The sequence below is a fragment of the Perna viridis genome, chromosome 15 (genome assembly GCF_037379345.1).
Source record: "Perna viridis isolate PV_CMFRI_1.1 ecotype Kerala chromosome 15, ASM3737934v1, whole genome shotgun sequence".
Taxonomy (NCBI): domain Eukaryota; kingdom Metazoa; phylum Mollusca; class Bivalvia; order Mytilida; family Mytilidae; genus Perna; species Perna viridis.
Window position 1 is genome coordinate 23,306,057 of NC_142459.1, and position 60,948 is coordinate 23,367,004.

The 60,948-nt window shown below is 32.4% G+C and overlaps 1 protein-coding gene and 1 pseudogene across 4 annotated transcripts; one reads left to right on the top strand and one right to left on the bottom strand.

Annotated features, from left to right (window-relative positions):
• Window positions 1–31,624: 31,624 nt before the first annotated feature.
• On the bottom strand, window positions 31,625–41,857 carry LOC148597528 (uncharacterized). Of its 4 annotated transcripts, none has more exons than XR_015919212.1 (7): window positions 41,744–41,857; window positions 39,524–39,671; window positions 38,976–39,071; window positions 34,277–38,506; window positions 33,555–34,023; window positions 32,284–32,437; window positions 31,625–31,983 (listed from the first exon to the last, which is right to left on the bottom strand). XR_015919212.1 is itself a non-coding variant. In XM_088564256.1 (7 exons), exons 4-5 carry the CDS (start codon window positions 36,246–36,248, stop codon window positions 35,192–35,194), a joined length of 189 nt encoding a protein of 62 aa, XP_088420382.1. In that variant the 5' UTR covers window positions 36,249–38,506; window positions 38,976–39,071; window positions 39,524–39,671; window positions 41,744–41,857; the 3' UTR covers window positions 31,625–31,983; window positions 32,284–32,437; window positions 33,555–35,191. The 4 variants fall into 4 exon arrangements, 2 of the variants coding, with proteins under 2 accessions (XP_088420382.1, XP_088420381.1); XR_015919213.1 differs by having other exon boundaries at window positions 33,555–33,651; window positions 33,887–38,506; XM_088564256.1 differs by having other exon boundaries at window positions 33,555–35,249; window positions 36,118–38,506.
• A 2,752-nt stretch (window positions 41,858–44,609) lies between these two features.
• On the top strand, window positions 44,610–47,880 carry LOC148597529 (uncharacterized; annotated as a pseudogene).
• Window positions 47,881–60,948: the final 13,068 nt, after the last annotated feature.

Genomic DNA, 60,948 nt, shown 5'->3' on the forward strand with positions numbered 1-60,948 from the left:
CGTGACATAGTTTTTCTTTCCTTTTTCATCTACCTTGGACTTTTATGCAAGTCGGCGGGTGTTTCTAGAAAAGCAGAGAACGCTTACACAACCGGTGCCCCTGGTCTGGTCTTTGCCCCTGGATTACATTCTTTTGACTACCATTATAACCTTGGTTCCCTTGATTACTCTTTCATACAGGACAAATCTTTTAAACATTAAGTATGATATATCTTCAAATTCGTCGTACAATTTTAGGTTTGAAAAACAGAGGTGAAAGAATCTTTACATTGATGAATTCATCCAGTATGTTTGACCAATGTTTACATAGCAATTCGATAGACATTGCATTTTGTTCAATTGCATTACATATCTTGTCAAAGTAAGTAAGTTTACCAACAATACAAGAAACCAAATAGTTCAATATATATTGCCCTCTACACAAGAACAAACCAATTAACCTTACCAACAGTTGATGTAACCTTCTGCCTGTATTAATGATTAAGTTTGACACAAATTGTCGAAGTAAGTTAGCTTATCAAAAACACGATTGATTTGCAAAGCAGTTTGCGTAATAACATAACAAGACACACACTACTAAGTAATTAAATATGATCATTAAACTTTTCGGCGTCAGAACTAAATATATCTTATTCTTTTTCGTCTGCCCTTGAGGTGACATTTTATAAGCACATCGGCGGGTGTGTCTAGAAAAGCAGAATACGCTTGCCGTACAGGTTGCCAATTTACGTTTGTGTCCTTGTGCGTATTATTTTTGCTCAATTTCCTTAAATGGTCACCAGTATACTAACGGAAAAAGTCATATCCCACAAGTAACAAAATTGACTATCCTTAAGGAGAAAATTTATCGCTTCTTTAAACCAAACAAATGAAATACATAGGTTACGATTACGTTTCTGTAAACATTAAATTCATCGTTTCTGATAGTTTTCGAGTCTTTCTCTTTTTTGTAACTAATTAAAAGAAGTGAATATGGTGTTTTAAAAAAGTTCGGGAAACACGTCGATCTTCGCTGTTCCTGTCGCTGTTGTCAAGAACCTTTTCCGCCTTGGAAAAATTTATAACTCCGATTATATTATCCAAATCGAAGCATAGCTTTTCTAAGATAGGAAAGGCAATCATACTCTTGTTTGGAATTTGCAGCTATCGTCTGAATATTTTGTTTGCGTCACATGATATGTGTTAGCACAGATAAGTATCAGCCCGCAGGTAACCAAGTCACCCAACTGTTACATTCTACTCAGACGTCATATTACCTCTTATATGCAGCGTGGATAAAGTCTTGGGAATGAATCAGCCAGGAATTGAAAAGAAAATCCCCGCCCCTTGAAGAGAGCACGCGACCGAAGCGGCTGCTGGTTAAAATTTGTATTATTGTTATTAACTGCTTTCGTGGTTGTCTAATCATATTCCTCCGCCGACACACGCATATATACATACTCTTATATCTTAAACACGCATTGATTCACTTAGACTTGGACAAATATCCATTGACTAATAAATATACTTTGTATCAAATTTGACAATGATCCTTCTTACGTCATGTTGGGTTTCTCCTTATTTTATTTTGTTTTTATTTTTATTTTTATGTTTTGTTTTGTTTTTCTGTTTTCTTTCTTTTTTTTTTTTGGCCTGCCTTATTTCATACTTATTAAATTTCAATTAAATAACAGACGTATAGATACATATCATGACATGACGGTCTGTAATCCAGACCATAAGGACCACGGTTTCCATAAGCCAGAAGAAAATCTTCCCGAATGTAATAACATGTGTAATGATGTTGCCAGGGATCAAGCTGCAAAAGACTGGTTTGCCTTCCTATGTCACAGATACGCGGAGTTAAAATCAGGTAATATGATAATAAAGGAAATGTTTGATATTTCAAATAGATAAATTTCAAAATATTGTACAAATTTAGTGGACCCCCGGGTTTTTCTTTTTTAGATATATTGCATTGTTTGTTTTTTTTTTTTTTTTCATTTATTACAAGATATTTGTATATTTACAGGTGGACTCATAATTGTTCGCTTTGCGAGATCGTCTCCACCATTACGATTTCTTATGCAAATATTGTCACAAGTCTACAGACAAAATTTGATAAATAAGGTTTGTGTGACTTTTCACAGAATATTATCTGTATTGCATTGGTAATTAATATCGAAGTACAAATAAAAAGTGGGAATAGCAAAGAATTGAAACCAATGAGAAAAAGCATGTTCGATACATAAACTGACACTGACGATTACAAGAAAAAAAAAGACAAAATTATAAAATGCAAAGAGAGACGAGCACAACGACCCCAAATCGTGACTAAACTAAGATACCTCAGAAGGGTGAATGGTAAATTTGCTTTTAAATTGTAATAATTAATAAGTATTCATATAATGGAAATATTATACAACAACGTAGCAACACACAGTCAAAATTTGATTTATTTCAATACACATATAATTTATAATAAGATTGTCTGAAATTGTCAGAAATTTTCTGGTTCACTCAGGTATTCAGTTTTCAAAAGTTCACAACACACTTATCTGATATGAAAGAAATTTGGAAAGAGTCTGATTTAGACATGGTTTGTTCACTTTTAACGCAGGGTTCGATTTATACAGGTTCCACTTTATAATTAACAGTACGTACAATTAATTTTCTCATTAAGGATGAGTACATGAAAATCAACTTTGCACATCACTTTTATGTACGAACTGACGAAGAAATAGTGAAACCATTTCATGACGCCACATTCGGACTGGAATTGATGGATATCCATCATTCCATTTTACCATTGTTCGATCCCGCAAGAGCTATAAAAGGTTGGGTTTACTGAATAATTCATTGTTTTCTGTTCATAAAACAGGTAAAAAACGAAATTTGTGAGTAAATAGCAGTTAAAGGACCCTTAAACGCATTTACAAAATACACAAGACGTTTCACTGTTTGTGGCTCTAAAATATTTCATTCTTGAATGATTTGATTGTTAAATGTTTACTTTCGATTTTCCTGTCTCATATTTTATACTTTCAGTTTTGATTGTAATGAATACATTTTTTTTCTTTTCAAATTGAACAAAATGTTCTTTCCGATAATAGTGCTGTCTATAATAACACATAATCAACCACATTTCGACCACATTAAACTCAATTCTTCTTTTTAAATACACATTTTAGATTTCTCCACAAGATAGATCTATATACTGTTTATTTGTAACATTTGTTTCTTTTTCTATTTACTATTAGGAGATATTAAAAGGTACATCATGCCATGGCTTAGCAAGATGATATTGGATGGACTCTCAAATGACAGGAGTGAATGTAGTAAAAAGCATTATTGAATGCATTTGTTTAATGCTACAATGAAACATGCAGGCGTGACGACTGTAATATAAAGTTTATATTAACAGAGGTTGTTGTTCGCAAGTCTTAAAACAAACCGCATAAACGAGAACATACTTCGTATCTTTTGACCTTTAATTTTCTTTTCAAGAGATTTTTGAAAGAGAAGCATGTATATTTATAGTCATATCAATATTAGAATCTTTGAAAGCCATGAATATTAGCTTCTGCTGTTCTTTAGGAAATTCGTAACTAAATTGTACCATATTTCATGATATTGTATTAAAGATTAATCAATGAAACCAAGATTATAGCGGTAGTCAAAAGAATGTAATCCAGGTACAAAGACCAGACTTTGAAAACAGACATACACAACAAAGAACATAAAGTAACTAAAATCATACATACAAAGTAACTAAAGTAAATGAGCAACTCGGACTCCACTAAAAACTGGGAGCATGGACCAGGTGCACCGGTAGGGTAAGCGTCCTCTGCTTGTCTATTAATACCTGCCGAGTTGCTCATATAAACAATTTTATAATAAAAGATTCGTAATTGCTGGTATTTAAAACATTGTAATCGAATTTGACCTTCTTGTTTTTCACTCAATCAATACAAGTGAGTAAAATACAGTATTGAATTGATCTTACTACGGTAAGATATGAATCCGAATGAAGAGACCTAAACTCATTCATGAGACAGAAACGCAAGCAAAGTGTTATGACGACAATAAAACATGGGAAGGGATGATGTCAACAAGCGTCTAAAAGAGTAATCAAGGTACGACAAGCTCTTTCATGACGTATGAGTTGTGATATGAGAACTCCATACACATGTGCTGAAGGAATATTGCCTCAGATTCAAGGAAAGTTGATAATTATGAATGTGAAAAGTCTAAAAATTCGCCAAAATTCATCACAAAAACCCAAGAAGTATAAATAATGATAATACTAAAAAGAAAATACCAAATAAGCCATTTTGTACTGACGCATTAATACTATAGGGGTGTTGACATGGACAAATATGTCAATTTAAGCGATTTTTCGGCGGTGTAGGGGTACATTTTTTTCGTTGAACCACAAATCCTAAGTGTTACTGCATTTATCTTAGTACCATTGTAAAGCTAAAGCTGAGACACTGATCTATATTATGATACCTAAATGTGTTTAGTTCACAGATCCTATTCCAGGAAGGTTAAGATGCTAAAAAAATTGGCTTTTGAAACAGTGGGGTACAAATATAGGCGTATACTGAAAAAAAAAATCCAAGAATATTCTTTAGCCACAAATTAATGGCAATGGGAGGTATCACCATGAAGTTGATGATTTGGGAGGGTGCACGGTCCAAAATCCTTCAAACTCATACAAACCTCAGTTATTAACCTTTGTCAGTATATCTTTACAATGTTGTTATCAAAATTCGAACAAGGTCATACAGAAATCATAACGAATCCTCCTGTAAAAATTTCAACGTCTTAAATGTGAAACAAAATGACAATGTCATAGAATCCAGTTGTTTTCGACAGCTAAGGTTCATAGCTAAAAGACAATTGGATTGTAGAAGTCGAATTGAAGACATAAGTAATGACCAGGACTAATCTACCTGCGAAAATGATTGTATCAAAATGAGCTTGTGCTTCTCACGGCGCTTGTTTACTCCACAAACATAAAAGCAAACTGAAAGTGCAAACGAAACAAGACATAAAGAGGCCAGAAATTCTTGACTATCGACAGGCTTAATAATGCGGTGTTTAAGTACGTTTAAATACTTTGGCATAATCACAATCCTACACTTTAAAATCTGGTGACTATTTTTACTTTCCTGAAAGTCTGAGTCTCTTATTAAAAATTAAATAAAGAAACTAGTTTTACGTTTCACAAATGTATAAACAAGATTGATTTCAATGGTTAATGAATGAGCAACAATTACGTAAATGACGAACGTCAAAAAGCTCTTTATTTTGTGACCCTCAATTATTTGTATTCAATTCAGGTGGAAGTCACCGGATACAATGAGTAATAAATTTAAACAGATAACTTTGCAAACATATTGTGGTTACCTAACTTAAATCGACATGTAAAAACACCTAAAGAGAAGGCAATGCCAATTACTTCCCAATACAAGTAAAGCCTATCTCAATCATATTCATGATATTTCTGATAAAGAGGAAAAGTGTAATATTTTTGTTGTTATTTTTACTTATTTTTGTGATAGTTGATGATATAGGTAAATGTCTTTGTATTTGAAAGCTTGTTGTCGTCAGTCATGCTCACTTTACTAAGTAATGGATAATAATGGGCAATACAGTTGGGATTTGGAAATAAAATATATGCCTTGTACATTGTTACATACAATCAGTTTGATTAAACTTGTTCAGCATCAATCAGAAACTTTAAAATGAAGGAAAAAGTAAAAAAAAATATCTGAAGACTACATGGATTATTAAACATACAAGTACCTAAAAGCAAGTGTTCCGTTTATATTAGATTTTATCCAAAATATCTACCAATTTAAAAAAAAAAACAATTTGAAAAAAAATATATTTATACATAAAGTATACCAAAAACAAATCTATGTAAAACTCTTTTTTTCAGAACTTTTTATTGTTTGACTTTTTTTAAGAAGACAGCGAATGTCACAGGAATTTGATAGTATCTTCGTTCGAAAGCTATACTCGCATAATCCATTATTCATATAGAAATTGATCTTCTCTTCAAATACTTTGTCTTAGCTCCGATTTGAGTAAGATACATGCACATATGTCGTGAAAGATCTTCGTACGTCCCAGTTATAAGTGGTGGTCATCAGTCAGGTTATATACTCCGATCTGATCTTTGTAAGTATTTATTATTTTATAACGGGTATACGATGGAGCATTTTTTTAGTTTCACCATTTCTTTTCCTTTGTCTACCTTTGGGGACCGTGTGATCTGATTTAAACTCGACTGGTGTTAAATTTATTTTTTTATCATACTCGTAAAATAAGCATCGACATAATTTTGATCACGGGAAATGTTTATAAATCTAATCAAGAATAGATAAAAATCATAAAAAAATATCCATTAGTTAAGTTTAGATCTTCATCCAGTAAAATCACGTGACATTATGTGAATTTGAATTAAAGTGACACGCATTTAACCATTTGTGTGTATATTGCGCTTTAGAACTACTTTAAATGTTATTTTTTAAAAGTCTGACCAGATTAAGTGCCTGTTTAGTATACATCTGGTTTTAGTTATTTATTTACTAACCTACTTACTAACAAACTCATCTCTTCAATGCAGCCGAAGAAAAAACGTCGTTCTTAGAATTTCTATTTAGTAGTACTTTCATCGATTCTTCAAATATAGTTTTATAGAAATTGAGAAATCGGAATAGTTTCTTGACACCAATTTTCTTTGTAGATATTTATAATAAAATAGATATATGATAAATACTGTGCCTAATAACTAGTATTACAAGCTCTTCAAGCAAATTAAACCTTCTAATTGTTTCACCTAGACACGACATGTATGATCTAATATTCTAATATTAGGTGCTTCTAAGCTGTTTAGACCATAGCCAGGTACAAATGTGATAAACACATGACCAACATTTCGAGCAACACACAGGCTTCATCTATTCAATAATCCGAAGAAACTAATCGAAATTAGTCCCGAAAACTTATTTTTATCATTGTTTTACCTAGGACTGGCCATTTTTGTCGTTTGAAAACAGTGCGAAATAAATGGCGGGCCGTGGTAAAACAGTGATAAAATGGAGATTCCGTGATTTATTTTTGAATCTTTCTTTCTACTTTCTGTTCTGGTAACCTTATTCGAATAAACGGTTTTTACCTTCTAACTAATGCTTTTTGTATGTCTAACTTTAGTTGTATAAGTAGCATTGTTACAGTCACCACAATTTCTCTACATCAATAATTTTAAGCTGAGTAAATGTAGGCGAAATACCGACGAACGTCGAAACAAAAGGACAATTTACCTAAATTAGAATCAAAGTCCATTGCCTACACGGGAAAAATAGGACACATGTCATCTAAAGAGACGACGAAAAGAACTGAGTAAAATTAAATTACATTTGAAAAAGCTGAAATAAAGGGAAACTTGACAGCACAAAAAAAAACATAAAATAAAACAAAACTTTAAATATTAACTCCCGCAAAAATCAAGAGTGACGCCAGTGCTCCAGAATGATGAGCATCGCCTTTTCCGCAAGAGGCACCCGTCATATTGCAAGTGAGTATTATTCGCTAGTTAATTGATCTTAATTCGGTAAGACATAAATCCTAGTAAAGATACCTATCCTCATCCAGGAAATAGAAACTTCATATTAAAAATCACATACACGAAAGTAACTGATCCATTGTACAATGGAGATTTTGCTATGTCCATTAGGAATGGACAGTTTACAATTGGAAAGTCAAAATCATAACATTTGTCACTAAGTTTCAATATCAAACGCCCTGTTTCATATATGAATGTGATTCGAAAAATAAAATGCACAAAAAAATCCGCAACAAAACAAAAACACAAAACCGGTTTAACAGTCCGATGATAGTGAATTCTAGTTTCAGTTTAGTGTTACTTTACCATAGCATTATTACCATAAACATAAGAGGTTGACTGTTTTTTCCAAACTCTGAGAATATTAATGTCAGTTTATTCATCTTTTTTATTTAATGGTTCAGTATTTTTCTCAGTAACAAAAGTAGTTCTGATATAATCCCCACATTTAAATAAAAAAAGACAACAGATTACTTTAGCATAAAAGCGAAGAAACAGAGTTGAAACATGACGAATAAAGTCGATTTTTTATTTCGGAAAAAAAATAATTGATTTTGACTCTTCCCCATTTCGGGTAAATATTATTTGGGGTGAAATGGCAGCTTTCATAGTGAATGGCAATGGAGATTTTCATGCGCATGCGGATAATCGATTATTTAAAGAGGATTTCACGTACAAAAATAAAGTTTTAAACCCTAACAATGTTCGTACTGTCTACAAAGAAAATTGGTATGAATAAACATTTCCGGTTTTCTCAATTTGGAATAAACTCTATTTGAAGACGCCATGAAAGGACTAAACAGAAATTCCAAGAACGACTATTTCCCTCAACCTAATTGAAGAAATGAGTTTGTAAGTAAGTTGGTTAGTAGGTAAATTATCAGGTGAAAGTTAAAAAGCACTTAATCTGCTAAGAATTAAAAAAAACAGCATTAAAAAAGTAGTTTGAAAGCGTCATATGTACATTAAAGGTTAAGTGCTTGTCATCTTTTATCGAATTCACATGATGTCACGTGAATCAATTTATTGAGGATTTTACCGGATGGATATCATTTTGGCGAAGTAATTTGGCTAAACAGAGATACGATTGGCATGCCCTTCAGTAAATGTGCATTGAACATGCTGTCGATGTAAGTTAGCTATCGTAATATGTTTGACAAAGCCATATGTTAAAAAAAAACAGTTCACATATGTCGATTTAAGTTACCAATAAAAGAGTTGTATGTTGATGTATTGCAGCTTAGCAACACTGTGATTAGCCAACCCCTTTGTTTTGATGTCTTACATATCTGTCGATGTAAGTAAGCTTACCTACATGTAAAATATGATTGACGGAGTTTTTTGTTCAAATGTAGTTGACATGCTTACCAACAATGACATTGATATAGCTTTTTGTTTGGATGTAGTACATGTGTGCATGTTAGCTTACCTTGATTGACAAAGCTTAAGATGCAGTTCACATATGTCCTTTTTAGTTGTCTGGTTACATAGAAATGCCCAAATTAGGACTCCATCGTTATACATTATTAATTTTGTTGGTGCTTTCAATTTTTAGAATCTTCAATAGAAATGTATTGATGATTCCATGTCATCTCAAATAAAAGTTTTAAATACTTTTTCTTCTGTTTGTCGATCTTTATTACCTTTAATTCTGACTAGAAATGTTTCCATTCGTAACACAAACCAGTACACACTGACAAAATGGTGTGTTGTCCGGACAGAAATCACTGCAGTAGCAATTTGACAGAAAGTCTACGTAACTGCACTGACGTTTGTAATGGTGTTGCTAGAAATATTGCACCAAATGATTGGCTTGATTTTTTACGCCACAAGCAAGTGGAGTTAAAGCCAGGTAATTATTGTTATAACAATGATTAACTTGTTTGACATATAATATTTTTTACCGGGTAAGATGTAGATTCATTACATGATAAAGGTACAGTAAAATATATATCAGCAATACGTTTTCCGCTCTAAGCACTCAAATGTAATAACTACAGCATCATTTCTAATATTAAATAATCCGATAACATTTAAATTTAATGCAACAAATTATACAGTTGAATCCAAACCCCACTTTCCCATCGTTTTAAACACTGGTGCATGTATTTTTCGTTATTTTTCAAGTAACACAGGTAATTGTCGTAAATTTTGAAATCATTTTCGCAGGCAGATTAGTCCTGGTCATAACTTATGTCTTCGATTCGACCTACAATCCAATTGTCTTTTAGCTGTGAAGCTTAGCTGTCGAAAACAACTGGGATATTTGTGATGAATTTTGGCGAATTTGTGATTCACATTCATAATTGTCAACTTTCCTCTCGAGGCAACATCCCGTCAACACCTGTGTTCCCATATTACAACTCATACGTCATGAAAGAGCCTGTCGTATCTATGTAGACTTTCTGTTCGCCCCAGAGTCTTACATATAGGCGTCTGAAACAGGGGTTTGTTGCTGCAAAGTTGAAGTTATCACTACAGAAGTTTTATGGTCGTCTTCATGAACTCATGGATTTTTACGGTGCATCCATCTGCACACGAAAACTGATTTGTTCAACGTGTCATAGTTTTCTGTTCTTCTTTAGGCTATCCCGGTCTTAACTTTTTTATGAGCAAATCGGCTGGTGTTTCTAGAATAGCAGATGTGCACCTGGTCCATGCTCCCAGTTTTTTTTTTTGAGTACGAGTTACTCATTTACTTTTATTACTTTGTATGTATTATTTTTGTCACTTTATGCTCTTTGTGTTTCCACCAGAATCTTGGTTCCCTTGATTACTCTTTTAGACGCTTGTTGACATCATCCCTTCCCATGTTTTATTGCCGTTATAACACTTTGCTTGCGTTTCTGTCTCATGAATGAGTTTAGGTTTCTTCATTCGGATTCATATCTTACCGTAGTAAGATCAATTCAATACTGTATTTTACTCACTTTTAATGATTGAGTGAAAAATAAGAAGTTCAAATTCGATTACAATGTTTTAAATACTAGTAATTACGGATCTTTTATTATTGAATTGTTTAATACAATATCATGAAATATGGTACAATTGAGTTAAAAATTTCCTAAGGAACAGCAGAAGCTTCAATATCCATGGTTTTGAAAGATTCTAATATTGACATGACTATAAATATAGATGCTTCTCTTTCAAACATCTCTTGAAAAGAAAATTAAGGTTAATAGATACGAAGTATGTTCCCGTTTATGCGTTTTGTTTTAAGACTTGCGAACAACAACTTCTGTTAATATAAACTTTATATTACAGTCGTCACGTCTGCATGTTTCATTGTAGCATTCAACAAATGCATTCAATATTTCCCTTTTACTGCATTCACTCCTGTCATTTGAGAGTCCATCCATTATCATCTTGCTAAGCCATGGCATGATGGACGTTTTAATATCTCCTAATAGTAAATAGAAAAAGAAACAAATGTTACAAATAAAAACAGTATATAGATCTATCTTGTGAAGAAATCTAAAATATGTATTTAAAAAGAATTGAGTTTAATGTGGTCGCCATGTGGTTGATTATGTTTTTATAGACAGCAATATTATCGGAAAGAACATTTTGTTCAATTTGAAAAGAAAAAAAATGTATTCATTACAATCAAAACTGAAAGTATAAAATATGAGACAGGAAAATCGAAAGTAAACATTTAACAATCAAATTATTCAAGAATGAAATATTTTAGAGCCGCAAACAGTGAAACGTCTTGTGTGTATTTTGTAAATGCGTTTAAGGGTCCTTTAACTGCTATTTACTCACAAATTTCGTTTTTTACCTGTTTTATGAACAGAAAAAAAATGAATTATTCAGTAAACCCAAACTCTGGTAGCTCTTGCGGGATAAAACAATGGTAAAATGGAATGATGGATATTCACCAATTCCAGTCCGAATGTGGCGTCATGAAATGGTTTCACTATTTCTTCGTCAGTTCGTACATAAAAGTGATGTGCAAAGTTGATTTTCATGTACTCATCCTTAATGAGAAAATTAATTGTACGTACTGTTAATTATACAGTGGAACCTGTATAAATCGAACCCTGCGTTAAAAGTGAACAAACCATGTCTAAATCAGACTCTTTCCAAATTTCTTTCATATCAGATAAGTGTGTTGTGAACTTTTGAAAACTGAATACCTGAGTGAACCAGAAAATTTCTGACAATTTCAGACAATCTTATTATAAATTATATGTGTATTGAAATAAATCAAATTTTGACTGTGTGTTGCTACGTTGTTGTATAATATTTCCATTATATGAATACTTACTAATTATTACAATTTAAAAGCAAATTTACCATTCACCCTTCTGAGGTATCTTAGTTTAGTCACGATTTGGGGTCGTTGTGCTCGTCTCTCTTTGCATTTTATAATTTTGTCTTTTTTTTTCTTGTAATCGTCAGTGTCAGTTTATGTATTGAACATGCTTTTTCTCATTGGTTTCAATTCTTTGCTATTCCCACTTTTTATTTGTACTTCGATATTAATTACCAATGCAATACAGATAATATTCTGTGAAAAGTCACACAAACCTTATTTATCAAATTTTGTCTGTAGACTTGTGACAATATTTGCATAAGAAATCGTAATGGTGGAGACGATCTCGCAAAGCGAACAATTATGAGTCCACCTGTAAATATACAAATATCTTGTAATAAATGAAAAAAAAAAAACAAACAATGCAATATATCTAAAAAAGAAAAACCCGGGGGTCCACTAAATTTGTACAATATTTTGAAATTTATCTATTTGAATATCAAACATTTCCTTTATTATCATATTACCTGATTTTAATTCCGCGTATCTGTGACATAGGAAGGCAAACCAGTCTTTTGCAGCTTGATCCCTGGCAACATCATTACACATGTTATTACATTCGGGAAGATTTTCTTCTGGCTTATGGAAACCGTGGTCCTTATGGTCTGGATTACAGACCGTCATGTCATGATATGTATCTATACGTCTGTTATTTAATTGAAATTTAATAAGTATGAAATAAGGCAGGCCAAAAAAAAAAAGAAAGAAAACAGAAAAACAAAACAAAACATAAAAATAAAAATAAAAACAAAATAAAATAAGGAGAAACCCAACATGACGTAAGAAGGATCATTGTCAAATTTGATACAAAGTATATTTATTAGTCAATGGATATTTGTCCAAGTCTAAGTGAATCAATGCGTGTTTAAGATATAAGAGTATGTATATATGCGTGTGTCGGCGGAGGAATATGATTAGACAACCACGAAAGCAGTTAATAACAAATAATACAAATTTTAACCAGCAGCCGCTTCGGTCGCGTGCTCTCTTCAAGGGGCGGGGATTTTCTTTTCAATTCCTGGCTGATTCATTCCCAAAACTTTATCCACGCTGCATATAAGAGGTAATATGACGTCTGAGTAGAATGTAACAGTTGGGTGACTTGGTTACCTGCGGGCTGATACTTATCTGTGCTAACACATATCATGTGACGCAAACAAAATATTCAGACGATAGCTGCAAATTCCAAACAAGAGTATGATTGCCTTTCCTATCTTAGAAAAGCTATGCTTCGATTTGGATAATATAATCGGAGTTATAAATTTTTCCAAGGCGGAAAAGGTTCTTGACAACAGCGACAGGAACAGCGAAGATCGACGTGTTTCCCGAACTTTTTTAAAACACCATATTCACTTCTTTTAATTAGTTACAAAAAAGAGAAAGACTCGAAAACTATCAGAAACGATGAATTTAATGTTTACAGAAACGTAATCGTAACCTATGTATTTCATTTGTTTGGTTTAAAGAAGCGATAAATTTTCTCCTTAAGGATAGTCAATTTTGTTACTTGTGGGACATGACTTTTTCCGTTAGTATACTGGTGACCATTAAAGGAAATTTAGCAAAAATAATACGCACAAGGACACAAACGTAAATTGGCAACCTGTACGGCAAGCGTATTCTGCTTTTCTAGACACACCCGCCGATGTGCTTGTAAAATGTCACCTCAAGGGCAGACGAAAAAGAATAAGATATATTTAGTTCTGACGCCGAAAAGTTTAATGATCATATTTAATTACTTAGTAGTGTGTGTCTTGTTATGTTATTACGCAAACTGCTTTGCAAATCAATCGTGTTTTTGATAAGCTAACTTACTTCGACAATTTGTGTCAAACTTAATCATTAATACAGGCAGAAGGTTACATCAACTGTTGGTAAGGTTAATTGGTTTGTTCTTGTGTAGAGGGCAATATATATTGAACTATTTGGTTTCTTGTATTGTTGGTAAACTTACTTACTTTGACAAGATATGTAATGCAATTGAACAAAATGCAATGTCTATCGAATTGCTAGGTAAACATTGGTCAAACATACTGGATGAATTCATCAATGTAAAGATTCTTTCACCTCTGTTTTTCAAACCTAAAATTGTACGACGAATTTGAAGATATATCATACTTAATGTTTAAAAGATTTGTCCTGTATGAAAGAGTAATCAAGGGAACCAAGGTTATAATGGTAGTCAAAAGAATGTAATCCAGGGGCAAAGACCAGACCAGGGGCACCGGTTGTGTAAGCGTTCTCTGCTTTTCTAGAAACACCCGCCGACTTGCATAAAAGTCCAAGGTAGATGAAAAAGGAAAGAAAAACTATGTCACGTTGAACAAACCAGTTTTCATGGCGCAGATTGATAAACCGTAACGATCCACGAGTTCATAATGACGACCATAAAACATTGTTGTGATGACTTCAATCTTGTAGCACCATAACCCTGTTGCAGAAGCTTATTTGTTAGAATTGTAGCGCGATATAAAAAGTCTGCATAGTTCCGGTAAGCTCTGAGTTGTGATACCCACACTCCATAAACAGGTCCTGAAGGGATGTAGCTACAGATGGAAGGAAAGTCGACAATTCTGAATGAAAAGTCATTACATTTGTCGTAAAGTTTCTAGAGTATCCTTTATCTCAATTTCGTTCGGGTAGATGCGATATATCAAATCCCTAAAATTAGGATTGTTTAAAGATAACACGTCATCTATATAACGGAAACTGAGATTATAGGATCTAGCTAAACGATATTCTTTCTTCCGGATCCGATCAGCTATAAAGTCAGCCTAATAAGAGTGAAGGAATAGGGCAGCAAGTAGAGGAGCAAATTTGTTTCCCATTGGAATACCGACCATTTGTTGAAAAACGCGTCCACTACACTGGAGAAATATGTTGTCGTTTAAACATTCCAGCATTCTTCTGTATATTTGGAAAATGATTTAGAAGTATTTCTACAAAGTATGAGGAATCTCTACCAAGAACTATATATTTGTATCTAGGTGTACCATCTTTTTTGGAAAAAAAACAACGATGTATAATGTTTTAAGTCGGGGTTTTAACTGAATATAGAGAACATAAGTATACAGTGTTGACAAATCATAGGTTTTAATGCTATTGTATTCAGATAGTAGTCTTGAACTGGTTGTTTCCAAAAGATCTTTCGTATTTTTCAGGATCCACATTGAATTAATACCACTACGGGAGTAACAAGTGTTGTGGTAGGACTTCAGACCCTCTTTGACAGCTGTGAGTATAGAAGTTAAAAGTTTTGAAAGAGGTTTGGTGGTAATTTTGCAGATCCATCTATGTAATGTTGTTTGTATGAACTTTTGTGGAGATTAGGAATCCAGCATATAGACGGTAAATCACAGTCATCGTCCTTGGTAGAGGACAGCACAGATTTATGGTTGTTCACAATCTCTTCTTCGGAGAGTGTGGTAGCAGTGTATGTCTTATCACTACTATTATTTTCTACGCTTACCTTTGATAATAAACATTGGATGTGAAACGTTTTGCAGACAAAAACAATGTTTTTTTGGGCTTTGTCTACTGGTAGCATTAGCACTCAATGACCTACAACCTTTCATTCATTTCAAAATTAATTACCTCACTGCCTTTCACCACTGTGACAGAGTATCAATGGCTGGTTAAGCAAAAGACGAATGCGTCAATGATGGGACAATTTAGATACATCAAAATCCAACCCTTGTCAAATACCTTCAGATTTCAATCACTGATGCTAATTTGTTAATATCTGGTAGAGTGTATTCTTTTTTACAAGTATGAGCGGCACAAATAGGATTACTATCAGTGGACTTTTATCATGCTGTTTTGTTTTGTTTTTAAATTGTACACATAGATATGTATGAAATTTGTCAGTATATGAAATATGATGCACATGAATTTCACATGAAGGCTGTTTGCGAAATATTTTGTTTCCTTCTACCCAGTTACAGCTTTATTTAATAGTAAGAGTATAATATGATAAAATGATAGTTACCTTTCATTTCTCTCTTCAATATATCGAACTCGTTGGTTTCCAAATCATTACATAAACAGGTGATGTAGCCGTCAAATCCGCGCATCTTCAATTGATCTTTGGGAATACGAGTACAACGAATCATTTTTCAAGAAGACTATCTAAATTTTCTCAGTAATTAAATATGGCAATATACAGAAAAATATGTCAGCAGAAGCTTTTATCGTGGCACAGTTTAAACAGATACATAATTCACCACTTTTTTCGGGTATAATTCTACAGTCGGAAGATGACAAAAAGCCAAAATAGTGTTTTTTTTAAACTAATGACGTCATAAATGTCAGAGTATCATTTGCCGCAAACTTTTAACGCATGCTAAGACATTGTCTTAAAGTTTTTTATACAGGTTTCAAAAATTTATAAAACAGTTGCATTTATTAGAGATAAAAGTATTTGTTGCTAAAGTCTTGTCGTCACATTTGGTTTTATTCTTCAATACTAGCCGTTTAGTCGGTAAATAAAGAGAAAATATTTGTCAGGTAATGGATGCAATTACATAAAAGAATTACCAATGAAAAGGTGAAATACAGGTAGCATATTCCCACCATCGCATGATCCAAAATCAGCTATCATGAAATTGTCCCCCTTTTCAGGATATGTTCTAGCTTCAAACATAAAATAATATGACATAAAGGAACATCAATTTTACATTATGTAACAGATTCAAAAGTCAGTCTTTTTTCTGTAAAGGCGATAAAACTAAAAAGACCTATCGAACATCTCCTGTCTGGTTTTAGCTCGAAACGCTAAGGCGGATCATTTTTGAAAAAAAAATTACATCACTAACAGCATGCAGGCAGGCATATCATCCAGCTCGGACATTCCGACCCAACAAAACGTCACTCTATACCCTCAAATACACAAATGCTTGGCAGAGAAGTAGTGACTACCAATTATACTATCGTTTTACCGATTTTTTAATAAGGGAAAATATCCACTATCGAAAATTTTATGCAAATATCTGCTACACATACAGTTATTCTGTATAGTTTTTCACAAAGATTTAAACAATTTGACAGCATCTTCATTTTATAAAGAAATTATACTTACATAGGACATGATTAATATAAAATCCTTTCCTGTCCTGGAATATTTTGTTGTGGCTCCGTTTTGAGTAAGATGCATATGCCGAGTAAAGTCTCCCTTCTACGTCTCTGGTATAAACTGTTGCCATTATCCAGTCCTAATATCAATAGCTCTGTAGCAGAGAGGAAATCGACTGCTGTTTAATCAGTTATAAGCTACAAATTCTAGGCAAACATATGCGTATCTTCCATTTCTATAGTATTTTTTTTCTGTATGCCTTGATAATTTTATTTTTATAGAATTCTTTAAAGATTATCCGCTAGATAACCATTGATGTGCATCCAGTGAAATCTTCATGGGATATCACATGAATTCTTATTCTTAAACTTTCTCATACGAATACAAATTATTTTTTGGTCGTTTAATGATATTACCCTTTCGTCTTCGTCGTCGTTGGGGTCCGTAAACTTTAGTTTATTCACGATAACTTGAGTAAAACTTTCTTTTTGAAATTTTATCATATACTATTGATAGGGACGTGGCGTAAGGACCCATAGTTTTTTTAGGTTTTTAACCACTTTTGGAATTAAGGGACTAAAAGAAGGCAAATGGGTGCTATCATTAGATTTGTTGATTAGATTTTTATTATTCAGGTGTCAATTTTTTCTTTGTGACTTGTATCTTTTGAAAATATTACAGGCTAGGCTTACTGTTAACCGCAATGGAGTTTAAGGGTACAAACGTGGTCCAAGCTACCAAAAAATCATTTTTTTTTAAATTTATGCCGGATTTATAATTTATTTTCTGTATTGGAATCTTAATGAAAATCCTTGTTTGTATTTTTCAAGCAGGTTTCAGACATATCTCTTACAGTTTTCCAGTTATAAAATGTCAAAGTGGCCACACCAAAAAACTCTTTTTAAATTTTTGGATGGATTTTTTTTTACTTAGATTTCCAATGTAAACACTACACTTATCCTTTTTTTCAAAGATGTTCTGGGATTTTCGAATTTTAAGTGTTCAATGGGGTATAGCCCCAAATAGTCGACTTCTTAAAAAAATAATTGAATTTTAACATTTGTGCTATATTGAGTCTAAACCTGTTATTCTGTCCATAATCAACTTTAAGTCGATATGCTTAATTTTGTCAAAAAAGATGCTGATCTGATTTAAGATTATCTTAAACTTCCGCTTTATATCCTTTGTTATGAAAAAAGGTTTCTCTTAGTAATACTTTCCAAAAAAGACTAAATAAAATGAAGAATTACCAAAGATTCAAACGAAGGGAAGTTCATATAGTAAAAAAAATGAAACTCCAAACGAGGGCGACAGACAGGAACAAATCACACAACAAAAACGTATTTTTGGAAGATAAAGTCCTTAGCATTCAAATTCAAATATCACCAGTGCTTATGTAAGACATACCCAAAACACTTAAGATTCTTTAAAAAAAATAATATATAAGTATGAGTTATATAACATTGTACGTGATTTCAAGTACTTTTTAACAACTTCAAATATATATTAGGAATAATTTTTGTCTATCACCTAAAACTTAAATGCTAACTTCACCTTGAACTATCATTTATTATCGGAGTCACAATTGCTTCGTGATAGAGATAATCGGATAATTAACATGTGTACCTACTCAACGAAAGAATCTCAGAAGAGTCAGTATTTTAAATTATGGTTATCTTCCTTATCTCAATTTTTGTGATACACTGTAACAGTAAAGAGTCAAATTAGAAATACATTAGGTTTGATATAAAGAAATTAAACAATGTGTTGTTTTACCTTGTAAAAGTGAATTCTATCCGTATTTTCAGCCGATGGAAAGTATATTCTTTTGTGTAAATCTCTGGACTCGCCACCTGTTTGAATTATAAGCATGATCTATTGTTGGCCGTGAAAATAATGGGTTTGCACTTTATTTTCAAATGTTTGAGTCTTAGCTTATTTGACGAAATGTACAATTGATTATATAGGTCATAAACATCTTTATATACGTCTTAAAACTATATACTAATATTTAAGTTATGTGTAGCAAATCTTTGACATATGTATGCAAAATTGTTTTTTTCCAAACTTTAATAACATACACGTGTTTTCTACGTCGGAGAACGGATAGTTTACATTAAAAGATAAAATGATCGGTTATCATTGAACATAATGTAATATTTTCAGTCTCCGATTCAAACACACGGACTCGTTACATTTGACTATATAGGTCATATACATCCATATATAGTTCTTTTTGTGGATATGCATAAGGCCAAAGCTGAGAGGTGCATTGTCGTCCGCAGATAGGTCTGCTCCCTTTTGAGAACACTGAACAAACTCACAGTAGTAGATGTTGCAACACAAATTGTCAATAGGACCAAAATTAGTAATTTAAGCGCCAGGATATATTTTACAACACCCGTAGGCAGGGGGATTCATATGTTTGTTAAGATTCCCTTCCCTTTAAAACAAATAAGCACTGTTTAAGTCGAAGTTTGTTTTGTTTAATTATTGACTATTAAAGTCAGTAGCACTTCGGTTGCGAGGCGTAGGACTCGCTTGGCAAGTCCACATAACTCCCTCTACAAACTCCTGCCTACGATCCTGTTTACGTCCGCCGTCGTCTATAAATGTTTTCCTGAATCAATCTGATGGTTGAAAACGAATCCGCCTTAGGCCCAAGGTATGAAGAAAGCGATTACTGCATAATAATTCTAATCATGGGGTTCTTCATGCTTATAGCCGTTTTTGATTGGTCGGGCAGTCCGCAAATAATTATGCTTTGCTGTCACATGTAATGGATTTGTACCGTTCGAGTTCACGAATGAAACTAAAATTTATTCGATCTGGTTTTTATTAATGATTGTACTGATAGAAAAAGTAATTATTTGAAAATATGATTTTTTTCTACGGTCAATATCGTATTTAATAAAATGCATGCTTTACTGGCAATGATTTTTCTCTGAAGAGGATGTACTCCTTTCCCTCCAAAATAACTTTCCTCTAAATCTCTGATTCTGCTTTAAATTTCTTTCATTTCAAGGTTAATGATAACAGCTTCTTCTTTTGTAAGCTTTCTTTTTTGGTCCGCCATTCTGCGCTTCAGACGTGGAGAGTGTACTGTCTTGTACATTTGTTGTGCAGGAACTGGTAAATCATCCATATTATTTTGCATCTCTTCTAGCATAAGCGGCCAGTTGCATCGATTCTTCTCGTACGATCTTGCAATGAGCAACTTTTCAATAAAAGAAACCTCTATGTGTGGTTTGGAAGCCATAGTTAAGAATAATATCCGCGTGGTTGGCTTTGCAAGAAAGTATAGATACAAGGGCAAACCTTGGATTTCATTGGTTCAAAATCATCAAACATGATGAAAAAAACAACAACTTTAAACCATACAAATTATGAATATATTTAACAAAAAAGTAAAGCAACATCAGTACATGTACGTGAAATTGTAATTTGTTGAATTTTTTTTATAGAGCAGATGTGGCAAATTAAAAACATATTTCAGATATACAATTCACATAGTTACATGTAGTTTAAAATATAGAAAATGTATGCGTACATGTACACATTTTGTTATTTCACCTATCCCTTTATACATGTATCACATGTAATTATATGTTGATACCGTATGTAGTTTAAAATACAAATAATTTAGCCATACATTTGTTAAATGCTCAAAATGGATAGAAGACAACAGTTGCTTGCACTGGTCCTGAAGACTGAAGTTTATATATTTACGATTTAACACATAGGAAAATTTTTGTTACTTTTATGATGAAGTTTTTCAACGAGTACAGAGGGAATGTTGCAGTTGCTCTGCCTTTATAAACTCAACCATACGAAACGAATTACAGTTTACAAGACCGTACGAGTTTTGGATTTTATCCGGAGAGACAGTGGACCCGTTCAGGGATATGTTACCACAAATATCGCAGCGAACAGCCAAATTCAGATCGAAAGGAAGATGTATGACACTGTAGAATAGACTTTTAATGACTTTAATGTGGCTACGTCAATATACAACTTACACAGTACTTTCAATTTACTTTGGTGTTAGTATTGCCACAGTAAGTGCGCAGTACTAAGCAGGATGTGGGTACTTTGGGAAGAATATGCTGTATTTATAGCGTGGCCAGATGTCAACATATAGCAGCTAAGATCAGGAAACTTGCCAGAAATTCAGAATGTTGTTGGATGTATAGACGGAACATCTCACGAAATTCTAGTACCATACAGTGGCCATAGATAGTTTCACTGCATTCATACTCTTGTACAGTCTCAGTTATCATAAACTGATAAAAAACTAGAAGTTTTCATGTACATGTACGGGTACAATTGGTACATGAAAATAATATTTTATATTCTTATCTTTTAAGTTTCGTTTTTGTCTCTGTAACATATTTCGCCATTCGTCAATATCGATGAGTTAATTGTCTTTTTCATTTTTGAAAGTTCTGACATTCATTAAAAATCTATAGAAATCTTCTCTTGTTGAAATACAGTAAAATTCAATTATATAACAACCAATTTTCAATGACACGGACCTCTAAGAAAGCACCTATCTTCCGTCAAGTAAATATGCTATATTTTTCAGTATCGTTAGCACAAGAGTAGGAACAATTTAATCAATTGTTATTGAATGCTGATATAATGCATCTATTCCATTTGATATTTAAAAAACAATTTACGCCCTCTCCCCCAAACAAATGGCAACATTCCCATTTAACTACATTCTATACAATAATTTTAATTACATTCTATTTAACTAAAGAAAAAATAATCACCCGTTAAAATCCGTTGTTTCCAACGCGGTGGTTATGGAAAATAGAGTTAGCGAGTGATAGTTGTGCTATAATTTTTAATCGAAGCTCTATTATATTTAAAGCCCATTAGAAAGATTATTACATTAAAGCAATGTCACCAGATTTAGACAAAAAATTAACATCATTCCCGAGATATTTCCGGGTTTCCGATGTCATGAGGCGGTAACCGTACTAAAATACACGATACAGTGAGTGATGCATAGAGATGTTTCGGAAGCTATATGCTACCATTCTGTACAACGTTTGGCCAAAAAGGTGTAGCAAATGATAGCTTGGAACCCCTTTCTCTGTATAAGTTGGATCCACTACAGCTTGTATGAAATATCTAAAACAAAGCTTCACCATTTCCCTTTATATTTCATTTCTGTGATCGATTAATATGTATAGCGTGGACGGTTTTAGCCAAACATTAAATAATGTATTATGCGTCCAAAAATAAATAGAAAATTGAATATATCGCCAGTGAACGACAAACAGATACTGATAAATTGTTAGATGTCAACTCTTTTGAATTGGATCGTTGTTAATACAAATGTACAGTCACTTGTTTGTACATGACTATTGGATCAGCATATTTAGTTAGTAGAAAAAAATGTTTATTGGGTTTGCTTATTGGTATCAATAACATAGAATTAAATTTGGTATATCAAAATACCTATAAAATGGACCTAACTCTGTGTATTTGAACCTAAATACGGTACATGTATGCCGATTGGACTATTTTACTGCGGTAGTGTAAGATAATTGCAGATGCTACCATATTTTCCAAATTGCAAGGCTCCGGCGACTGCTACATGTATTTCAATTCTGCTCTTCGGTCTAAATTTATAAAAATATCGTAAGGAGAATTAAATTGTAACATGAAAACTACAAAGTATGCACAAACTGATTATAATTGTCGAAGTAAATGATACAAGACGGTTATCTTATATTTTTGTAAGTATTAATTTGATTTAATGACCATTTCAAAAAGGGAAAAACATGCTCTTTTCATAATGTGGGAAAACATTTGACTTTGAGAGAATGGAACTTTTTGAAATTTGACAAAAGGTGCCATACCGTAAAAAGAAGTCCGATTTGGGATTATGCCTTGAACCATCTATGAGTGGGACCGCAAAAGTGTATATCGGCTGAATTTCTGAAATTGTAAATGACATAGCAGCCATATGTTTTGCATTGTACTCGGAATTAACGCAATGTGCAATCTACATTTTATTTGAAGAAAGTAACGAAAGGGGAAGACATCGAATATAAATTTGAGTAATCTGTAATTTGCAAGAAGGTGTATATCCAGATCTAGAGCTTGTGTATTTCTGGACATTTCTATGAAAAAAAAAAGATAACTGGAATGTATTTTTGTTACTATTCACATTACGTCCGTACGTGAAGTTCGTTATCCGATTATCTCTAATAAAACCTTTTTTAATGAATGTGATTTATAAAATGTTGTTAAAGGGGCATGATGCTCTACAGAATGTGAAAAATATATCGAAGCTATAAACATTTTTTTAAAGATTTTATTAGTGGCACAAGGAAACCTTACAAATAAATGAACAGACAGCAGACAGACAACATAAATAATATAGCATATAATGATTTCCATGCATAGGTAAAACATTTCAGACAAACATATCCCTATGAAGAAAGAACGAACGCAAAAATGTTGAAATGGTGAGAAACAAGCACCATTTATGAATCATCAGTTATGCAAGGCCATTTATGCACTACTTCGCAACAAATAAAAACATAAAATAAAACAAAGAAAATCTGGGAATCTTACTAAATTAAAAAGGCAATCAATGCGACACTATTTTATTGAACGTTGTGTGGGAGGTCCCAAACAAAAATAATTTTGGGCGGCTACCATAAACCCTTTTTGACAAATAAAGGTAGCAATTTTAAAAACAACATTGTACTGGGTAATGATAATGAAATAGCAAATGATCAATCTAGTGTAGCAAATATGCAGAACAAGTCTTTTTTGTTAATGTAGCTAAAGACAGTTGTTGATAATAACCACCCAAGTGTGACAGCTATTGTAGAAAGTTATTAGAGTAATCAAGGAAACCAAGGTTCTAGCGGTAATCAAAAGTATGTAATCCAGGGACAAAGACCAGAGTTGCATCTACAAACGTCACTAAAGGCTCAATGGAGAAAAGACAAATTCCCATAGCTATTGTAAAATTTATCCAGTCAATATTGAGGTACTTTATGATAAACAAAAATGAATTGTGTGTAACAACCGTCTAAATTTGAACAAAAGCCATGAGAGTGGTTGCTTCCAAAAAGAGGTACTATATTTTTCGATCAGAAAAAAAATATCCGAGTGCTAACCTCCCGTAAAATCAAAATAACGCTGTAGTATGATGAATAACAAATAGTTTATAGCAATCTCCCAAATCCGTCGTACCGGACTTACGTCCACAAAATAAGTACGATAAACAGATGGACGAACAACATTCCTACGTCCCACTTTAGCGAAGCGGCGGAGGACAAAGGTCATGAAAAATGGCACTCAAAATGCTCGTTGGCAAACATTGCATGTCATCATAATGTTGTTACAAACATTTGTACATGCTGTGATAATTATATTACAGATATTTAGATATCTGTAATCATTGTGATTTTTCCTAGTTGCGCTATAAATAACCAATATCTCTGAATATCTTCATATGGTACAAATGAATACCACAAATCCTAACAATAATGATGGTGACGTACATGGTGGCATTTCAGTTTTTAAGATTCTAATATTAGCATAACTCATACATACATAAAATACATAACAGTAAATAATACAATTTTTTATAGTTCATGCGTTTTGTTTTTGTGTCCTTTGCATGACAACTTCTGTTAACCTATACTTAAGAGCTCTGTAGTTGACATGTTTCCTTGACACATTCAACAAATGCATTTAATATTTCCTTTTCACTACATCTATTCTTGTCATTTGACTTGCCCATGGTATTATAGACGTCGTCTGAAAGTGCATGGATACAATTATAAATAAACATGTCACGACAAAATGAAATAAAATATGAAATGAAATATGGGATAGAATACGCATATTTTAAGGTTTGCATGGCAGGCCAGAGTTGTAATGCTTTTCAACTAATTTTATGCAAAGGGAATTTTTCAACAGGAAAGATTTATCAAAGGGAATAAAGATCATAGCGGAAATCAAAGGAATGTATTCCATGGACAAAGACGAGACAAGTAAAACAAACACACACAAAAAAGAACATAAAAAATCAAAATAATACGTACAAAGCAACAATAATAAATGAGCAACTCGGGCTGTAATAAAAAAGTAAGGCATTTACCAGATGCATCGGTAGGAAAAGTGACGTCTGCTTTTCTAGGAACACTCATCGAGTTGCTCATAAAAAGTCAAGTCCAGGGTAGACAAAAGAGGAAAATAAAGCTATGACTTGTTGAAAATTCGGTTCTCGATGCATATGGATACACAGAAAAAAATGAAATCAACACAGAAATAAATGTATAAGAATCGGCAAATATCGAATGTTGTCAAAAGAAGAGTAACCAATGGATTCAAACACAAATCAAAAGAATGTATTCCAAGGATAAACATTCGACAGGGAAAATAGATAAACAAAATAAAGGTCATGAAATAACAAAATAGCACGTACATAAAAACAAAAAAAATGAATGTGCAACCCGAACTGGGAGCTTTGACCTGGTGCACCGCAGGGTTAGTAAATGATATAATGTTTTAGAACTTGCAATTTATAAAATCTCAGTCTGAGGTGATTTATTTGGAACACAATTTGTCAAATGTTTAGACAAATGTTTAAGGCAAAGGTGAAAGACGGTGAAAAAATATCTCCGACAAAATGATGTTACATATGTAAAATTGTCCATTCTGTATTTAGATCTGTATTTTTGAGAAAATTTTACATTCATATCCCACTACACTCAACCAAATCAAACCAAATAAATAATTCATTCAACAGGCCAATTACGTAGATAATCTTTACAATTAATATCTCAAAAGTGCACAAAATAAATTTAAAAAATATATGACTATTTATATGGTCTGTAACTGTTTCTGAGTAAAAAATTGAAGTAAATTCGATGGGTTTTTGACATAGACCAATCATCTTCTGTCTGATTTTTTTTAAACAAAGACTGCTACTTACACTCTTATTTATAAATGTAAATTCGAACATTATTATTAAAATATCCTAATAATTCATACTTTTTTTTCGATTTGAGACAAATCCAGCACAGTATCGTAATTAGAGTTTTAACGAGTAGTCAAGAGAACCAAGGTTGTAGCGGTAATCAAAAGAATGTAATCCAGACAAGACATCAAAAACAGACATACACAACAAAGCACATTAAGTAACTAAAATTATACATACAAAGTAACAAAACCAAATGAGCAAATCGGACTCCACTAAAAACTGGGCGAATGGACCAGGTGCGCCGGAAGTTTAAGTGTCCTCTGCTTTTCTAGAAACACCCGCCGAGTTGCTCATAAAAAGTCAAGTCCGGGGTAGAGGAAAGAAAACTATGACACAATGAAGAAATCAGTTTTCATGGCGCAGATGGATAAACCGTAACGATCCACGAGTTCATGATGACGACCATAAAAATTATGTAGTGATGACTTAAATCTTGTAGCAACATAACCAAAAGCCTGTGTTTTAGAATTCTAGCGCAATACAAAAAGTCTACTTAGTTTTGACAAGCTCTGGCATAACGTATGAGTTGTGATATGAACACTCCATAAGCAGGTGCTGCTGAAGGGATATTGCCACAAGTGAAAGGGAATTTGACAATTGTGAATGAAACTTTTGTCGAAACGTTTGGTCAATAGTTTTCATTTACCATCGATTTTTAAGTGTAGGTCAAGATATGAGGCTGACTGTAAATGATACTACGAAATTGGCATTTTCCGCAATGACGAAAATATAGCATATATTTATTGAAGGTTAGTATAATCGGTCCCGGAGAACACAATTGTATAATGCAGTACATGCCTTCAATCCTGGTCATTGGATCAAACAAATGTTAAATAAAATGATGAATGTCAACCAATTTCTGTTTTAATGTTGGTTCTTACAATTGTTGCTTTATTACTTCGTCAGTTCGAAGTTGATTTTCATTTCATCATCCTTATTAAGATAAGTAATGATGCGTAAAGATTGTCTGACATACAAGTGTTATCTAATTACACAAAAGAAAAGAAAATTGATTGTTAAAAACATGTTTCTTAAATGTTACGAAAAAATATTTTCTGATAATGTTTTCATTACATTCCTTTGAAACGGGGTAAATATTTCCAGATATGGTTTTAATACGGTTTTCTGGATTGTTCAATAAATAGTTGTAGAAATGTAAGAAATCGTCTTAATATATTATTTTTTAAAACGTTTTGAAACTAATTCAGAAAATGTTTCGGAACTATTTTAAATTACAAATTTAAAAAAAAGAATAAAAAATAAATAGGCCATGACATTGAAATTCTGATCATCTAGCACTATAAGACAACGGATGCTATATTAAATAACATCATTATTCATTTTTTTTTAAATGACTGAACAAGAATATACGCTTGAATTATACATGTACATGTAATACTAATTTTCTAGATTTGTCATGCATATTTAATTTACCATTAATTCAATCCAGTTAGCTGTTCAGTTATTCTCTTTACAATTCCCCAGTCACTAGACAACAACACGTTGTGAAGACAAATACTCAAGTGATTTCTTATCTTGTTTTAATTTTGTTCTTGTAATGCCTCGAAAATTTAAACAGAAGACTTCGTCCGTCATATTTTGGGTAAACGTAATTACATCGGAAAATAAGATATCAAAACAAAAAGGTTGACTAATCATAGTTTGGCTAAGCTAAAATGCATGAATATATGTGAAACTCCATCAAAACAGAGGCAATGTCAATTCTTTTATTGATGAGCTAACTTAAATAGGCATATGTGAACTGATTCCTTTATTAAATATATTGTATTACATATTGCTTTAATATTATGGTAGATAAGTTGCATCGAAAACATGTTTAATGAACATAAATTGAAGGTATGACAATCGTATCTCCTTTCAGCCAAATTATTTCTCCACAAAGGGTCTTTAACGTTCTTATTACAATTGAGGGCGACCGACAACTATGCACATTAGCCTATGAACTTAAGATATGGTCGGGATTAATTTATTAGTTGATTGATTCATTGATTCATTGGTGTATAAGACTGCAGCATTTGAGCTTTATACGGGCGAGAAACATAAAATAGATAATTAAATGAACAGGAATGAGTTGTGAGTGAGTTACATGCACATATGTCGTGAAGGATCTTCTTCCTACGTCCCAGTAATAAGCGGTGGTCACCAGTCATGTTATAAACTCCGACTTGATCTCTGTAAGTATTTATTATTTTATGAAGTGTATACGATGGAGCATTTTTGTTGCGTTTCACCATATCTGTTCATTTGCCTACTTTTGGTGACCGTGTGATCTGATTTAAACTCTACTGGTGTTAAATATGAACTACAGATTCCAAACAAGTCGTCGTCTCTTTTAATTTTTTTGTTATCATACTCGTAGAATAAGCATCAAGATAAATTTGATCACGGGAAATGATTATAAATCTAATCAAGAATAAATAAAAATTATAAAAAAAATATTCCATTTGTATAGATCTTCATCCAGTAAAGTCACGTGACATCATGTGAATTTAAATTAAAGTGACAAGCACTTAACCTCGTGTGTGAATATTACGCTTTAGAACTACTTTTAATGTTATTATTTTTTTTAAATTCTTACCAGATTAAGTGCCTGTTTAGTATATATCTGATTTTAATAATTTAATTTCTAACCCACTTACTTAGAAACTCATATTCAAATAATATAGATATGATTATTAATGTGAAATTCACTATTTATTCACTTCACGTGAAGAACCTTGGTTATTCCATTGAGGCGGAAATCACGTGAAAATCGTATGAAACTAAATGAAATATTTTACAATTAGTTTTCAATTATTACTGATACAACCTTATCATGCATACTCCAAATCTTAAAAAAATAATCAATAGTCAGAAGAACATAGAATGACTCTTACCTTCTTCAATATGTCAGGAACGTTGGTTTCTAAATCTTTACATAAACAAAGGATGTCACCATCGTATCCTTTCATCATTAGATTTTCGTCGAGAAAACAAATACTTGACATTTTCCATCCAACTTACATCGCCAACATAGCTAACTGACATAAGTAATGAATTTAAACAGATACGTTTGTATAACATATTGTGGTTAGCTAACTTAAATCGACATGTAAAAACACCTGAACAGAAGACTATGCAAATTGATTTCTGGTCAGTCAAATTACCTAACAGTACAATTAAAGTCTCAATCATTTTCATGATGTTTGTTAAACCCACTTAATCGAGAAAAACTGTATTTTTTTAATTGTAATTTGTGATAGATGACGATTCAGATAACTGGTTTTGTATTTAAAAGCTTGTTGTCGTCACAAAATTTTCACTCTCGTTTGTCCATTTTCTCGCAACAAATTTTTTTTGTAGGAAGACGGCGAATGTAAAGGCGATTTGATAGTAGTTCGAAAAGCTATAATCATATAATAAATAATTCATATAGAAATTGTTCCCGACTTCAAATATTTTGCCTAAAGCTCCGTTTTGAGTAAGATCTTTTTTCTACGCCCCAGTTAAAGGCGGTGGGGAAACAGTCAAGTTATATACTTCAATTTGATCTCTAAGTATTTTTCATTTCATGAAGGGCATACAAAGGTGCATTTGTTGTTTTTCACAATATCTGTTCCTTTGTCTACTTTTTAAGACCGTGTGATTTTATTTAAACCCGGCTAGCATTAAAGTACGTATGAATTACTCATTCAATAATGTCCTTGTCTATTTTTGTATCACACTCGTGAAATAAGCATAAATATAAATTTGATCACGGAAAATGTTTTAAGATTTGATGGGGGAATAAATAAAAGTTTTTTTTAAAAATATCCATCAGATAAGTATAGATCTTCATCCAATAAAATCGTCAAAAATATGAGTCACGTGACATCATGTGAATTAAGTTCCTGTTTATTTTACACCTGATAATTTACCTATTAATCTAATTACTTACAAACTCATCTTCATCTCTTCAATGCGGTTGAAGAAAAAAAGTCGTTCAGAGAACTTCTATTTATTCCTACTTTCATAGCTTCTTCAAATAGAGTTTAATCCAAATTGAAAAATCCGGAATTGTTTATTGACACCAATTTTCTTTATAGATAGTAAGAGCATTGTTAGGCTTTAGAAATTTTTGTACGTTAAATTCTCCTTAAATAATCGATTATTCGCATGAAAATCTCCATTGCCATTCACTGTGAGACCTGCCATTTAACCCCAAATAATATTTAACTTTTTTCATTTAAATGTTGGGATTATATCAGAACTACTTATGTTTCTGAGAAAAATACTTAACTATTAAGTTAAAAGATGAATAAACTGATATTAATATTCTCAGAGTTTGGAAAAAAACAGTCAACCTCTTATGTTTATGGTAATAAGACTATAGTAAAGTAAGACTAAACTGAACCTAGAATGCACTATCATCTGACTGTTAAACCTGTTTTGTGTTTTTGTTTTGTTGCGGATTTTTTTGTGCATTTTATTTTTCGAATCACATTCATAGATGAAAGAGGGCGTTTGAGATCGAAACTTAGTGACAAATGTTATGATTTTGACTTTGCAATTGTAAACTCCCCATTCCTAATGGACATAAAATCTCCATTGTACTATTGATCAGTTACTGTCGTGTATGTGATTTGTACGCTTGCATACTTTTTAACGCTTGTTGATACCGTCCCTTCCAAAGTTTAATTGTCGCCGTATTGTATTGTTTTATTGTAACAGTTTGACTTCATGATTGATATGAAGTTTCTATTTCCTGGATATGGTTAGGTATCTTTATACGGATTAATGTCTTACCGAATTAAGATCAATCAACAAGCGAATTTGACAGGTGCCCCTTGTGGAGTATGACATACTGGACATTCTGGAGCACTGGCGTCACTCCCGGTTTTTGTTGGAGTTAATATTTAAATTTTTGTTTTGTTTTCTTTTTTGTTTGTTTGTGTGCTCTCACATTTCCTTTTACTTTAGTGTTTTTTCCACATGTAATTAATTTTACTCAGTTCTGTTCTTCGTCTTTTCATATCACATGTGTCCTATTTTTGCGTTTGAGCAATGTACTCTGATTCTGATATCGATGAATTGTCCTCTTGTTTCGATGTTCCTCGGTATTTTTGCCTACATCAATATGGGTTAAAATTATTGGAGCAGAAAAGAGGCAATGCTACTGAAGTAACTTAAGTTAGACATACACAAAGCATTAGTTAAAAGGTAAAAACCCAATAATTCGAATAAGGTTATTAGAACAGAAAGTAGAAAGACAGTATTTACGGAAACTCCATTTTATTACTGTTTTACCACCAGCCGGCCATCAATTTTCATTGTTTTATAACGACAAAAATGCACAGCCCAAGGTAAGAAAATGATACCGTGTTTCCGTGACTAATTTCGATTCTAATAGGACTAGTTTCTCCATATTATTTAATAGACATAGCCTTTGTGTTGCGCGAAATGTTGGCCCTGTGTTTATCATTTGTAACCTTGTTGTGGCCTAAACAGCATGGAAGCACGTAAAATTACCTTGTTAGATCATGCATGCCTTGACTAAGTGAATCAATTAGAATATTCAATAGCATAAAGTGCTTTTAATACTAGTTATTAGGCACAATTATTATATAAATGAAATATAGTACAAAAGCTAAACTATATGGTAGAAATTTAGTTTTAAAGATTCAAATAAAGATATGAGTCTATGAAAATATCTTTTTTTTCTATCAAAATTCCTCTCAAAAGAAACTAAAGGTAACAAAACGCAGCCGAAGAATACTATCGCTCATGCATTTAGTTTTTTGTTTTACGAATAACAACTTCTGTTAATATAAACTTTGAGTCACGTGTATATGTTTCCTTGAAACCTTCTATAAATGCATTCAATATTTCCTGTTTACTATGTTGATTTCTGTCATTTGAGAGTCCATCCATTATCCTCCTGCTAAACCATGGCGTGAGAGACATATTCATCTCTTCTAATGGTAAAAAAGCAAATGTTACAAATCAACGATATAATCTGTATAGAAATATAAAATATTTAATCAAAAAGAAATATTATTGAGTTTACAGTTCTCGTCAAAAGTTGCACCGTAGTCATCAAGCACTTCTATCGGAGAATGTTTTAGTTCAATTTGAAAAGCAGAAAGTTAAAAATGTGTATAACCGAACATCAAATCGAAATTTCCGTAACCTAATTATTAATTCAAATATTTTTAGGGCTGCAAAAAGGAACTCTCTTGTGTTTTATGAAAATAAACATGAGCAATAAACTTAACCTTGCATTTCTCTAGCAGGATCAAATAATGGTGCAATAGAATGTTAAATGTCTACCAAATCCAGTCCAAACTTTGCGCCCTGAAATGGTTTCTTTATTTCTTCGTCAGTTCGTTGATAATATGGATGCACGGAGATGATTTTCATGTACTCATCCTTGGTGAAAAAAATTAGTGTATGTAATGTTAGTTATACAGTGGAACCTGTTTAAATCGAACCCTAATTAAAACGGGAAAAAATTGTCTAAACGAGACTCTATTCGAAGTACTTTATATCAATTTAGTATATTGTAAACCTTTGTAAAACGAGTCTTTGTCTCAACCAGACTATTTCTGTAGATCTAAGGGGAATAAGATGGAATCCTGAGTAAACCAAAAGAACTTGTCTAAACCAGACTATTTTCGAAGTACTTTATATCAATTTAGTATATTGTAAACCTTTGTAAAACGAGTATTTGTCTCAACCATACAATTTTCCCGATCAAAGGGGAATAAGATCGAACCCTGAGTAAAAATAATAAAAAAAATGTCTAAACCAGACTCTTTTTGAAGTGCTTTCATATCAGCTTAGTGTATTGTAAACCTTTGTAATACGAGTCAAATAAATCAAATTTGAACTGCGTGTCGCAAAGCTGTTGTATAATCTCTCCATTTTATAAATAAGAAATAATTTATAACACAAAATATATTTACAAAAAAGGCAAAATCAACATTCTCAAATCCTAAACCCTCCATATAAAATTTCCATTGCCTATACTCATCCATATATGTACATATACATGCATCATAATTGGAAGATTACCCCAAACAAGAACTGTTGGAACATCATTTAAAATGTTTTAACCCGGATATCCTAGTAATTAATGAACCATTTTACTCCATATTACCTGCAAATCGTAATAATAGTTAAAAGAAACCCGTTCAAGCTGCAAAACATTATATTTTTTATGGATCTGTTCCGAATAATAATGCATATCGCTTCACATATTTTTGGTCCAATACACAACCCTTGCAGTAATATTTATAATAAAACCGCGATTTTAATTCATATTCGTTGAGGTTTTTCTGTTTTCAGAATGACTACATTTAGCATAGATTTTTCTAAGGATAAAGATAAAGATTTTAAAAATAAGGAACGGTCATGATTTCTGTTGTTATCAGGCGCTGCTCAACCTTCCGAAGTACCTGGAAGGAACTTGAAATTCCCCCTTTTTATCTGTACTTCGATATTTATTACCAATGCAATACAATATTTCGTATTAAGTCATACAAACCTTATTGATTAGATTTTGTCTGTACACTTGTGACAATAATGGCATAAAAAATGTGATGGTAGAGACACGTTCCAAAAGCGAACAAATAAGAATCCTCCTGTACATATAAACAGATCTTGTTACGAACAAAGAAAAAAAATGCGTTAAATCTCTTAACTAAAATTAATGTTTGTCATCTCTCGATATTTTCAACAAGATATTTACCATGTTTTCAAGTCGAAAATTATATTCTGTATTTTAATTTGGTATGATGAAGCACCAATTATGTAAGTATGCTTATGTTTTCAATGTTCGTTATAACAATATATCTTTCATGAAAATGTAATACTCACCAAGCAAAATGAAATGCCAAACAATTAAGAGTGTGTCCATGCACAAACCGAGCGGTGGTTTGCACATGACAAATTTTGTTTTCAAAACATTTTCACCATTATATATCATACATGCATCCTTTCTCTTTTGTGATTAACTACAACGGATATAAAGAAAAAAAGTACATAGAAAGCATTCAAATTCATTGACAAAAGGAGATAACTCTTCATTTTTGTGCAACATTTGGTTGCTTCGTTAGGTAACTTTAAAATCTTTCTGACCATCCATTGTCTCATTATTTTAAATTATTTGACATACATATGATATAAACATTACATTGGTAAGATAAAATGTAACGCGTGCCAAGGACCTGCTTATTTTTACAGCCTCTTTACCCATGATCATCTTACCTGTTTTAATTCAATGTGTCTGAGACGTAAAAAGTCGATCCAGTCTTTTGCAGCCTGCTTTTTAACAATTTCATTACATATGTCACTACAGTTGGGTAAACTTTCTTCTGACGCATGCCAATTGTGGTAATAACTGTCTGGACTAAAGGCAAATTTGTCATGATCCCTATTTATCGGTTTGTTAATAAATTGACATTTGTTTTATATAACCACAAATTAACGTAAAAAGAAAGATAGACAAAAACAGAAACAATTAAGATTAAACGATGATAAGACAAAAATAAAACAATTAAGATTAAACGATGATTACATAAGAAGAGTCATCGTAAAATTTAAGACAGTATATTTTCATCAGTAATTACATGCATGTCTATGTCGATATGTGTGTAAGATAAAAGAGTCAGTGAATATGCGCGCGTGTGTGGTAAAGAATATAACAATTAGACAAACACGAAAGCATTTATTGATTAAAAAACGTGCAATCGCTACTGTAGTTTCGTAGTCGATTGATCACGTCGAGTGCAGGTCTTGTTTTAGATTCCCGACAAAAAACGCGGAGGACGCAACATAAAATATGAAGTCTGGTTAGAATGGAGTTAGAATGTAACAGCTGGGTTACCTGGTTCTCTGCGAACTGATACCACTGTGATCTAACACAATAAAGTGCAGTTCGGCGTGTCGGACCAAAACAAAGTAAACTGTCCAGTCCATAGTACATGTTATAACCGTAGTCCGTGTGACACTCGTAAACATTACAAATGTAATAACTTTATATTTAAGCAGCAAGCGAAATCGATATTTTTATTTGAAAATCTGCCTTGTTAATTGATGGGAAATTCCAACCCCATACACCCCTTTCCCCTCGCTCTCCAAATGGTCGATAACTTTATAGCACTTTGCAATACTTTACATATGTTATCCGTTAAGGGTATCTCTAGCAACATCCTTTTCAGTTTTGGTCCGCCAGATCAATCTGTACAGATACCAGAAATATTACAGTTCTCCACGGATAGTGAGAATATTTTACACATATCATTTGACGCAAACAAAATATTCAGACGATAACTGCAAAGTCCAAACAAGAGTATGATTGCCTTTCCTATCTTAGAAAAGCTATGCTTCGATTTGGATAATATTATGGGAGTTTTTTTTCCAAGGCGGATAAGGTTTTTGACAACAGCGACAGAAACAGCAAAAATCGACGTGTTTCCCGAACTTTTTTAAAACATTATATTCACATCTTTTAATCAGTAAAAAATAGAGAAAGACTCAAAAACTATCAGAAAAGATGAATTCAATTTTTACAGAAACGTAATCTTAACCTATGTATTTTTATTTGTTTGGTTTAAAGAAGCCACACATTTTATCCTTAAGGACAATCACATTTTGTTACTTCAGGGACATTACTTTTTTTCGTTAGTATATTGGTGAACCTTAAGGGAAATTTAGCAAAAATAATACGTACAAAGAAACAAACGTAAATTGGCAACCTGTACGGCAAGCGTATTCTGCTTTTCTAGACACACCCGCCGATGTGCTTATAAAATGTCACCACAAGGGCAGACGAAAAAGAAAACAATATATCTAGTTCTAACACCTAAAAGTTTAATGATCATATTTAGTTACTTAGTAGCGTGTAATTATGTAATTACACAGAATGCTTTTCAAATCAGTCGTGTTTTTGATAAGCTAACTTACTTCGACAATTTGTGTAAAACTTTATAATTAATACAAGGAGATGGTTACATCAATTGTTGGTAAGGTTCATTGCCTTGTTCTTGTGTAGAGGGCAATATGTGTTAAACTGTTTGGTTTCTTGTATTGTTAGTAAACTTACTTACTTTGACAAGATCTGTAATGCATTTGAACACAAGGCAATGTCTATTGAATTGCTAGGTAAACATTGGTCAAACATACTGGATGAATTCATCAATGTATAGATTCTTTCACCTCTGTTTTTCACACCAAACATTGTACCACGAATTTAAAGATAAATCATAATAAGCGTTTGAAAGATTTGTCCTGTACGAAAGAGTAATCAAGGGAACCAAGGTTATAGCGGTAATCAAAAGAATGTACTCCAGGGGCAAAGACCAGACATAAAAACAGACATACATAACAAAGAACATAAAGTAACTAAAATCATACATAAAATGTAAAAAGGCAAATGAGCAACTCGGACTCCACTAAAACTTGCGAGAATAGACCAAGTGCACCGGTAGTGTAAGCGTCCTCTGCTTTTCTAGAAACACCCGCCGAATTGCTCATAAAAAGTCAAGTCCAGGATAGACGGAAGAAGAAAGAAAAACTATGACACGTTTAATAAATCAGTTTTCATGGCGCAGATGGATACACAGTAACGATCCACGAGTTCATGATGAAGACCATAAAACTTTTGTAGTGATGACTTCAATGTTGTAGTACCATAACCCTGTTCCAGAAGCCTATTTGTTAGAATTCTAGCGCGATACAAAAAGTCTGCGTAGTTTCGGTAAGCTCTGGCATAACGTATGAGTTGTGATATGAACACTCCGTACGCAAGTGCTGAAGGGATGTTGCCAAATATGAAAGGAAAGTGGGCAATTCTGAACGGAAAGTCATCACGTTTGTCGTAACATTTGGTCAATAGTTTTCCTTTACTATCGATTTTTAAGTATAGTTCAAAATATGACACTGATTTCACAGTTTCTGTATTATCTTTTCTCTCAATTTCTTTGGGGTAAATGCGATGTATTAAATCCCCCAAATTAGGATTGTTTAAAGATAATACGTCATCTATATGGCGGAAACTGAGATTAAAGGATCTAGCTAAACGATATTCTTTCTTTCGGATCAGATCAGCTGTAAAGTCGGTCTCATAAGAGTGAAAGAATAGGTCAGCAAGGAGAGGAGTAAAATTTGTTGACATTGGATTGCCGACCGTTTGTTGAAAAATGTGTCCACTACACTGGACAAATATGTTGTCGTTTAAAAAATCGAGCCTTTGGTAAACACCTACTTCTGTATATTTGGAAAATGATTTGGAATTATTTCTCACAAAGTATGAGAAATCTCTACCAAGAACTATATATTTGTATCTAGGTGTACCATCTTTTTTGGAAAAACAACGATGTATAATGTTTTAGTCAGGGTTTAAACTGATTGTGGGGAATAGAAGTATAGAGTTATAAAAATCATAGGTTTTGATACTATTATATTCTGATAGTAGTCTTGAACTGATTGTTTCCAAAAGATCTTTCGAATTTTTCAGGATCCACATTGAATTTATACCACTACGGGAGTAACATGTGTTGTGGCAGGACTGAAGACCCTCTTTGACAGCTGTGAGTATAGTAGTTAAAAGTTTTGAAAGAGGTTTGGTGGTAATTTTGCAGTTCCATCTATGTAACGTTGTTTGTACGGACTCTTGTGGAGTTTAGGAATCCAGTACATAGACGGTACATCAAAGTCGTCGTCCTTGGTAGAGAGACCAATAGAGGATCTCTTCTTTGGATAGTGTGGTAGTAGTATAGTTCTTATCACTGCTATTATTTTCTACTTCTACCTCTGATAATAAACATAGGATGTAAAACGTTGTGCAGACAAAAACAATGTTGTTTTGGGCATTGTCTGCTGGTACGCCAACATATTTATCATGTATAATAGACGATGTTTTTGCTACATCGGGATCTTTGAAAACTGATGTAGCAGTGGCACTCAATGACCTACTGAAAACTTTCATGCGTTTCAAAATTAATTACTTAACTGCCTTTAGCCACTGTGTCAGAGAATCAATGGCTGGTTATGTAAAAGACCGATGCGTCAATGATGTGACAATTCAGATACATCAAAATCCAACATTTGTCAAATACCTTCAGATTTCAATTACTGATGCTAATTTGTTTAATATCTTGTAGAGTGTATTCCTTTCTCAAATATGAACGGCACAAATAGGATTACTATCAGTGGACTTTCATCATACTGTTTTGTTTTGTTTTTAAACTGTAAATAAAGATATGCATAAAATTTGTCAGTGTATGAAATATGTTGCACATGAATTTCACATGAAGGCTGTTTGCGAAATATTTTTTGTTCTTTTACCCAGTTACAGCTCTATTTAATAGCAAGAATAGAATATAATAAAATGATGGTTACCTTTCATTTCTCTCTTCAATATATCTAACTCGTTGGTCTCCAAATCATTACATAAACATGTGATGTCACCGTCAAATCCGCGCATCTTCAGTTGATCTTTGGGAAACAAATACGAATACAACGAATCATTTTTCAAGAAGACTATCGTATAAATGGAACAAATTTTCTAAATTTTCTCAGTAAATAATTGTGGCAGTAAACAGAAAAATATCTCAGCAGAAGCTTTTATCGTGGCAAAGTCTAAACAGATACATAATTGACCAATTTTCGAGTATTCTTCTACAGTCGGAAGATGACAAAAAGCCAAAATAGTGTAGTTTATACTAATTACGTCATAAATGTCAGAGTATCATCGCCGCAAACTTTTAACGCATGCTAAGATATTGTCTTGCTGTTTTTATCACAGGTTTCAAAAATTTATAATATAGTTGAACTTATTGGAGACAGTATTTGGTTCTGAAGTCTTGTCGTCACATTTGGTTTTATCTTCACTACTAACCATTTAGTCGGTAAATAAAGAGAAAACATTTGTCAGGTAATGGATGCAATTATATAAAAGAATTACCAATGGAAAGGTGAAATACAGGTAGTATATTCCCACCATCGCATGATCCAAAATCAGCTATCATGAAATTGTCCCTTTTTTCAGGATATTTTCTAGCTACAAACATAAATTGATATGACATGAAGGAACATAAATTATACATTATGTAACAAAGTCAAAAGGTAGTCTTTTTTTCTGTAAAGGCGATAAAATTATATAAAATAAAGACCTATCGAACATCTCCTGTCTGGTTTTAGCTCGAAACGCTGAGGCGGATCGTTTTTGTGAAAAACTAACATCACTAACAGCATGTAGGCAGGCATATCATCCAGCTCGGACATTCCGATCCAATAAAACGCTACTCTGTATCCTTAAATACACCAATGCTTGGCAGAGACGCTGTGATTACCAATTATACTATCGTTTTACCGATTATTTGACAAGGAAAAAAATCCACTATCGAAAATTTTATGCAAATTTCTGCTACATACACAGTTATTCTGTATAGTTTTTCACAAAGATTTTAACAATTTGACAGCATCTTCATTTTATAAAGAAATTATACTTACATAGGACATGATTAATATAAAATCCTTTCCTGTCCTGGAATATTTTGTCGTGGCTCCGTTTAGAGTAAGATGCATATGCCGAGTAATGTCTCCCTTCTACGTCTCTGGTATAAACTGTTGCCATTATCTAGTCCTAATATCAATAGCTCTGTAGCAGAGAGGAAATCGACTGTTGTTTAATCAGTTATAAGCTACAAATTCTAGGCAAACATATCCGTATCTTCCATTTCTATAGTATTTTTGTTTCTGTCTGCCTTCATCTTAAATGATCAATTTAATTTTGAGATATAAATAATTTTATTTTTAAAAAGTTCTTTAAAGATTATCCGCTATATAACAATTGATGTGCATCCAGTGAAATCGTCAATAAAATGAATATGGGACATCACATGAATTCTTAAACTTTCTTATACGAATACAAATTATTTTTTGGTCGTTTAATGATATCACCCTTTCGTCTTCGTCGTCATATGGGGTCCGTAAACTTTAGTTTATTTACGATAACTTGAGTAAAACTTTCTTTTTGAAATTTTAACATATTATTCCTAGGGACATGGCGGAAGGACGTATAGTTTTTTTAGGTTTTTAACCTCTTTTGGAAATGAGGGACTAAGAGGAGGAAAGTGGGTGCTATCATTAGATTTGTTGATTCGATTTTTATGATTCAGGTGTCAATTTGTTCTTTGTCACTTACATCTTTTGAAAGTATTACAGGCTAAGCTTATTGTTAACCGCAATGGTGTTTATGGGGTACAAACTTCGGCCAAACTACAAAATTTTTTTTTTTAATTTACGCCGGATTTATGATTTATTTTCTTCATTGGAATCTTATGAAAATTTATAAACTGTAAGTCCATATGCTTAATTGTGTCCAAAAATAATTGTGTCCAAACTTGCCCTAAGTGAACTACACTCCACGAAGCTCTTTATTTCAGGTTGTGACAAATAAAAGAAAATGACATTCTGTTGTGTGCATTTATTTACCTATTAAGAAAATTTTGAAATCACCCAAAGGACTTAATTTTGAAATCACAACATGTTGATCTGATTTAAGATGATCTTAAACTCCCACTTTATACCCTTTGTTATGACAAAAGGTTTCTATTAGCTACACTTTCCAAAAATGGCTAAAAAACGGAGAATAACCATACGATTCATACAAAGGGAAGTCCATATAGTGAACAAAAAATTGAAACTCCAAACGAGGACGACAGACGAAGAACAAAACACCTTTCCAACATTCTGTAAAAATAATATATAAGTATGAGTTTTATCTTTAAATAATCCTAATTTCGGGGATTTGATACATCGCATCTACCCAAAAAAGGATACTACAGACACTGTGAAGTCAGCCGCATATCTTGAACTACACTTAGAAATCGATGGTAAAGGAAAACTATTGACCAAACTTTACTACAAACGTGATGACTTTTCATTCAGAATTGTCAATTTCCCTTTCATCTGTGGCAACATCCCTTCGGCTCCTGCATATGGAGTGTTCATATCACAACTCATACGTTATGCCAGAGCTTGCCGAAACTACGCAGACTTTTTGTATCGCGCTAGAACTCTAACAAATAGGCTTCTGGAACAGCGTTATGTTGCTACAAGTTTGAAGTCATCACTACAGAAATTTTATAGTCGTCATCATGAACTCTTGGATCGTTATGATGTATCCATCAGCACCATGAAAACTTATTTATTCAACGGGTCATAGTTATCCTTTCCTCGTTTGTCTACCCCGGACTTGACTTTTTATGAGCAACTCGGCGGGTGTTTCTAGAAAAAGCAGTGGACGCTTACCCTACCAGTGCACCTGGTCCATGCTCTTAGTTTTTAGTCCGAGTTGCTCATTTACTTTTGTTACTTGGTATGTATGATTTTAGTTACTTTATGTTTTTTGTTGTGTATGCCTGTTTTCCATGTCTGGTCTTTGTCCCTGGATTACATTCTTTTAATTACCGCTGTAACATTGGTTCCCTTGATTACGCTTTAATTATCATATGAGTTTATAAAATCACACATTCATCTAGTTCAAGTTGTTAATATCAATTTTAATTTCTATTTAAATATGGAAATAGTTTCATGTGATTTCAACTAGTTTATCAAGTTTACTATAATTTTACATATTCAAACTGGGAGTCTCAATCTTCCATAATCAAGGTATAGAATATTAGTAAATAAATGTAAATAAATAAAGTTAACATAAGAATAACTGACCTCTGAAAACTTCAAGTCAACACAACCTTCTACAAACTCTATGATAAGAAAAATATGGCTACCGACTAAAAAGAACCCACTAAACGACACAATGGAAATTTCCCTCCAAAACTTAACTACATATTGTCAGTGTCATGACTGACCTAGGGTCACTGTAATTAACATACTATAAATAAGTAAAACACATGTACTATAAAATCAAAACATACAGGTATATCTAAAGGTAAATCAAAGTACTGAAATACTAAGTACTGGTCTATGATCATCTGAAGAATAAAAACCAATCAGTAAAACAAGTCAATTCATATCATATAACGCATTAATAATATACAAAATAATCTTGTACACATAATAAAAAAAACACTGTACTACAAAATAACAAAGAGAGAGAAAGCGAGAGGGAGGGTTAAAGAAGAAAAAAAAACAACTTTGAAGGTTGATTGTTCAAATCTGATTTATCCATTCAAAGAAAGATATCAAATGTTAACATCAACATGCAATCACTTCATTTTACAGCAATAGTTGATAGTCCATTAATCTGACCTATTATAATATTAAGACTGGATTTGTATCATCATTATAAAGAAAGACACATTTACACATAATTTTCTTCATATGTAATTACTGGTGGACACTGGTTTCCATATCAAAATTTCTGTTGGTCATTTCTTCATACAACATCCCTCGACATGATCTTCAAATACCTGGAATTTACAAGAAAAAGTGTAAATGGGGAATAAATGGGAATACAATAAATGTATACACATGTACATGAATAAAACTTCTTCATTTCTGTGAAAAAATTAAGGCCTAATTTAAATTATTTTGGTACCATCGTTCAAAGCCAACCATCCTTCACGTTAAGATTACGTTTCAGTAAAAACAAATTAATCTTATCTGATAGTTTCAAGTCTTTTTTCTAATTTGTTTTACTTATTTAAAGAAGTGAATGTTATGTTTTAACCCTTACTATGCCAAAGAGCCTATAAATAGGCTTTTCATACTCTCGTATTTTGCCAAGAGCCTATATATAGGCTTAGCAAATGTTGTCTACACATTCAGCAAGTCGATTGTTCAGCAATAATGTCATTCACGTCACAGTTCTGAACGTGATGATGTGTGGGGCGCTTCACAGGGTAAACTGTGCATATTAAAACAACGTCTTATTTCTACTCGTCGTTATCTATTGATCAAATATTCACCTTTTATTTACTTCTGTTGGTTTTTACCTTCAGTGCAATATACATAAATCAACCTGCTCTTCATAAATTTCGTACAGGAAACAAAAATAGAAAAATGTGTAAAAGAAATAACAAAAATAAAGAAAAAAAAAGAAAAACAGAAACAAATACATTGTAATGATAAATTTTAAACTATATAAACATGTAATTTCAACGATACATTATGTAAATGTATTTATTATTGATAAAATCGCAAATATTGCACAATGATTTCAATTAAGTTGACATAGATTGCACGGAACATTTTGTCAACTGAACATATGATTATGAAAATTAGTCTTCTCACATCTAATTCATAAAGTTCAAAATCAAAAATGAGATTCTGAGCGAATTGTACTATACAAAATTCATCTCCTCCCGCGAACACGAAATAAAATTAAAAATCAATATATGTGACTATGTCAAAATTCGATTATTAACTTTATAACTGCAAACATAAACAAACCATTTAACCAAACACAACATTGCAAGCTACATAGTATAGAAAAAAAGAAACTGCTCCTATTTTTCTAGGTTCGGAACGCAGAAGGTGTCCTTTCATGCATAGCCCAATTATTTTGGATATATGAAAGTAATGAGTAAAGTATGTCGTAGGTTTTGTCATAAAAATACACGTAGGTCGAATTCAAATAATTTGGTTGTTTATCTTTGAAGTACGATCGTTTGTACTTCTGCTTTTTTTAAACTGTACCTATTTAAAGAGAATGAATATGAAATTCAAATTACTTCTTCTTAGTTGTTGTAATAGCTTATTATATAATTTTTAAATAAATATCAGTGTAAATAAAGCGGCTTGTGAAATCTTTTTGTGTGCTAACAATGGGTTTTTAAGTATTAAAAAGGTTTAAATACAAAAAAATACCAGTCTTGCAAATTGTAAATTTCGATATGCTGTACACGTGTTTCAAGGAGCAGCATTAAAATTAAATATGTAGGAAGATCATAATCAAAATATTAGTTGTATACAATTTCAGTGGAGAACTGTAATATTTCCGGTATTTGTACATGTACAGATTAATCTGACATGCCATAACTGAAATGGATGTTGCTAAAGATGCCCTTAAGGGATAAAAATGTAAAGTATTGCGAGGTGCTATAAAGTTATTGACCATTTTGAGAGCGAGAGGAAAGGGGTAATGGGGTTGGAATTTTGCATGGATTCTATAGTAACTATATTTGTTGAGGGTATATTTTTTCAGAATTTTTTTACTGCATTCTGAAGGCCTACTTCTATATATGTAGATTTACAGTTTAATTGATAAAAAACTGAGTACAAGACCAAAACTCGCACAGACGGTACAGTGGATACCAACAGTTGTTTATGAATTGCCTTACAATTCAGTTAATGCTATCTAGATCTGTTTAAAGTATTTTTCCCATCTGTAGGTTTTGTGGACCAATTCATGGATTGATACAATTAAGGCCTACCACAAAAGAAGTGGAAACCCTATATTTATCAGACTGTCCATCCGTAAACAATAGTTCCCTGGCTGTTTTTCTTTTTATAAGCTTTAATATTAAGTGTTTGTCAAAGGTGATGAATTTGTTTTCAAAGAAATGAAAAATTTATTCTATAATATTCAGACATACCAGATGACATATCCCTGGAAATTAATTTAGACTTAAAAACAAGTGAACAAAAGATTTATGACTGGAAAATCCACAAAGTAAGAACAGTTAATCAGGACAGATGAAGAGTGGACTTGTTGAACAATTTGAAGAATGAAGAGGCTCTACTAATTATGGATTGGGTCATGAAATTTTTGCCCCTTGCATTTCCGGAGAATTAATCAGACTGGTTTGGCCAGAAGGGCATAAATTGGCATGTCATTGTCTGTACTTATAAAGATACAGAAATGAATTTGGAGGTATAATATTTGTATTGTTATAATACTTTTACGAAACTTTTGTGAATTGTTCATATCTTTGAAGTAAGCTCCGTTTCGATTTGTATAAATGTTAATTTTTACAATCCTGTGTTATGAAGTTTTACTCTTTAAAAAAAAAGGCGGAAATGGCCAAGGAATTTTATTCATTGACAATCGTTGAAAGCAGACCATTTGTTATGATGATCGACTAATAAATATAAAAGGTACTTGGTAACCTTGTCAGAAAAAGTGTGTTTTAAACAAGAAAGAAATGTATGGGTGAAAAATCAAGACAACAATCTTAGTTAAACTTGAGGTAGCCGTGATAGTGCCAAATTTTGTGTGCATTTTTTGTTTTTATTTTTTTTTGGAGACAGGATATTTGATAGGACTCACAATATTTCTAGGTGATCATATAAATTCATTATAAGCATAAGGACAATTTAAAAAGGCGACGCGCGTATCATGTGCTTATAGCACGGCTCTTTATTTAATCATAGTGTTATCTATTCTCTAGAAATTTATGCATTGAGCACCCACTTTATATAATTTGTGATTGGTCTTGTTGACATATTTTGATGTGACTTAAGTTAACTTGGTTTAAAAGTGGAAGACAAAAAAATAGGGGGGCTTATAGTTGTAATGTTGTAGCATAATTATGCTAGTCCATTAATAAAAGTGTATCAAGAAACTTACATCAAAGTAAAGTTATATGCAAGGTTTAGTTGGTTTTTTTAAGTTAAATTGTGTATATTGCAATGCAGTATGTCCATGGACACCTTTTCATTTCAGAATAGAACTTATGCAAATCTTTTGATGGAGTTAAGCAAGATAGGATGGCTGTAGCCTGCTGCCTTGAACATGTACTAAAATCCTTAAAGTGCAAATTCCAAGTATAACCAAAGTTAACATCAGAACAGACAATGTGGGATGTTACCATTGTGGAAAATTATGGATTGCTCTTCCAGCAATTAGTGAAAGAATAGGTTATTATAATTTGCGAAACTTCATAATATTCATGCCAAATCACATAAGCACAAAACATGGCAAAGGGAGATATTCATAATACATGTATCAATAATATCATAAGATTCAACTATTTGTGCTTTGGTTTTGTTGCCAATATTTATACAGGAAGTTTCAGAATATTTATTTTACACCAGTTTCAGTGATTGGGATTAAAATTTTGAGAATGGACTATTTTTAATCCTTATACAGAATCAGCTTCAGAATTTAAACGGGTAATTCATAAACATTCTTCATAAAACGAAATTCTGATTTTAATGGGACATTGTCAGCAAGAATGTGATAAAAAAAAAGCGCATGCCCTCCTCTAATTCCTATCACTGGTTTCAAAATGAATGCCTATAAAGGACAATTAGAGTTTGCAAAATTGCAAATATTAAAATTCAGAAGCTGCTTAATGTATTACTGTTTCATTGAGAGAAAAAAAAAACAAAAGACAAATTAACATAATTTTGCCTATATCTTTATATTCAGTTTGTATACACCTGCCAACAATGTATGTCTGTTTGTCTGTCAACATTTCTTGTATGTGTAACTCTTCATAAACTGATTGAGGGGTTTGGTTGAAATTGCATAGAATGATTGGGCGTCATATGTGGATGTGAATGATATTAGAAATTAAAGGCAAAAAATGGGGTTCAAATGATTTTGGTGATGTCAAGACTGTAACGTGACTTCCTGTGAATGGATCTCTTTGAAATTGTATTAAAAGGTGCCATACCACCAAAAAGAAAATTAGAATTTATTTTTGGGGTATAAACATGAACCTTTTTGGAATAAGGTCCCAGAAAGGGGGCATGAAACATACATATTCCTTGTTTGAACAATAACTTTAGTAAAACTGAATGTAATCAAAAATCCAATCTGTATCAAGAATGACTGTTGTTTCCATACTTGCCCAAAATTTTCAGGGTTCAACCTCTTCAGTCATATCAAGCTGCGCTGTGTGAAGCATTTATATTACATATAATCCTTATTTAATTTCAGTCTGTGGTATGCAGTAAATATATATACATTTTTTGAAAAATAGAATTATTTCATAATTTATTATTAAAATACATTTTTTTCAGGAATCAACATTGTCAGATATGGTTTTAGTGAAGCTCAAAGTGGGAAATCATACTGCGATGCCAAAATTGCTCATATGCTGGCAAAGTTAAGAAAAGCTGTTTCATCAGGAATGAATGTTCTCAATGCTTGGGATATGAAAAAAGCAATTGATATGCATGGTGGTGTGTCAGGATGCCAGGTTGCACACATCCAAATAAAAATATCACCTTCAACTCAACGCAGCAATTCTATCAAATGGGTTAGTAAAATTTCAAATGTAAAATTTGAGGATAATGGAACCTTACTAACATGGAAGGCATATAAGATTGGTCTTGGATAGAAAATTAGAATAGTTCCATCAGCACCCTTGCCTAATTTTAGGGTTATTACAGATTTTATTGTTCCTGAGAAGTCAGAGGGTCATATCAAAATTCCAAATGTATGTTTATTATCATCAGAAATAGATACCATCAGCTGCTCAGAAAGTGTATGCACCATAGTGTTTGAATCCTACACTGATATGCTGTCTTACTGTACACTTGCTGACCATGAATATGCGCTACAACATAAAACTGCATATGATGAGGTGAAAATGAGATGGAAGGACAATTTCTTCAACCTTTCTGCAGATTTAAACCAGTATAGAACAGAGGCAGAAATAAGTGAAGGAACAGGTGTGTTAGTAAAGGGATGGGCACTAAAGAAGGACAAAAAGAATGTAAGATTTTCAGATAAAGTCAAGGATTATTTATCTGATGTCTTTACTGCTGGAGTGTTAATTGGGAGAAAAGTAAATCCTGCAAATGTCTCCAGGAATACTAGGTTGGCAAGGGATGGTAATGGAGAAAAATTGTTTCAGCCAGAGGGATATCTTGAAGTTGGTCAGATAACTTCCTACTTTTCACGCATTTCTGTTTTGACGAAAAACCCCTACCGTAAGAACAGATATTGAAGAACAAGAAATTCAAGCCATACTTCTTGCCATAAACACAGCCAATACAGTTAAAGAACTATAAAGTTGAATCAGTTACTAATGACCTTTTATACTTATGACTTATTTTAACATTCAAATTGTGTTGAATCTTAGCAGTTTTTTTTCAAATATATTTCATCTGCTGTTTATCAAAATGTTTAACTATAGTCTGTCATTCAATCTCCGCCGTAGTTTATACTCAGTCATTGACAGAAAAATCAATTATTATTTAATATTTCCCCATTACTTAACAATGTATTTTTTTTAAAGAAATTTGTAACTCTGGCTGCTACTGAAAAAAATATTATATTGTGTGTAAAAGACTCAACATAAAATCCCAGTCCCCTCTCCTTGAGAAGAAAATGGTCTGTGCCTTATTGAATATTGTTCATTTTAGAATATGTTTAAGATTTGTGAGAAAGGGAAACAAGGACATTTAGAAGTACATGTATGTTTACATTGTATTTGGTTTTTGTATGTTATTTGACCATTTGACTTAAAAAAATACAATTTTCTAATTATCATTTTTTGTGATTTTATGTAAATCAATGCTTTGATGAGTCTCCATATAAAATGTGGTATTGCAGTTCTTCCGAAACGTACATGCACATAGAGAAAATGTTTTTAATTTAAACCTCTTTCGAATTTAATCTTTTGCCCTTTGAACCTTTTGTGGAGTATCAATAACTTTTTAACTTGTACTGTTCATATATATTCATGAAGATAGTACATTATTTCAATATTCTTATTCAATCTCTAAAAAACCCAACTTGTGATATTTTAAGTTTTGTAGGATTTGTCTGACCTTTGACCTTTTGATAAAAACACCAGATTTCTTTTTAAAAATGTAGTTTTGTTGTATAATGCTCATTATCAATGAGTATTATTATCAAACAGATTTGATTTTTGTATATGATAATTATTATCATTAAAAACTGTAAAAAATATCTAATTCATCCAGTTTGGATTGACTTTTGACCTTTAACAATGTTATTATTTGAATCTCAACTAAGCCGAATTTGTCTTTATTTGTTCATACTACATATTTGTTATGATTTTCTATATTGACATATCCTTGAATTGGTCATGAAGTAAAGCTGATATATGTAAATTTTGTTGTTTTTTTGTTGTTGTTTTTGTATGACTTTTTACCTTTGACACAAAAAAAAAACAGTCTGGACCCAAATTACGATTAAACTCATGATGCCCTATGATACTCTCTAGATGTTTGAACGCCAACTGCCTGCGCTTTTTCCCAAATCTTCAGTTTAATATTGCAGAAACTAAACAAATTTGCATTTTTATCCAAAATGACTGACACTGACATCAACCAAAGCATATTTGTCCATGTTATGATAGTTTGAGAGAGTTAAAACCTAAGTTGCAGGTAATAATTTACATTCTGGAGCAAGAAAAATGTAGATATTATTTTGGAGAGATGTAATATTGCTAATAGAAAAGGGATGATTATTAACAGTTTTCTGTGTAAATTCTATGCGAAAAGACATATTTAGTTACTAATGGGTTGCCATGGAAACAAAATAGTTGTAGAAAAAATACTTATGTAATTTTATTCCTGGACCTGAAAGGAACATGCTGTGTTATGTTAATCTGGGTACCTTCTGCCTGATTTTTAGGTGGACTGCTACTTATGTTGTTTGTTATTATTGAGGACGTAGATATTTTCTCAGTTTCCACATTTCATTACTTTTGAAAAGTATGGAAAGTAAAAACAAACACAATTTAAATGTTATCAGTTAAATATTAAGTTTTATGTCATCTAGAAAGTGAATGAATCAATTAGACCGTAAACAATCAAAGCTGAAAACAAGACACTTATTTGATTTGTAGACCGTCGACAAACCATATTAATTACAGGCATTACCGACTATACAATATGTTCCCGATATTCTTATTAATATTGGATAATATTATTATACAACAACAAAGCGAAATAAAAAAGAATTATGTCATGGTTTGTTACCATTGTGACGTGTAAGTTTTTGTAAGAATCAGACAAAATGTGAAAAATCAGAAACATGCATGTGAGCAAAAACTGATCTGACAATCTGATTTCTGTCAATGATGTTTTCTCTAATTGAAAAGTTCATTATTTGATCTCTGCATTTCTAGATTTGCTCGGAAATTTTTCAATAGAATGTTAGAACAATGAGGCTTTTCACAGAGTTATCTTTCCTTGAAATATTCATTTTCAATACGTTTCAGTTCAATCATAACTTGATTTACCAGAGTGATATTGAAAATCTTATCTTTTTTTCCGGATTTTGATGGTGCAAATGATCAAATTAAATTTTCAAAATGATGATCTTTTTCAAACCATGGTTCACCCACTGCCTGATTCTCACAGAGACTGACACTTAACAACCAATTTTCTTTTCTTTTGTGTAATTAGATAATACTTGTATATCAAACAATCTTTACGTATCATTACTTTTCTTAATAAGGATGAGTACATGAAAATCAATTTCGAACTGACGAAGAAATAAAGCAACAATTATAAGAACCAACATTAAAACAGAAATTGGTTGACATTCATCATTTTATTTAACATTTGTTTGATCCAATGACCAGAATAGAAGGCATGTACTGCACTATATGATTGTGTTCTCCGGAACCGATTATACTAACCTTCAATAAATTAATGCTATATTTTCGTCATTGCGTAAAATGCCAATTACGTAGCATCATTTAAAGTCAGCCTCATATCTTGACCTACACTTAGAAATCGATGGTAAAGGAAAACTATTGACCAAACTTTACGACAAACGTGATGACATTTCATTCAGAATTGTCAACTTCCCTTTCATTTGTGGCAACATCCCTACAGCACCTGCGTATGGAGTGTTCATATCACAACTCATACGTTATGTCAGAGCCTGCCGAAACTACGCAGACTTTTTGTATTGCGTTAGAATTCTAAAACATAGGCTTTCGGAGCAGGGTTATGTTGCTACAAGATTTAAGTCATCACTACAGAATTTTTATGGTCGTCATCATGAACTCGTGGATCGTTACGGTTTATCCATCTGCGCCATGAAAACTGATTTGTTCATTGTGTCATACTTTTCTTTCCTCTTTCGTCTACCCGGGAGTTGACTTTTTATGAGCAACTCGGCGGGTGTTTCTAGAAAAGCAGAGTACGCTTACCCTACCGGTGCACCTGGTCCATTCTCCCAGTTTTTAGTGGAGTCCGAGTTGCTCATTTGGTTTTGTTACTTTGTATGTATGATTTTAGTTACTTTATTTCCTTTGTTGTGTGTGTCTGTTTTACATGCCTGGTCTTTGTCCCTGGATTACATTCTTTTGATTACCGCTACAACCTTGGTTCCCTTGATTACTCTTTAAAACTCTTATTACGACACAAAACGTATGAATCATTAGGATATTTTAATAATAATGTCCGAATTTACATTTATAAATAACAATTTTAGTAGTAGTCTTTGTTTAACAAAAATCAGACAGAAGATGATTGGTCTATGTCAAAAACCCATCGAATTTACTTCAATTTCTTACTCAGAAACAGTTACAGACCATATGGACAGTCATATATTGTTTAAATTTATTTTGTGCACTTTTGAGATATTAATTGTAAAGATTATCTACGTAATTGGCCTGTTGCAAGAATTATTTATTTGGTTTCATATGCTTGATTGCAGTGGGATATGAATGTAAAATTTTCTAAAAAAAAAAAAAAACAGATCTAAATACAGAATGGACAATTTTACATATGTAACTTCATTTCGTCGATGTTTTTTTTTCCTACCGTGTTTCACCTTTGCCCTAGGCTTTGTCTAAACATTTGACAAATTGTGTTCCAAATAAATCACCTCAGACTGTGATATAGTTCTAAAATATTATATCATTTACTAATCCTGCGGTGCACCAGATCAAAGCTCCCAGTTCGGGTTGCACCTTCATTTTTTGTTTCTATGTATATGCTATTTTGTTATTTCATGACCTTTGATTTGTGTTTATTTTCCCTGTCAAATATTTATCCTTGGAATACTTTCTTTTGATTTGTGTTTGAATCCATTGGTTACTCTTCTTTGGACAACATTCGGTATTTGCCATTCTTATACATTTCTTTCTGTGTTGATTTTAATTTTTTTCTGTGTATCCATCTGCATCGTGGGAACCGATTTTTCAACAAGTCATAGCTTTATTTTCCTCTTTTGTCTACCCTGGATTTGACTTTTTATGAGCTACTCGATGAGTGTTTCTAGAAAAGCAGACGTCACTTTTTCTACCGGTGCATCTGGTAAACGCCCTATTTTGTTTTTATTACAGTCCGAGTTGCTGATTTATTTGTGTTGCATTGTACGTATTATTTTGATTTTTTATGTTCTTTTTTGTGTGTGTTTGTTTTACTTATCTCGTCTTTGTCCATGGAATACATTCCTTTGATTTCCGCTATGATATTGGTTCCCTTGATAAATCTTTCCTATTGAAAAATTCCCTTGGCATAAAATTAGTTGAAAAGCATATCAATTCTGGCCTGCCATGCAAACCTTAAAATATGCGTTTTCTATCTCATATTTCATTTCATATTTTATTTCATTTTGTTGTGACATGTATATTTATAATTGTTTCCCTGCACTTTCAGACGACGTCTATAATACCATGGGCAAGTCAAATGACAAGAATAGATGTAGTGAAAAGGAAATATTAAATGCATTTGTTAAATGTGTCAAGGAAACATGTCAACTACAGAGCTCTTAAGTATACGTTAACAGAAGTTGTCATGCAAGGGACACAAAAAGAAAACGCATGAGCTATAAAAAATTGTAATATTTACTGTTATGTATTTTATGTATGTATGTGTTATGTTAATATTAGAATCTTAAAAACTGAAATGACATCATACGTTACCTTCATTATTGTTAGGATTTGTGGTATTAATTTGTACCATATGTAGAAATTCAGAGATATTGGTTATTTATAGCGCAACTTGGAAAAATCACAATGATTATGTTCGCTTTGTGAGCTCGTCTGTACCATTGCGAATTCTTATGCCAATATTGTCACAAGTATACAGACAAAATTTGATAAATAAGGTTTGTGTGACTTTTCACAGAAACTTATCTGTATTGCATTGGTAATCAATACCGAAGTACAAATAAAAATGGGAATATCAAAGAATTGAAACCAATGAGCAAAAGCATGTTTGATACATAAACTGATTATTACAAGAAAAAAAGACAAAATCATAAAATGGAAATAGAGACGAGCACAACGACTTCAAATCGTAACTATACTCAGGTGCTTCAGAAGGGTGAATGGTAAATTTGCTTTTAAATTGCAATATTTAGTTAGTATTCATATAATGGAAATATTATAAAACAACGTACCGACGCACAGTCAAAATTATTTCAATACACATATAATTTATAATAAGAAATTGTCTGGTTCGGACAGATATTCGGTTTTCAAAAGTTCACAACATATTTATCTGATATGAAAGTATTTCGAAAAGAGTCTGGTGTAGACAGTTTTTTTTTTACTTTTAACGCAGGGTTCATAACATCACTTTTCTGGACGAACTGACGAAGAAATGGTGAAACTATTTCATTACGCCACATTTGGACAGGAATTGGTGTATATCCATCATTCCATTGTACCATTGTTTGATCAAGCGAGAGCTATAAAAGGTTGGGTTTACAAAATAATCTATTTTTTTCTTTTCATATAACAGGGAAAAAAGGGATTTTTTTTACTAATTAGCAGTTAAAGGACCCTTAAACGCATTTACAAAATACACAAGAGGTTTCATTTTTTGCGGCCCTAAAATATTTCATTCTTGAATGATTTGATTGTTAAATGTTCAGTTTCGATTTTCCGGTCTCATATTTTAAACTTTCAGTTTTGATTGTAATGAATAAAACTTCTTTCTTTTTCAAATTGAACAAAGTGTTCTTTCCGATAATATTGCTAACTTAAATAACACATATTCAACCACATGGGGACACACTAAACTCAATTCTTCTTTTTGAATATATATTTTAGATTTCTTCACAAGATATATCTGTATACTCTTTATTTGTAACATTTGTTTTTTTTTCTATTTACTATTAGGAGATATTAAAACGTCCATCATGCCATGGATTAGCAAGATGATAATGGATGGACTCTCAAATGATAGGAATGAACAAACTAAGAAGGAAATATTGACGACTGTAATATAAAGTTTATATTAACAGAAGTTGTTTTTCACAAGTCATAAAACAAAACGCTTAAACGAGAACATGACCCATGATTGTTTATGTTCCCTACCTAAAACTTTTTTTTGGGGGGGGCGGGGGGGTGTTGCTCAGGCCTTTTGAAATAAATTGCTGAAATACTTGTCATGTATACAAACCTTATTGTCGTTTGCTTTTTCAAGGCTGAATTATACTGCTATGATTCTATTTTATTGTATATTTCATACTTTGTAAACATCCAATATTGAATGCCTTTGTTGGATGCTTCAATGAAACATGTACACGTTACTGTAATGTAAAGTTCATATTAAAGGAACTTGTTATTCACAAGTTATAAAACGAAACGCATGAATACTTCATATCTTTTAACCTTTAGCTTTTTTAAAATGGACTATCGATAGGGTAGTGTTTATTTATATAGAATCATGACAATATTAAAATCTTTAAAAACTGAATTTTTAGCATGTATGATAGCTTCTGCTGTTCATTTTGAAATTTGTAACACAATTGTACCATATTTTTCAACAATAAAAGGTGCATGTTAGCTAGTAATTCAAACATTGCAATCGACTTTGACTTTCTGATTGTTTTATTCAATCTTAAGAAACTCCCATTTACTTTCTGTTCTGATATTCTTATTCGAATCCTCGGGATTTTACATCTCAATAATACGTTCCAAGTGATAATAGCTGTAATCTCATTTGCTGGTCAAAAAGGTAAAACAGTAATTTGTTAGATTCTACATGAAGTGACTGAAATAATAATCAAAGGAACCGAACCAAAGTTATAGCGGTAATCAAATGAATGTAGATCAGACATGGAAAACAGACATACACAACAAAGAACATAAAGTAACTAAAATCATACATACAAAGCAACAAAAGCAAATGAGCAACTCGGACTCCACTAAAACCTGGAAGCACCGGTAAGGTAAGCGTCTTCAGCTTTCTAGAAACACCCGCCGAGTTGCTCATAAAAAGTCAAGTCCGGGGTAGTCGAAAGAGGAAAGGAAAAATATGACAAGTTGAACAAATCAGTTCTCATGGCGCAGATGGATACACCGAACAATCCACAAGTTCATGTTGACAACCATAAAATTTCTGTAGTGATGACTTCAATCTTGTAGCAACATAATCCCGATCCAGAAGCCTATTTGTTAGAATTCAAGCCTTTGTAGTTTCGGCAAGCTCTGGATAACTTATGACTTGTGATATGAACACTCCATACGCAATTGCTGAAGGAATTTGGCCACAGATGAAAGGAAAGTTGACAATTCTGAATGAAAAGTCATCACGTTGTCGTAAAGTTTGGTCAATAGTTTTCCTTTACCATCGATTTCTAAGTGTAGATCAAGATATGAGGCTGACTTCACAGTGTCTGTAGTATCCTTTACCTCAAGTTCTTTGGGGGTAAATGCGATGTATCAAATCCCCCAAATTAGGATTGTTCAAAGATAACACGTCATCTGTTTAGCGGAAACTGAGATTTAAGGATCTAGCTAGACAATATTCTTTCTTTAGGATCCGATCAGCTATAAAGTCAGCCTCATAAGAGTGAAGGAAATGGTCAGCAAGAATCTGCGACAGTATGACTAATTTGAAATTCTAAAAATGTCTTTTTTCTTCAGCCGAATTGAAGAGAGGAGTAAGTAAGTAGGTTAGTAATTAAATGATTAAAATTATATGTATAATAAAAGACACTCTTAGGAATTAAATAAATAGCATTAAAAGTAGTTAGAAAGCGCCATATTTACATAGAGTTAAGTGCTCATCACTTTAATTCGATTTCACATGGATCCATTTATTGACGATTTGACTGGATCTAATGGATATTTCTTAAAACTTTTATTTATTCTCGATCAAATCTTTAAACATTTCCCGTGATCTAATTTATGTTTATGCTTATTCACGAGTATGATACAAAAATTATTTTTGAATTTGTAGTTCATACTTGATTTTACTCTAATCGAGTGTAAATAAGATCACACGATCCTCAACAGTAGACAAAAGTAACATATATGGTCAAACGCAACAAACGCACCTTTGTACAACCTTTATAAAAATGCAAATACTTACAAAGATCAGGTCTGAATACATAACCTAACTACGTGATGGCCACTGCCTATAGCTTGGACATGTGCAACTTACTCTAAACGGGGCTTACACAAAGCATTTGAAGACAAGAACAATTTCTATATGAATCATATATTTTATAAGTTTCTACTGTCTAACATAAAAAGAGAGGTACTTTCTACCTTTTATGAGTACATTGAATATTACAGAGGGAATGACATAAGTGAAATATTTCCTGTGCAGAGAAAATTCAGATTTTTCTCTTAAAGATTATTTGAAATATGCAGCAAAATGCTTACTAGAAATACTGTTTAATCCAACAATTGAATATAAATATTATGAAACAACAGTCATGAATCAAAATAAACATAATTGCGTTGCAGTTAAGTAGCACTCCAGCTAAGGATCATGCAAAATGTGATTCATGGGTGAAAAGCCTACATATTTTTTTATTTTTTTGGTATTTTGTCTGAAATTTCATAGTAAACAGGAAATAACATATGGATTTTCACATAACCCGTGCTCTTAGGAGATACAAATTATACAGATTGCACTGTAGATTTCAAAATTAAGGGAGATAACTCTGTAAATGATGTTCAATAATATAAGAGAATCTATTGGATTTTCAATGTTGATTATCTCCTAAGTGCAGGCAGATTTGAATGAATAATTACTCATTTCATAGTATAGACCTATAAAACAACTTAATAACAAAAATAATAGCCTTTTTAGGGTGTATCACATTGTTCAGATTTTGCATGATTCTTACAAAGACAACTACTTAAATGTTTAATCTGAGGGATAAGAAAGACACCTATCACCTGCGTATGATGCAATGGTTAACAATGCATTTTAGTGTCAGTCTTTTTTAGAATCATTCAAATACTGTAAGATGTGATACACCAAAAAAAAGTTGTTTTATGGGTCTGTATGATGGAATGTATGATAATTCATTCAAATCAATCTGCCCTTATGAGATAATCCATATTGATAATCAATGTATTTAACAGTGTTATCCTCCAATAATATTTTAAAGCCGTTCATTTTGAGGCAGTCGATGAAATGAGTACTGATTTATTTATAAATGCTCCACGAAGTTTCATACATTTCTTGGGACGGGACTTTCAAGGAATTATATTCAGTTAGAGGGACAAATGTTGTAGGACCTGCTAACGAACTTGATCTTTAAACCGTGTTTGCAGAAGACAATGTGTTGAATAACTTTCTCTACGATCAAGATATTCTTTGGAAATTTAACACTCCATACTTATCTCATATGGGAGGTTCATGGGAACGCTTAATTCGAATTATAGACATATTCTAGAAAAAAAATTGTTTTCGGTTCAAGACATCACAAACTCACACATGAAGTTTTAGTTGAATTTATTGCCGAAACAATGGCTCGACCGCTTGTAGCAATGATACGTTCAAAGTCATATTTTTTTATCTCCTAGGAACAAGATTATATGAAAAGCCACATGTTAATTTCATTTTAATTTTAATTTTTTCATATCAAAAATAAAAATATGTAGAATTACCAACCATGAACCACATTTTATATCTAATGTCTATGTATTCTGACAATATATGAATACATGCTTATATTTATATATATATTTGTTTCTTTGTAGTTAGTGTTTAAATTTAGCATTCAATAAATAATTAAAGAATCCTAGAAACGACATCGTATTTGTGTCTTACGAAAGCCTGATACACATGCATGTTAAAACACCACCGATCTGACAATGAAATATAACTCATCTTATCATAAATTTGTATGTGTTTTGTCACCAAATACTTAGTTGACCCAAAAAGTTATAGGTCAAATTGGTAATTTTAGCTATTTAGATCTTAGTAATGTTTATTCTTAACAATGGAAGTTCGTTCAACTTATAGCCGATAATTTTTTTTAAAAATGGAAGCAAGAATATTTGCAAACTTTACAACCTCGTAGAATTTTGGACAAAACCAGACGAACATTCAGGTGAACGATATCGTAATTCTGAAGGACAATGATCATGTGCCGATTGGCATTATCGAAAATACTTTTTCTAGAACTGATGGACTTGTCCGTAAGGTGCAATTTAGAGTGATGAGAGATGGTCATCCAAGGAATTATGTTCGTCCAGTTACCCAGTTGATTCAATTGAACATGTAACTGTTTTATTTTCATTCTCATTTTTTACCTTTGTTATTGATAGAGTAATGAAAGGAACCAAAGTTCTAGCGGTAATCCTCGGGATTTTACGTCACAATGATACGTCTCAAGTCATATTTTTTTATCTCCTAGGAACAAGGCTATATGAAAAGCCACATGTTAATTTCATTTTAAATCAAATATCAAAAATTAAAATATGTAGGCTTACCAACCATGAACCACATTTTGCAAGTCAATTCTTAACTGGAGTGCTACTTAAATACCAGTACTATATATATATATTGAATTTAGATGTATGTTTTAATTCACAACATAAAATACCATTTTACTTAAATATAATCCAAACACAATGCATTAAAACAAATGGACAAACAACAGAAAAATCTAAATCTCTGTACATGACCCAATCGGTACATCCTCGGCCAATCCCGGCAATGCTCAGAATCAACGTTGGTCCCGAGGTTGGCCGAGAAGTTGCGATTGTACATGACCAAAACATATATACAAGAAGTAGAAACGATCATGAATACAAAATTAACAGTAGAATTGAGTCTAAGTGTTTGTAAGAATCAGGCAGAAGGGAAAAAACCAGAAACCTGCATGTTAAAACACTACCGATCTGACTATGAAATATAACTCCAGGATACTTTTTCTTTTTGAAAATTTCATTTTTTGATCTCTGTTTCACTGGACTTGCTCAGAATTTTTTTTATAAGAATGTTTGAAAAATGAGGTTTTCGACAGAATTATCTGCCCTTGAAATGTTCATTTCAGTGCATTACAATGTAATTTTAACTCAATTTACCAACATTTTTGGAAAATCTCCTCTTTCCTTGATTCTGAGGGTGCAAATAGTCTAACTGCAATATCAAAATAATGTGGGATTTATTATACCATGTTTCACCCACTGCCTGAGTCTTACAGAGACTGACACTTACAGATATAAACATATTAAAATTGAATACAAAGGAATCCAGACAACACTCACAAATTAGACCGGAAGCTTTGACATCTGACGCATCACACTACAAGTGAGTAAAACCATGTAAGCTTTGAAATCAGTGGGTTATCAAACCGGTAGTATGTGGAATCTAACTAAGAAATCATGTCTCCTTTGAGAGATAGAAATTTCTTATTACTACCTTTAAGATATAGATCGAGAATTGATTCATGGATAAATATCTTATATAAAGCGAAATCTAAATTTAATATCAACTCGAACTTCTTTTCCTGAATGAAGGTGTGAATGAAGTTTGCAACATAATAGAAAAACAGTGGTGCACAATTGGTGCCTATCGGAGTGCCTAATGTTATATAGAACAGTAATCCACTAAACGACTAATTTACCTCAGTGATTTTACAAAAATGACATAATGCCAAGCTGATTACATTTCTTAAAATGACTCTAAATTTAAAAAAATCATGCTATCCTCTCTTTGTCAGTCTAATCACTTTTTTTTCACATACAAGCCACCGAGAAACATTTCTATATCCAATGATTGATTTGAATCTTCTGCATTTGATTGATTCAAAATTCACTAATCGATTCAGAAATGAAATAATCAAATGTTTCTATAAAAAGCAAAGACAGCTTACTGTGGATTATCGACATAACGGATTCGTACTGCCATTTCTGAATTTGATTAGCTCAATCAGATCAATTTGTCTGTTAATTTTGGCTGTTATTTGTATTTTCTGTCTCTCTTTTCATTGATTGTTGCATGTTTAGCATTAAGCTCTGTGGATACCTTCTTTTCATTTTGATTAATTGCCACCTCGAGTCAATTATGATTCCAATCCTTTCTGAAGAATGAGCGGCCCATGTTACTGTTGATGCTTAATTTTGATACTTATATCATCATTTATCCTATATTCCTTGTACACTTGTCCTATGTAATTTTCGGTTCAGAAATATAAAATGATGCCTATATTTGAAGTTCATGAAAACTACATTCTTTTGACAGACCCTTTAGGTTTGATAAAATCTTACACAAGTCTCAATTGAAGATCTCTGATTTCTTCCATGGATGTGAGAAATTCCGTCTCTTCACAAGTGGAACACCCGGTTGTTTTCTATCCTTTCTCCTATCCTACACTTCATAGAAAAGCAGAGGACGCTTTCCCTACCGGTGTACTTGGTCCATGCTCCCAGTTTTTTAGTGGAGTCCGAGTTACTATTTTGCTTTTGTTACTTTGTATGTATGATTTTAGTTACTTTATGTTCTTTGTTGTATATGTCTGTTTACCATGTCTGGTCTTTCTCCCTGGATGACATTCCTTTATTACCGCTATACCTTGGTTTCCTTGATTACTCTTATAGCTGATATTATCCAAAGTATGGAATGGACATCGTTGCTCGAGCGAATCGTTTGATCTAATTTGCCGCTGTAAAGATACCAGTGTTTTGTTGAACCATTCTACATTCGTGTATATTATATATCGACTATTCGCCTAAGAACTTGCGAAAAAGACTACTACACTATGAAGTCAGCCTCATATCTTGACTAACTCATAAAGATCGTTGGAAAGGAGAAAGAAACTCATGACTTAACTACATGACAAAATTGACGACTTGAAAATTGATTAACGTGAGATATCT

What these genes read in the sequence shown, in the direction of transcription:
- LOC148597528 (XM_088564255.1), bottom strand. Translation starts at nt 39,647, where the DNA reads ATGGCAACAGTTTATACCAGAGACGTAGAAGGGAGACATTACTCGGCA. An exon ending in TTATATTAATCATGTCCTAT is followed by an intron (nt 39,072 to 39,523) that starts GTAAGTATAATT and finishes TTATGTTTGTAG; the next exon opens with CTAGAAAATATCCTGAAAAA. An exon ending in TGTATTTCACCTTTCCATTG is followed by an intron (nt 38,507 to 38,975) that starts GTAATTCTTTTA and finishes TGTTTCCCAAAG; the next exon opens with ATCAACTGAAGATGCGCGGA.